Raw genomic sequence first — 72089 nt, 5'->3', positions numbered from 1 at the left:
TAATATATATGTATACATAAATTGGATTGTGGTAATCTCAAAGAAAACTTAGTAGAGCATGACCATAAATATACATTGCGGATCTATTATATTTGGGTGCTTTATTTCTTCTGTGCACATTTCTATAAAACAATGGTTTCTGCTTTATCCCCAGGGCATGAAAAAAATATTAATCACTATTAGGCCAGGGCATAAAATATGTATCATCTTCATTCCCCTTTTATATCGAATCTAAATCTTAATCAGAAAGTAAAGGGGTTCTCTGAGCACAGATTTGGTCCTTTCAGGCAGAAGGAAAATGTTGCAAATGGCTGAATTCCACAGAAGCTTTTCCCTACGTGTATCTACTTGCATGAAGTGGAGAATTCATTTACATTTTTTAAATATCTTATTTATTTTTGAGAGATCGTGACCAGAGCCGAAGTTGGACGCTTAACCCACTGAGCCACCCAGGTGCCCCAATAATTCATTTACTATCTCTAGTTTTGAACTTTCTCGAGACCCTGATCAGTCTAGCCAACTTCTTGGAATATATTTTTATCTCTATATTTTCTGATACTTTAAGTTCAGTGGGTTCAAAACCATTAATAATTATTCTCACAAAAGAGTCCTTCATTTCCTGACATGACTTCTCATTTGATAACAACAATTATGATCCTACTTGATGATATGTAATAATAATATGTGATTACCTATTCTGTGCAAGATTCTGTAACAAATGTTTGACACACCTCATCTCAATTAATCATAATAGACTCATTGTGAAGCCTACCCTCTGATAGAAAACTGATGCTTAGAAAAACTTGTAAAAAAGAAACTTACCCAACCAAGACCACGCACATTATAAGCAGCGGGATCTCTGACGCAAAGCTGGAATCTAATGAAATTTGTCATATTCTTTTAGCTTCGGTTCCTCTGTTCTGCGAATATTCCCTACCTTATGAGCCAGAGCTTTCTTCTCATTATAGAAACTGAAAAATGCCAAATGCTTAACTTTCTCAGGTTCTGTTGCAGCTAAGACATACTAGAACATCTGCTCTAAGCTCTACCATTCGGGCACATCCACCCCAGATTTTGAATCAGGACAGTGGCAAAAGGAAAGCGTTAGGAAGGCCAGTGAGCTAAAGGAGTAGTAACACCCAGCCTCCAGGGGGCAGCAAATAGCGGATTTAGCAGCAGCATCCTAGGGCCACCACTGAAGACACTGGTGGTACAAACTTCTGCCCAAGTGGCTATGACAGCTATGTCTCCGAAAAAAACTAGTTTGAGGGGCTTTGTTTCTGGATGCATAGTCTCCGTCTCTGTTGCTCTGACCCTCCCAGGAAATCTGTGAGCTACCCAGTATCTCCCAGTAAATCCCCTTCTGTGAAAACAAGTAAGTGATGACTTCTATTGTTTACAACTTAACACCCGGAGTGATAACAGCTCTTAATACTCGTTCGGTATCATTTGAGGGTTACTTCTTTATCTCTTCCCAATCTCTTACCTTATTACTTAATATAAGGCACACTTTTATGGAAAAAGGAAGAGAAATGGTCAATATTTAGGTAAATATAACGATTCTTTTCCTCTAAGGCTCTTTAAAGTATGTCTGAATGATGAGAGGAATAATTATAACATTGGGTAATGAGGTTTTCAATGTTGGTAAATGCTAAACATCAGGCAACTAAAACATAAAATGGGGAGGACCCAGGAACCTATCTACACAGATCTACACAGATCTACATTCCATGTGAAGCGGTAAAAATTTATTTTAAGTAGATTGTTATCATTTATACATGTATATTGCAATTTCTGGAACAACCACTAAGAAATGATCCAAAGAATTTTGTCCACATTTAGGCTCTGCTTATTGGGTTTTATTTTCTTTTATGATAATTTAGCAAAAAAAAAAAAAAAAAAAAAGAAAAGAAAAGAAAAAAGAAATGTAAGCACTAAGACTTTTTTGTTGTATGTGTTACAAGGGTGAACTTAATTTTATGCTCCTTATCATTCAAATATATTTCTTTCCTCAGCAGCTGGTTAAAGGAATTAAACCATCTGCTAACGGAGGGGAGGAAAAGAAAATCAGTGGAAATAGTTTTCAATAGTTTGGTGATGAATTCATCCTTATTACTACACATTTTCTTGCCTCTCTTACTAATATTTCTGATAACATACAGAAATATTCCCTGAATCATGATCCATAACAATTCCTTTAAAAATGTATGACTCGAATCAAAACAAGTGCCAAGCTGTTGGGTGTTTTCTAATGCCTTGCGCCTACATTCTAAACTTAAGCTAATTGAATGGTAGGAGGTATGATTTGTGCCAAAGGAGAAGATTCAAAATCAAAAAAGTTGATGGCATCATGACTAGCCCAAAATAACTACATCAGGAAGCTTCCATATCAAACTACTTCCAGACTCATAAAGTAATTAGTACAAGGGAGAGGACTTTAGGATAAAACAAACACAGTCACTAGAGTTAGGCTGCATGAGCTCTACTAGGAAAACACACTCCCTTCATTTGACACTTGAAAATGATCTGATCTACGGTTTGGCAGTATATTCCCAAAACTGTGAAAATGGACATGCCCTTTCAATTTTACTTTACTGAGCAGGTCGAAGGAAATACACAATTTTCCTTGTATGTGCCCAGCTCTAGTTGATGGATGTAGCAGGAAACAAGCAGACTAGTGCCCTGCATAATTGGCTCCTTTTGGCATATAACGTCAAAGACTTGATCCTAAAGAAAACTTTATAAATATTAGGCTATGAGGACAGACACCATGACAGTATATTTAATAATGAAAAAATGGGGAAAACCTCAGAGTCCCAAAACATCATCCAAGACCAATAAATAAAATAAAATAATGTACACCCATAAAAAGAAGTATTAGGAGACTTGAAATTGCAGTACCAAAGAATATTAAATGACACAGAAAGAGGATATAAGTATCTTAACCGAAAGACATAAGCTATAAAACAGTACACCCTAATATCTCATTTTTTAAAAATTTTTTAATGTTTATTTATTTTTGACAGAGAGAGAGAGAGAGAGAGAGAGAGAGAGCGAGCATGAATGGGGGAGGGGCAGAGAGAGAGGGAGACACAGAATCCAAAGCGGGCTCCAGGCTCCGAGCTGTCAGCCCAGAGCCCGATGCAGGGCTCGAACTCATGAACTGTGAGATCATGACCTCAACCGAAGTCGGACGCTCAACCAACTGAGCCAGCCAGGCGCCCCTGTAACACCTCATTTTAAAAATCTATATGTATAGATAAATACCTAGGGCTACTATAACAAACTGCTACAAACTGAGTGCTTAAGACTACAGAAATTCATTCTTTCACAGTTCCAAGGGCTAGAAGTACAAAGTCAAGGTAGCAACAGGGTTGACTCCCTTGGCAAGCTCTGAGGGGAAGTCTGGTTGTTGCCTCTGTCCTAGCTTCTGGTAGGGCTGGCGGTCCCTGGTATGGAGACTCACGGTCTAACCTATGCCTCCGTCTTCACAGAGCATTCTCTCTGTGTGCCTTCTGTCACTCTTATAAGGACACCAGTCACTGAACTTAGGGCTGACCATAACCAAGGATGACCGCACCTTAACTAGTTAAGTCACCTGAGAAGGCTATTTCCAAAGAAGATCACAACGGGAGGTTCCAGTGAACATGAATTTTGGAGCAACACCCAACCCACTAGAGATAGATAGAAAGAAGATGGAAAACAATAATTGGAAGGGCACACTCTAAAGTGTTAACTCTGGGGGCGCCTGGGTGGCGCAGTCGGTTGAGCGTCCGACTTCAACCAGGTCACGATCTCGCGGTCCGTGAGTTCGAGCCCCGCGTCAGGCTCTGGGCTGATGGCTCAGAGCCTGGAGCCTGTTTCTGATTCTGTGTCTCCCTCTCTCTCTGCCCCTCCCCCGTTCATGCTCTGTCTCTCTCTGTCCCAAAAATAAATAAACGTTGAAAAAAAAAATTAAAAAAAAAAAATAAAATGTTAACTCTGATTATTTTGTGATTATTTTAAGTACCTAATTTTGATTTCCTCTTCCACCTTTCTAACTTCCCAATTGTTAATACAAGAAACATATTCAACAATATTGCAGGGTGGAAGGTGTATTAGTCTGGGTTCTCTAGAGGCATAGAACCAATAGGAGATCTATCTATCAATCATAACAAAAAATATGTAATATTACATATGTAATATGTAAAATATGTCTCGCATATAATATTATATATACTAAAGAATTGGCTCACACACTTATGGAGGCTTGGAAGCCCCAAGGTCTGCAGTCAGCAGCAAGACGGAGATGCCAGAGCCCAATGGTACAGTTCCAGCCCAAGTTCAAGGCCAGGAGAATGGATGGTGTACATTCCAGTCTGAGCCAGAGTCCAAAGGCAAGAGAAAATTGATACCGTAGCCTGAAGATAAGCAGAGAGAGATGATTCTCTTCTGCCTTTTGTTCTGTTTAGACCTTTCGCAGATTGGCGAGGTCCTGTCCCACTCGGCCTAGAGAGTCAAATGTTACTCTCATCCTGAAACACACTCACAGGAACACTCAGGATAACTTCTGGCCAAATACCTGGGCACCCTGTGGTCCAGTCAAGTTCACACACAGACTTCACCCGCACAGAAAGTCAGAGTCATTTTAAATGACTATTGACTCATTTGTGAGAGAAATTTTGAATTAATACCATAAAGGGAAAACAAGGGCCTTTAGTCATAAATAGAAGTCTTTTTTAAAAAGGGGCACCTGGGTGGCTCGTGGCTCAGTCAGTGAAGCGTCCAACTCTTGATTTCAGCTTAGGTCGTGATCTCATGGTTTGTGGGTTCAAGCCCCATGTGGGGCTCTGTACTGACGGCGTGAAGCCTACTTGGGATTCTCTCTCTCCCCCTCTTTCTGCCCCTCCCGTGCTCACCGTGTTCTCTCGCGTGCGCACGCAAAATAAATAAATATTTTTTTAAAAAAAGGAAGTTTTAAAAAAAACTAAAATTAGACACTCCACCTAAAAACTCATTTTGTAAACCATCCTTGATATATTTACTAACCTATGACATAGGAAGTGCTATTATTCCATTTTACAGGTGTTCATGAAAGTCCTAGAAAGGCGAAATTAAATCCCCAAGGTCACATATCTAAACTAAAGATAATCTTGACACTGAGAACTTGCATTACACCCAAGGCCTGGATTGCTGCCTAATCAGAGCAGTGTTTGGGGAAATAAACTAAGCAGTAAAACATGAATCAGATGGGAAGAGAGAGAGAGAAATAGGTAGCAGAAAGCAATGAGCTTAAGATGGGATGGTAGGATAAAAATAGAGGAAAAAAATCTAGAGACCTAGGTGTTGTAGGCTGAATTGTGTCTCCCTCCATCCCCCCGCCCACCACCAAACCCATACTCTAAAGCCCTAAATCCCAGTACCTTAGGATGGGACAGTGTTTGAAGACAGTCTGTAGAGAGGTAATCAAGGTCGTTAGGGTGGGCTCTAATCCAATACAGCTGCTGTCCTCGTAAGATGGGGAGAGTAGGACAAAGACACACACAGAGGGTTGACCACTGAGACTGAGGACACAGGGAGAAGATGGCTGTCTACACGCCAAGGAGAGACTCTCAGGAGAAACCAACCCCACTGACACCTTCATGTCAGACTTCCAGCCTCCAGAACTGGGACAAAACCAAGTTCTGTTGTTTAAGCCCCCCAGTCTGTGGCAGCCCAGCAAACTAATCCTGAGGAACGACCAGACTTGGTAATGCACCTACAGGCAGGACGGTGCAGCGGAGGCAAGAAGTCGGGGTGGGGGTGGGGTCACTCTGAGACGTACACACTTCTGCCACTGCACAGGACTTGTAGAGACACATAGGAGACACGAGATATTTGCGAGCTGCCAGCTGCTCTTTTTTATGATTGCTCCTAATTTCTAATCCCTGCTGGGCCAGAAATTATTTTTATGGCTGATGTAAAATTCAATAGCTTATAGAACATTCTTTCATGTTACGATGATAATTATTAAGTCTGGGGGTGAACGGTCTACTTTCCAGAAGTTCTGAAATGATAACGTGTCCTCCAACATTCACAAAATTCTGCAAATTGCTGGGTTTTTTTAAGAAAAAAGTCTTAACTCTGAAAACAGTAAGCGTTCAGGAAATACTCTGGTAACCATATACACGTGACCAAGATTTAATAGTAGTTCATATATTTTTACATTTTCTTTACATTTATTTTTATGTTTCTCTTACAAAGAAAGGATGGATAGAGGCGCCAGCGTGTCTCAGTCGCTTAAGCGTCCGCCTTCAGCTCAGGTCATGATCTCATGGTTCATGGGTTCGAGCCCCCACATCAGGCTCTGTGCTGACAGCTCAGAGCCTGGATGGAGCCTGCTTCGGATTCTGTATCTCCCTCTCTGTCTGCCCATTCCCTGCTTATACTCTGTCTCTCTCTCTCTCAAACATAAATAAATAAATATTTCTATAAAAAGAAATAAAGAATAGATTTGTCTTGTCTTCTTTCTTATTTCTTTTCCCTCTTTCCTTCCCCAGGGATAATTACTGTGCATATTTTTAGACTCTGATACACACACACACACACACACACACACACTCTCATTTATATAATTTATATGTATTTTTATATATGTATATATAAACACATACACCTTTATATACTTTATATGTATGTGTGTGTGTGTGTGTGTGTGTGTGTGTGTGTATCCATATCTTTAGGAACATATAATATGGTTTCCTGTACTTTAAAAATACAGATAGGGGCGCCTGGGTGGCGCAGTCGGTTAAGCGTCCGACTTCAGCCAGGTCACGATCTCGCGGTCCGTGAGTTCGAGCCCCGCGTCGGGCTCTGGGCTGATGGCTCAGAGCCTGGAGCCTGTTTCCGATTCTGTGTCTCCCTCTCTCTCTGCCCCTCCCCCGCTCATGCTCTGTCTCTCTCTGTCCCAAAAATAAATAAACGTTGAAAAAAAAAAAATACAGATAAATGGAAAAGTAGATGAATGGTAAACTTTCTTCTTGCTCAATGTTATGCTGTTGAGATTTATCCTTGTTGTAAATGCAGAACTGACATACATCTGCTGAGGCACAATCCACTACATGAACTGACTGTGGTTTACTCAACAGTTCCTGTTGACAGAAAATGAAGATGTTTCCCCAAAAAGGCGGCAGTGACATCTCTGCATCCGCCCCCTTGTGCACGAGCAACTTTCTCCTTTTAACTCTCCTCCACTCTGTTCACAAATTTCCCCTTTGGCCTTTCCTGCGAGGACCTCAGCCTCGCCCTTTGGCAGCGTCAACTCTGTGATGAATTTGCTGATAGGAGTTAAATAGAGACAATTGTCTTTGTAACTCCAGCTCGGATTTGAATCCAAATCTCCAGATGTTGGGTGGCATGCATCATTTAGTAGAAAATCATATTAAAATGGCACTGAGTCCTTGGGTAAATGGGTTGATAATATGAGAAGGCAGTTAAACATTCCATTAATCATTACAGTGCTTGAGGGAGAAAATATTAAACTTTTCTTCCTTACCTATTCTCAAAATGAGTCACAGATCCTGACTCCATTAGCGAAGGAAAACTGACTCTAAGGAAAGAATCTGAGCCGCAAAATATAGTAAGATTTCCTATCAAATTCACCAAAGTTGCAATCATCTTTTGTTAAAGAAGGTGCTTTATGGGGATAAGACTTACCGTCTTTAAGTTATTGTGTATTATAACAATTCAAGTTTTAAAAAAATCTTTGTGTTAAAATTCAAGGCTTTCACTTTGAAAGAAGACAATACCACAGAAGCTATGTCCTTCCCACCTCAAGCGAAGTGGGACCAGAACAATTCCATGGCTAATTTAATCAGGCTCATTCAAGCATAGGTTGAGAATTTATTATAATGATAGATGTTTATTATTTTATTGAGTGCTTATGATATGATGGATACAATGATGTTCACTTTACATACACTAACTTTTTGAATATTCAAAGCCATCTAACAAGATAGAACTATTATCCCCATTGTACAGATGAGGACATTGAAGGACAGAGAAGTCCAGCAACTCACCAAAGTTCACACAGCAGAACTGAAATGGAATCCAGGTCTGCCTGAATCAGGACCCTACATACACTCTTACCTCTTCCTTGTGGCTATCGTCTATGTTTTAGAGATACGAAGATGATCCAGACGCAGACCCTATCTTTAATAAGCTCATGATCCAGTGGCATGAAAGATGACTTCGTGAGAACAGAGGCCTATTCTGTTTTCCCACCCTGTCCTCCACACTTGGAGGTACATGGACTATAACAGGTGCTCATGAATGAATGAATGATGAATGAATCAGTCAGCCAATGAACACAAGCATCGCGGAGGCTTCACTAAAGGAGTGAAACGTAAGTCAATGATTGCAAAAATGATCATGTGTCTGCAAAAAGCCTTCCTGGCAGGGGAAATGGCTGCTAGAAGGCACAGTGTAATAGGGAGCAAGGAGACAGAAGTCACATTGACGGGAGCAAACTAAAAGACAATTGAGCTATAAGGCTGGAAAAGGAATTGGGTTCAGACTGAGAAGGATCTCTTGGACCCTGCTAAAAAATATGAAAATATAGAAGGCATTTTTAACCTATGGTGGCAAAAACTTTATCTATAGTGCAGACATAGGGGAACACCTGTTTTTCCTGCCAGCCCAGCACTATTTCCTCTTCTGATTTTGACACCCTGATTTTTCTTGACAAACGAGCTTTTCTCACACTAAGTGACTCAAGCAGTATTGGTGCACCACTGCCCAGCTCACGGGTAGACCACGGACCCAGGCCTGGTCCATCAGCACATTCCATTCTCCTCACCTTGAGGATCCATTAAGGGATTAGTGCACGACCCAATCAAGCATCTCAGAGTGAATATCGCAACCTCTGTGTGAGCTATTAAGAAAGGAAAGTTCTCTTTTTTCTCCTCCCACTGGAATTACTAAGCTCAGACAATATAAACATGGAGCAGTTACTTAAGGAGAACTTTCCTGAAAATAAAGCCAAAGCAGATGGAGAAAGAGATGTAGTTCTAATCACATCCTCTGAGCCCTGGATCCAGCCATACCTAAAGCTAGAGCTACCCCACTGACTATCCAAATATATGATTCAATAAATTCTCTTTTGAAATATTTGGAGTCAATATCGCATAGCAGTTCAAAGTCTAGCCTCTGGAGTCAGACAAACTGATTTCAAGTCCTCTCACCCTGCCATTACTAGCTGGAATGACATGACATTTATACAGCGTCAGAGGAGTGCCCGCCCTATAACTAACCTTCTCTGCATGTAAGCCATTATATGAAGCTAGTTTTATTAGCTGTCTTGTAACTTACAAGTGAAAGATCCTGTAGTGGCCAGTTTTACGTGTCAATGTGGCCATGCTATAGTTCCCAGTTATCCAGCGAAACTGGAGAGCTTCCAGCGAAACTCTGAGAGTTGCTATAATGGTATTTTGGAGATGTGCTTAGCACTTCCAATTAGTTGACTTCAGGTAAAAACCATTATCTTTGATAATCTGGGTGGACCTCATCCAATCAGCTGAATGGTCTAAGAGCAAAACTGAGGTTTCCCAGCAAAAGAAGAAATTCTGCCTCAAGATTCAAGACATCAGTTGGAGAATTTCCAGACTGCTGGCCTACTATGCAAATTTCAGACTTGCTGGCCCTCATAATCATGTAAGTCACTTGTTTAAAATAAGTATCCGTCCATCCATCCATCCATCCATCCATCCATCCATCATCTCTCTGTAATCTCCTCCCAACGGTTTTGTTTCTCTAGGAAACCCTGACTGATACAGATCCTTACTAATACTATTTTCTAAAAGATAGAAAAGAAACACAAATTAATTTTGAGCCCAAATGGCGTACACTGATAAGCTAGGGTGTTCCAAATAAAGACTGTTAGCAAACTATCTTGATTAAGCCTACCTCTTTTCTGCCCCTAGATTTAGCAAGAAATGATTCAGAAGGTAAGAAGCATGGAAAGCAAATACGATCTGAAATAAAATTATTGTTAGGGTTTAAGTTGACATACTGTATGTTAGCAGGAGTTAGAAGGCACATTGTGTTTTTCTGGGCCCTTGATGATTTTCTTAGTTCCAGAAAACTGTTCATGTTTTTTAAACACTGTAAAGTATCTCCCTTCTCCCTTCAGCACATGGGGAATGTCATCACATAAATGATCTAACTACATATAACTACACCAGAGAGATTGGGATTTATATTCATGGGGAACACACAGACACATAATTCACGAACGATGCTGACATAAGTGAGTAATCAAAAGGCCTCAGTGGACTATAGATCAATTCTAAATCTTCGATATATTTAGTACATCGTTGAGTTATACAGCTCTTCATCTTGAAAATTGTCATTGAGTAGATTGCACTCTGGGCTTGTAACTGCTGAAGTATGGGGGCTCCTTTTTATGCACATGCATGTGGCTTGTGTTTCGGCGTATTCAAATGCCATGCTTTACCAATAATTCTGTACTGAACTCACTACTTGAGGCCTAGTGTTGATTTATTGGGCATTCCAGATTCCAGAAGGAAACGTCCCAATTCCAGAAGGATTTGACTGAACAGACACATTATTTTCCTGCCAGCATAAGTGGACATAAGTCTTTTCCTTCTTGCGTGGAAGCTTATTAAGCTAGTTACTGCCCCCAAAGCTTCAATGTTGCCAAGTGTTTTGAGAGAAAATAAGCAGGTACGTAATTTATGTTGATTATCACTGAGAAGACAGGGCCTTCCATCTCACCGCTATGTGTAGGGCCATTGAAGGAGCTGAGGACAACAGCCACATCTAGGCAACCCTCTTTATTCATAAATTGTTAAATCCACCCAAACTTAAATCGCGACTTTGAAGGACGATCACTCATTCGCTCCCTGTTCATTCCACCACCCTTGCAGACTTTGTTCTCTGCCCCTGAGGCCCTAATAAGATACCTATAATAATAATTTAATGTAGATTCTCGATGGTTTTCTTAATTAAAAATCAATCAGTGAAAAATATTATAAATCTCAGCAAGCATACACAGGAGGAGACGACTGCTACTTGTGTCTAATTATCTAACCATTAGGCAATAAATGAGAATTGCTTTCTGATTATTCAACAAAATTAGTAAGAGGTGTCTTTTTGTTATTGGAGGAGGTAACTAGTTAGACAGTTCCAAATTAGATTTTGAACATAAGATTGGCATTTTAATACGTACGCTAATTGATGTCAGACATTTCACAGGCGTATACCATTATTTCCTGCAATAATGTCCAAGTAAGACTTTGCACTAAGGGCATGTGGTTCGAGCTAAGTGGGTTGGACAGCTTGAGTCTGAAATCACCTTTTGGAGCATCTGGATGGTACATGTCACATCTTACACGTCTGAAAAGAGGCACATCACCGTAGGAGTAAGTCACTGTCCCATGGTTATACTAGAAGACCCTGACCTTCTAGCAATAATGGATTGGCCCAGGAATGGCCCCCTCACCAAAGCTGTGCTAATCAGAATCTCCTCCCTAAGGATCTAGAGTGGGACGTTGGAATGTTGCTCAATTTCAGGGCAAGAGCTGGAGTAAAAGCAGAGAAAACTGGAAAGAGAGGAAAGAAAATGAGGCAGAAATGCACAGGTATCAGATGCTTCAGAAGGAGAGCCAGAAAAATCAGAACAAGCATCCTCCCTGCTTCTTGATGGTTTTTCTTATTCTTATTCTTCAAGAGACATGGTTTTCTTTGCCTTTCCCTCGAAGTCTGAGACAGCTGGGTATACTTAAAACAAATTAATTTTCCCCCCAAGTTATTTGGAAAAGATTTCTGTTACTTTCAAACAAACAAGACCAAATCAAAAACAGAGAAGGAGAGGGAAGACTTTTGTGCCGATCAGAAAGAAGCCACTGGATCTGTAGAGAAAAAAAAAATCACACTTTTATTTAAAGCCATCAAGCCATGTGGATACCAAGAAATCTAGAAGTAAAAATCCAGAGGGGTAAGCTCCTCCTAGGTAAGCAAAGGTCAGATGTTTTCATACCAGGGGCCAGTTGTTGAGGCTAAGAGCAGGGCAGGTAGAAGAATAGTCATGCTGGAAATGGGCTAGTGTTGCTTGAACAAATAGAAAACAGCCAAACTTTTGAAGAACGTGTGGGCCAACAATTAAATTTGAATCTGGAGAAGCCACAAATGCAAAGATGATTCTCTCACCCAAGTAATGCTCTTGGAAACTTTGATGAATCAACACAGGCAAAGGGTAGAGCTGTACTCAAAAAGAAATCTCATGTTCTTGCACTGGAACCTCTTGCCATCTTGAAATCTGAGTATTTCTAGGGTCATGAGCTTGCCGTGTGGTGGTCTCCTGGTCTCACGCTCCCACAACCTTGCTGTCTAGCCAACTGGTGGCCCTATTGTCCTACTGTCCACAGTCTCCTGGTCTCCCTGTCTGGCCATCTGCCAGTGTTTCTGACTCCTGATCTTGTCATCAGAATGTCTAGTATTTTCAAGATCCACCAGATCTGAGATCTAGAATTCTTGTAGGGTTTGGTCTGTGCTCTACTTAAAGGAGGGGTCTAAACTCGGCTTCGAAGTATTTGAACCCTGAGGTAAACTGAGTCTTACTGAACTTCTGATAAGATCAAAGATATCAGGGTGCCTGGGTGGCTCAGTCAGTTAGGCTGAGGTCATGATCTCCCAGTTCACGAGTTCAAGCCTTGGCTAGGGCACCATGCTGACATGCACAACCTGCTTGGGACTCACTCTCTCCCTCTCTCTCTTCCTCTCCTCTGTTCATGCGTGCTCTCTCTCTCAAAATAAATAAATAAACTCAAAAAAAAAAAGATCAAAGATATCACCACTCTGGCTACCCAACAAGTTGAGTGCAAGGTCAAGAGCAAAGGAGCCATCTCACACCCATTAGGACGGCCACTATGAAACCAGACAATGACAACGGGCAGAAAATAGAAATAGCAAACACTGGCAAGGATGTGGAGCAGTTAAAATCCTTGTGCACTGGGGGTGGGAATGTAAAATGGTGTAGCCGCTGTGCAGAAGTAGGATTTTTCCTCAAAAAAACTAAAAAGAGAATTGCCCCAGAATGGCTATCCTCAAAAAAACAAGAAATAACAAGTGTTGCCAAGGATGTGGAGAAAAGAGAACCCTTGGGCGCTGTTAATGGGAATGTAAATCGGTACAGCCACTATGGCAAACACTACAGAAGGCATCAGAAGGCATCCACAAGGCATCAGAAATAGAACTGCCTTATGATCCAGCAATTCTCCTTCTAGGTATTATCTAAAGAAAACAAAAAGTGCTAACTCAAACAACCAAACAACAAAAAAAACAAAAAACCACACAAGCATCCAATGTTCACTGCAGCCTTATTTAGAATAGCCATGATCTGGAAGCAACCTAAGGGCCCACTGACAGATGAATGGGTCAAGAAAATGTATATGTATATACGGAGGAATATGATTCAACCATAGAAAAGGAGGAAATGTCATTTGTGACAACATGGATGGACCTGCGGGGCATCAGAGAAAAACAAATACTGAATGATCTCACTTTTATCTGGAATCTGAAAACAAAACAGAACAAAACACAAAAACCCAAGTTCACAGATACAGAGAACAGGTTGGTGGTTGCCAGAGGCAGCAAGGGGGCGGCGGGTAGGCATGATGTGTAAAACAGGTTAAAAAGGATAAATTTCCAGGGGCAGTGGGGTGACTCAGTTGGTTGAGCGTCCGACTTCAGCTCAGGTCATGATCTCACAGTTCCTGGGTTCAGGGCCCACGTCGGGCTCTGTGCTGCCAGCTCAGAGCCTGGAGTTGCTTCAGATTCTCTCTCTCTCTCTCTCTCTCTCTCTCTCTCTCTGCCCCTCTCCAACTCACATGCACACTCTCTCTCTCTAAAATAAGTAAACATTAAAAGAAATTTTTTTTGTTAAGTAGAAACTTCCAGCTGTAAAATAAGTCATCCCAGGGATGACATGGTGACTATAGTTAAAAACACTGTACTGTATATTTGAAAGCTGCTGAGACCGTAGATCTTGAAAGTTCTTATCACAAGAAAAAACAGCCTTGCAACTACGTGTGGTGATGGATATTAGCTGGACTTACTGTGCTCATTTTGCAATATATACTAATAGCAAATCGTTATGTTGTGCAACAGAAGCTAATAAGATGTTACGTGTCAATTATGCCTCAATTTAAAAAATCGAATTACCAGATGATCCACAATTCCCTTCTGGATGAATATCCTAAGGAAGCCAAAGCAGGACTTGAGATATCTGTGCACCTGCTTTCATAGAAGCATCATTCACAACAGCCTGAAGGCGGAAGGAACCCAAGTGGCCACTGACAGACGAACGGATAAACAAAATTCTCTTTACATGCAGTGGAAAAGTATTCAGTCTTAGAAAGGGAGGAAATTGTGACACGTGCTCCAATACAGACAAACCCTGAGGACACTGTGCTACATGAATAAAGCAGTCACGACAAGATAGATACTATAGGCTCCACTCTGTGCGGTCCCTAGAGTCGTCAGAATCACAGAGGCAGAGAGTAGAGTGTTGGCTTCCAGGGGTTGGGGGGAGCGGGGAGAGGGGCATTCGTGTCTCGTGGGTATGAAGTTTCAGTTCTGCAAGATGAAATGAGTTCTGGAGATTTGCACAACAATGTGAATGTCCCTAATACTACGGAACCGAATACTGAAGATGTTACGATGGTGAATGTTCTATTTTACCACGTTAAAAAAAAAAAAAAAGGCCAAGGTTACTTCCATTCCAGGTACTTTTGCTGCTAGATGATTAAAGTCACAAACATTCCCCAACCCCTGATTTGACCCCGCTGGTGACCACCTTACATTAGCTGGCTAAGAAAGGAAGGAGCATTTCAGCCTCCACTGTTCTTCTAGGTCCAATATCGTAACCACAATTTTCTTTTATTTCTTTTTATGTTTTTAGGTTTATTTTTACTTACTTTGAGAGAGAGATAGAGAGGGAGCAGGGGAGGGGCAGAGAGAGAGAATCTCAAGTGGGCTCCACGCTGTCAGCGCAGAGCCCCCCGGGGGGAGGGCCTGAACTCACTAACCGTGGGATCACGACCTGAGCAGAAATCAAGAGTTGGACGCTTAACCCACTGAGCCACCCAAGCGCCCCCTAAACACAATTTTATTTTTTTAATGTATTTATTGTTTAATTTATATCCAAGTTAGTTAGCATATGGTGCAACAATGATTTCAGGAGTAGACTCCTTAGTGCCCCTTACCCGTTTTAAAAACTACAATATGTGCTAAGAAGTAAGAAGTGACACGTAGGCGAGACAAAACTCAGTAGGAAGAGACCCACAACCCTCAGCCGGAAGCAAACATCCTACAGGTTCTGGGAACTTCCCTTCTTAGAAATGACAGGAGCCATATCTTCTGTGTCTATAAACAACCAACTCTGACCTGACAGTTGTATTTTTTTAGTTGTGTGTGTTTATTTTTTTGTCAGAATTACCCCGAATTGCAACCACATCCATGAGTATGAGTATAAAGACACCGCAGATAGTCTAAGGAGAGCTGCTGTCCGTTAGGAAATGAATGAATCTTTGAAAAGGAGGAACCCATTCAAACTCCGGTTGGTAAGAATACTAAATCATGGCCTTCGATTGCTTTTTGTTCCCTAACCTTCTAAAAAATATATTGGAAAATCTCTATATACCCTGACACATTAAGTTGACACCTACACTTTCTCATCGTAAGTTGAAAAGGAAGTAATTTCTGCAATATTGAATGTGCTGACTCCAAAAACCTACATCACTCTTTTATATTTATTTGAAGGAATATAAATATCATTCCAATTTGACACCCACCGTCATCCATTTCAAATATGGAAGAAAAAGAGCGCTCCTTCAGGAGTCAGAAATTGTAAATGTCTTACTGCCTTTTCCCTTGAAATTTGCTCTGCTGTTTTATATCCACCACAGAATCTTGCTCAAAAAGAAGATACTCTGAGGCTCCAAAACAGTCTACTGATCAACCTACTTCTCTGCAACAAAAATGTGTAAGGCCAACTAAAATGTTAATGCTTTGTTTAAATTTCTTGGGACCATAGCCCCTTGGCATTAAAATGTTTCACCCAGTTCATTTGTAATAACAATTATTATTAGCACGTGACCAGGCAAAATGGCATACATGTCTGGCAAACGTTAGCAGGAAATTTATTCCACATGCATTTCTTTAATGGGATCGATGGCTGAGCACATGGTGGAGATAGTTTGCTCTGAACTTGATTAAAGGTGGCTACCCTTATACCAATTTTCCATTTATTTTCTTTCTTCCTTTTGTTTGCTTTGTTTCAGAATGCTGGCATTTTTTTCTTCAGAGCAATACACAAGAGGAAGATTCTGGATGAGGTAGGCCTTTCTTTGGTAAGAGGGTGATTTATAAAAGAGACAAGAAAGAATAAGCATGATGCTTTAATCAAGGCACTTTCTCAGTTGTAGGAAAGAGAACAAATCAAAGTTGAGGTCCTTGAAAAAGATTCCCTTCAAAGTAGCCAGGCATACAGACTCCTTGTGAAGTCCCTTCTGGTGACTTTTTCTTTAAATGGCCTCATTCTTTTGCAAGACTTCTCAATACAATCTGCCCAATAAGAACCACCGGGAGAAATGAAAGTACTGTTGTCGGACCTCCACCAGTACCAAGGACTATAACTGATGGATCAGGAGTGAGGCCCAAGTTTTGGTATTATAAAAAAATCTCCCAGGGGCACCTGGGTGGCTCAGTCAGTTAAGCATCAGACTTCAGCTCAGGTCATGATCTCACATGTCCTGAGTCCCAGCCCCATGTCAGACTCTGCTCCAGCTCAGAAGCTGGAGGCTGCTTCAGATTCTGTATCTCCCTCTCTCTCTCTCTCTGCCCCTATCCCACTCATGCACATTCTCTCTATCTCTCTCTTCTCTCTCTCTCTTTCAAAATGAATAAACATTAAAAAAATTTTTAATCTCCCAGATGAATCTAATATGAATCCAGAGAACCACTGCATAAGGCCTTCCTTCCTCTGAAACCAAGTTAGATCCCAAAGTCTTCAGATACACTATCCAAAATGGCAGCCACTAGCCACACAAGGCTATTGAACAGTAGAAATGTGGCTAATCTAACTTGAGATGGGTTGTGGACTCTAAAGGGCTTAGTGTGGAAAAAAAAAAAACCAATGTTAACTATCTCATTAACATTTTTATATTCGTTAGTTTTTGAAACTGTATTACTTTGACTATATTGAGTTAATTCAAATAGATCATTAGAATTAATTTCACTTATTTGTTTTTACTTTTTTTGATGTGTCTACTAGAAGATTTAAAATTACATAGATGGCTTGCATTACATTTCTTTTGGATAGTACTGATCCAGAGCACAGAAAAAATAACCCTAAATTATCCATGAAATCACCCATAAGAGGTGTACCTGGGGGGCTCAGTCCATTAAGCTGCCAACTCTTGATCTCAGCTCAGGTCTTGATCTCAGGGTCAGCCCACATTGGGCTCCATGGAGCCTACTTAAAAAGAAAATCACCCATAAGATACAGCATTTTCCTTATATAGGAATTCTTATGATCAAAGAACAAGAATAAATGTTACAGACATCTAGGTATTTACACCATTCTGCATTTAAGGTAACTATAAAATCCCTTGGGTAAATAAGGAAGGGAAAATTATGAAGGGTCTTCTTGTCAACCAGGTTGGCACATCTGGCTCAATATTAAGCTGAATATATATGTATATATGGGGGGGAGCATGAGCGGAGGAGAGAGACAGAGAGGGGGGCAGAGAGAGAGAGAGAGAGGGAGGGAGGGAGGGAGGGAGAAAGAAAGGGAGGGAGGGAGAGAGAATCTTAAGCAGTCTCCATGCTCAATGCAGAGCCCAACGTGGGGCTCAATCCCAAGACCCTCGGATCACGACCTGAGCCAAAATCAAGAGTAGGACTCTCAACCGACTGAGCCACCCAGGCACCCCTTAAGGTGAATATATATTAATAGTTCATAAAACTATTTTTGTAAAGACTAAATGAGCATTGTAAGGAGCTGAGGCAACACCAAGTAAGTAGGCATATAAGACGGCTCTTCTCACAGCACAGAGCCCAAGGTATGGTCTCGCGTGCCTGATCCCATTTAATGGTCCTGACAAATCTGGGAGACAAGAAGGCACTGCCCTGAAAAGGTATACACCGCAAACATTTTTCTCCGCCAGCAACCCCCACACGTCGTCACCATCTTCTTTCCCCTGGGCTAATGCAGGAATATCGTCCCACCTACTGCTGGGCTGAACTCATCCCTGCTGGATTCCCGAGTACCCACTCTTCACCTGGCGTCCTCAGTGACCCCTTTAAGACCTAAATCAGATTATGTCACGTCTCTGCTCAAAGTCCTCCAGGGGCTTCTCACATCCCTCATAAAAAAGTTCAAAATCCTCATGGTGAAACAGAAAAGAGCCCTCAGGATCCCACCCTCATTTCCCTTTGCTATTTCCGCTCCCATCACCCGTTCAATTCAAGTCGTGCTGTGGTCCTTCTGTTCCTCAAACACATCAAGGACACTCCCGCCACAGGAGTTTGCACCTACTGTCCGTCTGCCTTCAGTTCTCTTCCCCCAGTGCCTTCCTTTCCTCAGATCCCTGCTCTCAACAGGGCAGCCTGACTGCAAATTGCACTTCCTGTGACGCTGCTAATCTTACCTCCTAGCATCACCACCATCCATTATGTGGCATGTCTGTCTTTATTTTCTGGGTCCCCCGCGAAAACGTAAAGGCCGTAAGAGAGGAGACCTTGTCTCACTCAGACATCTCTGCTTCCTCTGCTTCTGGAACAGGAGGCCCGGGGCACCAGCAAATATTTGTGGGATGCCTGTAAGTGAATGGACATCACATATGAGAACACCGACTTGGAAAACTTTAAATGATTTGTCCAAGATTGTTCAATTTGAAACAAAGTCTTATGACTCTAGGTTTAATTAATCTAATATAAGGTAAACTAGAGAATTTATTACAGCAGCAAATAGAAAGATTAATGGTCCACGAATAACTGTATCTTTGGATTATACCCACACCTAGCAGTTCCATGTACAGAATACACAAATTCCCTGCAGATAATTCAACAAACCTCATGTTAAATGCTTCAGAAAATATATTTCCGAATGTTAAATGCAGGGAAAGTTTTAGACAGTCCAGTAACAAACAACAATGTTGAGAATTAGACTGTAGCAGTCATCTGCCATCTCCCTAGAAAATTGAATGGCTTCTTGGAGGCTCACCAATTGAAAATGCAGAAAAGTACTCATTTGCCAAAGCATTCCAGAGAAAACTAGAGTGCTTGTTTCTGTTTTATTCTCTCTGTCAGAATTAGATACGTGTTTTTTTCTGAGCCAGCACACTGATTATTTATAACCAGTAATTGCTTCTATTACATCTAGCATTGGTGCATTTCAAGGTCAATTAAAAGCTTATCTGATGGTAACCAGTTTACTCATAACACTTAGATACCATATTTCCTCTAGGATTGATTGATTGATTGATTGATTGATTGATTGATTGATTGATTACCAATGTCATCATCCTCCTAAGAATTGGCCTATGCCTTATAACTAATTTCGCAAGAAACTTGTGATAGCCAGCCTCCAAGATGGTCCTCAGTGATGCCTGCCTTCTAATTATGTCACACCCTCTCACACTGAATAGGGGGCTGACCAGGATACTGTAGAAAAGACAGAGTGGGATTTCCAAAGCTAGGCCATAAGAAACACTGTGTATACCATTTTACTTTCTTGGACCACTGGCTCTGGGGAAAGCCAGCTATACCACAAGAATACTTAAGCGGCCTGTGGAGAGATCTTTGTGTTGAGGAACACAGGCTGCCTGTCAACAACCAGCCACACGGGAGTATGCCATCTTGGAAGTGTATCCTCTGGCCTAGCTGAAGCCTTCAGAGGATGCAGCCCCAGCTGAATCTTAAGTGCAATCTCGAGAGACACCAGAAGCATCCAGTTGAGCTGCTCCTGCATTCCAGACTCAAGAAACCATGTGAGATAAGAAATGTTTGTTGTTGTTTGAAGGCACTGTTTTTGCAGTAGTCTGTTAGGTAGCCAAAGATAACTGATACACTGTAAGCATCTCAGAAGAGAGGCACACGCCCTCACTCCCTATTTGACAGGAGCCAAATTCTTACTACTAACTCTACAGTAGCTATAATCCCTACAATCCTTAAGAATGTTGTTTTCCAGGCATTTCAAGACAGTCAAACCAAAAACTATAGACTCAACTGATACTGTAAAGTTAGACTTGGATTGGCTGTTATGTTGCTTCTCAAGCACAGTTTGAGCAAAATAAATAATTCTCTAGGCTGATTTAATAATCTGTAAAAACCTGGGAGTGAGAAGTCAATATTTCACTAAGCCTAAGTATTAACCCACAGCCCACTTTTCGTTTACACACACGAATTAGCTCTCTCTTTCCTAGATAATTTTGACCTTCCTGGCAAGTTCTATTACTGGATCTTGAAAGGAATGATTTGCTTTGGTGTGATTTCTTTTTTAAGTCTTCAAGTTGCAAGACATTAAAATTATACTCCATTGGAAGAACAAGTATGGTTAATACCTGATTACATTTTTCCTTTGTGAGCTGTGAACAAAGGATAAATGCTAATTTGTCATAGTAGATCCATACTGAGTGTATGTATACATTTTCTCTTGGAGGAAAAAAATGTCCTACAGAACTAGAAACTAATTGAGTGAATATGTTCTCATTGTCAAAACTTTTTAAACCGAAGAATAACTGGCATACAATGTTGTATTAGTTTCAGGTGTATAACACAGTGACTCAGTATTTATATGATTACAGAATGGTGACCACAATAAGCCTAGTTACCATGTGTCACCACACAAGTTTACTACAATATTGTTGACTATATTCTCTATGCTATATATTACCTCCCCATGTCTTATTTATTTTATAACTAAATATTATACCTCTTAACCCCCTTCACCTGTTTCATCCATTCCCTCCCCCCTTCCCTCTGGCAACCACCAGTTTGTTAATTGTATCTATCATTCTGTTTCTGTTTTGTTTTCTTTGTTCATTTCTTTTGTTTTGTTCTTTTAGATTCCACATGTAAACAAAATCATGCGGTATTTGGCTTTCTTTATCTGGTTTATTTCACATTGCGTGGTCCATCCATGTTGCCCCAAGTGGCACGATTTCATTCTTCTTTATGGCTGAATAATTATATATCCATTTACTTATATATATATATAAAATCATATATATATATGTATATATATTATGTGTATATATATATTTATATATGATACATATATACCTATATCACATCGTTGTCCATCTAAATGGACAAATGGAGGTTTAGGTTGCTTCCATATCTTGGCTGTTGTAAATGATGCTGCCACGAACATAGGAGTACATATGTCTTTTTTTTTAAATTTATTTATTTATTTTGAGAGGGGAGGTGCAGAGAGAGAATCCCAAGTAGACTCCATACTGTCAGTGCAGATCCCAACCTGGGGCTCAAACTCAGTAAGCGTGAGATCATAACTTGAGCTAAAATCAAGAGTTGGATGCTGGGGCAGCTGGGTACCCAACTTCAGCTCAGATCATGATCTCATGGCTCATGAGTTCGAACCTCCCGTAGGGCTCTGTGCTGACAGCTCAGAGTCTGGAGCCTGCTTCGGATTCTGTGTCTCTCTTTCTGTCCCTCCTCCACTCACACTCTCTGTCTCTCTAAATAAATAAATAAATAAACATTAAAAAAAATAATAAAGAGTTGGACGCTTAACCTAATGAGCCACCCAGGTGCCCACATATGTCTTTCTGAATTAGTGGCTTTTTTTTTTTTTTCCTTCAAGTCAATGCCATGAAGTGGAGTTGCTGGATCATAAGTTAACTATTTTTAATTTTCTGAGGAACCATACTGTTTTCCAAAGTGGCTGCACCAATTTACATTCCGCCCAACAGCACACGAGGGTTCCCTTGTCTCCACATCCTCACCAGCACTTGTTGTTTCCTGTCTTGTTGATACTTGCCATTCCGACTGGCATTCGGTAATATCTCACGGTGGTGACAAAACACGTATGTCTGTCTAAACAGGTGCCAAGAAAAAGAATCAACGGATGCAATTTATTCTTAGCCATCCTCATAAGGAAATCTAGTAAAACTTGTGTTTATAAAGTTGACTTTCTGTAAGTTAAAATGAGTTTTTGCGTCCCATCAGACCAACCACCATTATGGAGTTAAAAGTGTCCACAAACAGGAGAGAGAATACAATTCAGATATTTCAATTCTCAAAGTTCACTTTTACCTGAAATACCTTTTTAAAAACATTATATTTGATTTCAGCTTACAGAGCCAAGATCTACTTTAATCCAACATATTTCTGCTCTCGAGTTCCCTCTGCTCTTCTTCCTTTTCACATCCCTTGTTTAGGCTTGGATTGAAAATATTATTCCCAAATATTAAATTGCAAAACTTTGTCTCATATCCTCTTTAAGTTTTTCAACAAAGTGTAGCCCCTCTTCAAAACCTTTTAATAAGTATTATTGTCCAAACCAACTTATCCTAATACTCATAAAAGCTGTAATTCTGAAAAAAACTTCATTTGTTCACAGCAGTGTCCCTACTCTCAGAACAATGCCTGGCCCATTAGGCAAGGAAGGGGGGAAAAAAAGGCATCCAGATTGGATAAGAAGAAATAAAACTGTCCCTATTTGCAGACGATATGATTTTATATATAGAATAGCCTTAAAACTCCACCAAAAAAAAAAAACAAAACTGTAGAACTAATTAAGAAACTCAGTTAAGTCGCAAGATATAAAATCACTATACAGAAATCAGTTGTATTTCTATACACTAACAACAAAATATGTGAAAAAGATAGAAAACAATTCCACTTACAGTGGCCTTAAAACCAATAAAATACTTAGGAAAAAAATTAATCAAGGAGGTAAAAGATCTTATGCTGAAATCTGTAAGAGTCTGATTAAAGAAACAGAAGAAAACACAAATAAATGGAAAGATATCTTGTGTTCACGGATAGGAAGAATTAAAAGCTTCATGCTACCCAGAGTTGTCTGTAGATTTAATGCAATTCTTACCAATATTCCAATGGCATTTTTCACAGAAATAGAAAAAACAATCCTGAAATTCCTATGAAACCACAAAAGAGCCTGAATAGCCAAAGCAATCCATAGAGAGAAGAACAAAACTGGAGGCATCACAATTCTTGATTTCAAACTATATTACAAAGCTACAGTAATCAATACAGTATGGTGCTGGCAAAAAAAGAGACACAGAGGCCAACGGAACAGAATCAAGAGCTCAGAAATAAACCCATGCACGTACAGTCGACTGATATTTGACAAGAAACCCAAGAATACTCAATGGGACAAGGTTCCTCTCTCCAATAAATAGTGTTAGGAAAACTGTACAATTACAGGCAGAAGAATGAAACTGGAACCCTATCCTAACCATTCACAAAAATTAACACAAAATGAATTAAAGACTTAAACCTAAGACCTGAAACTGTAAAATTCTTAGAAGAAAACACAGGAAAAAAGCTCTTTGACATTGGTCTCAGCCACAGTTTTTTGGATCTGACACCAAAACCATAAGCAACAAACGCAAAAATAAACAAATTCAGCTTCAAATTAAGAAGCGTCTGCACAGAAATAGAAACAATTAACAAAATGAAAAGGCAACCTATGAAATGAGAAAAAAAAATATTTTCAAGCCATCTATGGTATAAGAGGTTAATATCCAAAATATATATAAGAAACTCATACTACTGAATAGCTAAATAAATAGGATAGATAAGTACATAAATAGGTAGGTACAAAGATAGATAGATAGATAGATAGATAGATAGATAGATAGATAGATACATAGATACATAGATACATAGATACATAGATAGATCGACTGAAAACAGAGGACCTGAATAGAAATTCTTCCAAAATATACATACAAATGGGCAACAAGTATATGAAAAGATGCTCAACATCACTCATCATCAGGAAAATGCAAACCCAAACCACAATGAGATATCACCTCACACCTGTTAAAATGGCAACTACCAAAAAGACAAGAGATACCAAGGGCTGGTGAGGGTGTGCAGAAAAGGAAACCCCGGTGTACTGCTGGAGGGAATACAAATATGTGCAGCCACTATGGGAAACAGGATACATTTGGGAACACATTCAAAAAAAAATTCAATCAGGATCTCAAAGAGGTATCTGCACCCCCATGTTCACTGCTGTATTAGTCACAATGGACAACAGATAGAAACAACCTGAGTGTCCTTTGACAGATAAATGGATAAGGAAGATGTGGTATATATGTCTATATAAATACAATGGAATACTATTTAGCCTTGAGAAACAAGGAAATCTTTCCTGGAAATCCAACGTGGATGGACTCTGGGGGCCTTATGCTAAGTGAGACAAACAAAACAGAGACTGTATGATCCCACTTGTATGCGGAATCTTAAAAGGCCAAAGTCATAGAAACAGAGTAGAATGGTGGTTGCCAGGGGCTTGGAGGGTGGGGAAGGTGGGCAGATGCCGATCAAAGTGTACAAACTTTCAGTTATAAGCTGAATGAGTTCTGGGGATATAACATACAGCACGATGACTGCAGTTAACAATACTCATTTATTTCAAATTCCCTGAAGAGTGGATTTACACACACACACACACACACACACACACACACACACACACACACACACACGACGGAAGTGTTAACTAACTCTACTGTGGTGAATATTTAACAATATATATACATGTGTCAACATACAACTTAAATTTACACAATGTTATATGTCAATTATATCTCAGTAAAGCTGGGAAAACAAATGCTCTACTTTGGGAGGTTTCTGACATATTCAAGAAAAAGAAAAGCAAAGTTGGGGGGGTGACAGTATGAAGAGGGAAAATACTGGCGATAAAATCAGGGAGATAGGAAGGATGCACATCATAAGTGTTTCGTGGCCATGCTAAGGAACTAGGATTTATGCTGAATAGGAGAGCCAGCCAACATTCCCCACAAAAGATGCGTGACAGGCTGAGGCACTGTCAAGAAAAGCAAAAGATTTTTAAGTAGGAACAAAAACAGATTAGTGGGTGCCCTATCTATGTCACACATGTGGGTTATCTCCACCTTTTATCGTCTTTGAGCTAAAAATTGAAAGTAACTTAAATGATTCTAGTCCATAGAAACGTCAGTTGTGTCTGGTGACAGGTAGTCAACAATTGTTCTATGGATACTGACCAGTTTTGCATCCATCAAGCAAATTCATTTCAGCATTTCTGAAGGACCGTGTATTTGCCTCTTCTTTGGATCCTCCACTGAATGACTTGTAACTGATTGCCATTAATAAATAAGTGAAATAAAATCTTTGAAACATCTTAATCTTGTATTTAGATCAGAGTGAAGACGTTGCCTTCTCAAAACATGACCCTTGGGGCACCTGGGTGGCTCAGTCGGTTAAGCATCCAACTCTTGGTTTCAGCTCAGGTCGTGATCTCACGGTTTGTGAGTTCGAGCCCTGCATGGCGCAGCACGCTGACAGCACAGAGCCTGCTTGGGATTCTCTCTCTCCCTCTCTCTCTGCCCCTCCCTGTTCACACTCTCTCTCTCCTTCTCTCTCTCAAAACAAAATAAAACAAAACAAAACATGATCCTTAACAGCATGAACATGCTTCACCGCAGGATCACAGGCTACCGAACTAATATTCAACCTGTCATCCAATTCCAACTTCCACTTGTCGGAGTCAATTAAACCAACCCCACACAGCTAGTCCTCTAACTGAGCACACCCACAACCCCTGAAAGCGTTCTGTAAACCGATCTTGGTTAAGGTATCAACTACAGAACAAAGCTGCACCAACCCACAACATTCCCTTGTACAGAAGATGCTTTCTGCCTACATACCACTGCTTAATAGTTTCTCCCTATCAACCCCTGAGATCACACACCACCTGGTCTCCCGTTCTTCTCTCTCCTGAGGGACTTAGCAGAGTACACGAGAAACATAACTAGAACAAATACGTGCAAACTACCAGAAGGCAGGCTCTATCGAAGAGGGTCATGCAAAAGGCTGTTCACAAACACTCAGGCTTTCTTTCTCAGTTTTCAGAGAAAAAAAAAGAAGTGATGAATTAAAAGATGCTTGGTATATTTGGATACCCAGATTCCATCTCTCAGTTCTGCTCTCACTTGACCTTGTGTCTCTTTGCTCAGTGGCCTTTTCCTGAACAGCATCTGCAAAATGTAAATCATCCTGCTGAGAGGGGATTATTTTCCAGTTTTCCCTTTGTAGAGATGACTTCAGAAGCACCCAGACAGGCTACAGATGTTGGTTTTCGCCCCCAGGGACATTAAGATTCCCATGACAACTTTTTAGCATGTTTTACAACCGCAGTGCCTTTGCTAGAATTTCTGAAGATAGGTATCTATATAGAATAGGTATACTCAAGGTTCTAAAGAAATGTGGATCACAGTCTATTTTAAACCTATTTATTAAAAATGTGATAAGAATCGTGACAGTCAGCAAAAATGCGATCGAATCACAGTCGGTCCATCTGCTCGTCCAATGTTTTTCAAGACCTCCTGAATCAAGTCAGCATAGGCTGGGGCTGAGTGACCTCGGCACCTCCGATTATTTCCTTTCTTGTGCTCTGTGCCCACCCTAAGTGGTAATACTGAGTTGGATGTAGAATATATTCTCTTTTTTTATGAGAACACGGGTGTGTGCATGAAATTTTCTGTATTCTCTTACTATCAAAAGAGATGTAAACATTTCTGAGCACTGGATAATTTTTATATTAAGGTGATTCGTTTCCATTTTTTCATTACCTGCTGGAAGCTCAGAGCCAGATTTGTACCTCAGCTCCAAATCTGTTGTAAGTGTAGAGCTCAATAATAATAATTGTTGTACATAAATCAATATGTTTTAGGACTTTTTTTTTCCTGGCTTCATCTCTATCACAGACTTTGTGGTTTTACTCTCTTGTATTCTTCCTCACCCTTTACCTTACATCTTTTCTGCAGTATGGCAGGGTCTGAGGAAAAGAGGCAGGGAGGGATAATTAGAACGTTAAATAAACTGACAAAACACCAGTCTTATTAAGTAATATTATTAAGTAATATTAAGTAATTATTGTATGACATAATCATGCAAAGCATGCAATGTTATTTTAAATATTAAATATTATTTAATTAAAAGGTCAGGTGGATTTTTTTTAAATGATGGCAGTACATGTGCAACACTTTTTTTCCTTAGATATTTGACTTTTCAGGCTGAATTCGATAACTTACGTGTTTAGAATGACAATGACAAATAATGTGTTGGAAAAATTTATTAAGAAGGGCTCTTGATGGCAAGAAACAGAAATCTAGCTTAATTGGGGTACCTGGGTGGCTCAGTCAGTTAAGCGTCCGACTTCAGCTCAGGTCATGATCTTGCAGTTCGTGGGTTCGAGCCCCACATAAGGCTCTGTGTTTACAGCTCAGAGCCTGAAGCCTGCTTTGGATTCTGTGTGTGTCTCTCTCTGTCCCTCTTCTACTCACGCTCTCTGTCTCTCTCTCTAAATAAATAAACATTTAAAAATAAATAAACAAACAAACATTAAAGAAAGAAAAAAGAAAACTAGCTTAAAATGGCCAAAAAAAAAAAAAAAAAAAAAGTGGCCAAAGCAATATGACTGGAATATATGGGCTCATTGCACAAGAAATAGTCAGCTTCAGGCATGGTTGTATCCAGAAGCTTAACTATTGTCATCAAGTATCATCTATCTTAAGGCTCTGCTTTGCTTATGCTGGGTTCCTTTGCAAGGTGGCTCTATCTAGAAATAGTAAGTTTGCCACCAATTCCAGGTTTATGTCTCATCCACTAGTTCAACAACCCCACTCTCAAAACACCAATTACTAGTATGAGAACACATTTGTGGAAATCATAAATTAATGTAACTCTATCCGAGAAGGCAATGGTTTGATTGTCATTAAACACTGCCTTCTGATTGTTAAACGAATATAATTTAGTAGATTAATAGGTCATAAAAAAAAAAAAAGCATCCAAAATGTACTTTCCAAACTAGAAGTCTTGATAGAGAAGAGGCTTCTTTTGGAAAGCTTAGAATCTTTGCTGAAGTCCTGCAAAGATTAGGTAGGACTTCTTTTTTCTTTAATTCAGTTTCACTTAACCTCCAGGCATCTGGCCACCTCTATACAATCAGTGCTTTTGTTGTTCGTATACTTTCAGTTTCAAGTCACTGAGCCAAAGCCCATGATGAATGACTATTCCATGACTTCCTGACTTCAATTTTTCTGTAGATAAATGATACCAGGATTTATGGTTAATATACCTAAAACATTACAGGAAAGCACAACAACGTAAGAAGGGCCAATGAGTTCTGACAATAAAAGGTGAAATAATTTGGCGAGCTCATTGGGTCTTGGCTAGGAGGTATTTGGCTCTGAGCTGGAACTATAACTGCCAGGCTAAATCAGGGCAATCATCGTGATGCATTTATAACAGCAAGATCAGTTTCAATTCACAGAACAAAATCTGGGAATACACATTGCCCCTGACAACAATTATTTATAGTTTCCATTCTTACTAGGTACCTATGGAAGGAAAAAAAAAAAGACTTCTTTGTATGTATGTATGTGTGTGTGTGTGTATATATATATATATACACATATACACACACACACACACACACACACACACACATATTATATCTGTATCTATATTGATTCCATTTTTTTCTTGGCATTGAGGTTAAAATGGTAGGTTACAGGGAGGGAAGGAAAAGCTCTATAACCATTTATTCTCTGCATTTTGACCACATTTCCCAAAGCTGATCAGGCCTGCTTGTATTTTTTTTTAATATTTATTTATTTAGAGAGAATGCAAAAGCAAGGAAGAGGCAAAGAAAGAGACAGAGACAGAGACAGAGAGAATCCCAAGCAGCCTCCAGGCTCAGCATGGAGCCTAATGCAGGGCTCAAACCCACAAATCGTGAGATCATGACCGGAGCCCAAATCAAGAGTTGGATGCTCAAATGACTCAGCCGCCCAAATGCCCCTGGCCTGCTTCTTATTGAGACCCCAGTGAAAAATATCCTTATTTTGGAGAACATGAAGAGAAAGGAAGAAAAAGGAGAGAGGAGCGATGATGAGAAAGAGTCGGCAGATTTGTTTGTGTTTCTCAAAAGCGAGGCAGCGGAACTGAAGCTGCCAAAGCAGCACTGAGCAGGCATGCTGCTGGCATCTGGGGGGCACTTACTAGATACCTGGCTTTGGAAGCTTGATCTCATTGGATCCTCATGGCGACCTGTGACAGACATTGCTGGCGCTCACAGGCAGCTGCAACGGCCAGTTCTATTCAGGCTCCAGTCAAGTTCATCTTGCACCAACAAAGGCCAACCTCAAGCACGCCACGGTTTCTGCTTCTGCCCTATGGGAGTTTGCTCAGCTTAGCGCAAGCCTCGGCAAAAGAGTTAACGCTACGGGCGACATCTTTCAACTAATGGGGGACCTTGCCTCCCATCCTTCCTGTGGACAATTCTGGGAGCTATGCCCTATACTTCTCAGGAGGTCCTTGATCAAAGACCCTTAATACAGCTTTTCTTACTCCTCTGCTTATTTTCTCACACCTCATTTCTAATACCGAGCACCCACTCCCATATAAACTACCCCTCACCCGAGTCCTTGTCTCAGGCTCTGCTTTCAGGGAATCTAAGTGAAGACATAACTTTATTACAACCTCCACTTTACAGATGGAAAAACTGAGGCTCAGAAAAATGCAGCCAGGGTTACAAAGCTGGTCAGAAACCTTCCCCAGGTTCAAGCTTCGGTCCTGGAGAACTCAAACGCTGTGTGTTCGCCCTGCCCAAGGCTGCCACCTGGAACACAGGAACACTGTGCCTCACGTCTTCCGCTTTCGCTAATGAATCATCAAAAGAGACGGTAATTCATCAGGTCCCCATGCTACAACATTCCCTCTCTCTGTCTCTGAGGAGCTTCGTGAGAATCTGCTTGCTCTGTAGGAAAAATCCAGCTCAGTGTTGGGTTCTATAGAGCTAAGGATGCTGGGAAATTCAAAGCCATTCAGTCGGTCAATATTTATTAAGAGCTCACGCTATTTGCCACAGTGCTTATTGCTAAGGGTAAATTAATGAAGAGTTCCGCCCCCCCCCCCCCCCCACCTCACGGAGACTGCGATAGGGAAGAGAGAGATGTACACCAGCGGATGCACACAACAGGCAGCTAACCCAGCTAGAGATAGCTGGAGATGAGGTGGGGAGAGGTCATCAGGAAAGACTTCTAAAGCAGCGCTTCCCAAACTTTAATGTACATTCAGATCACCTGGGGATCGTGTTAAAATGCAGATTCTGATTCGGTAAGTCTGGGCCAGCACCTGAGTTTCTGTGTTTCTAACAAGCTCCCTGGCGATTCTGACGCTTCTGAAAATGAACCACAGTGTCCCCTGAACCTTCAAGTGTCCTCTGGACTGGATCTTTCAGAGCTGATCATGTTTTCCCAAGGACACACAGTTGATCTTGGTTTTTAGGAAGAGCCACCCTGTTATCAAAAACACTGGGCAGAATGAGATTAAGATCTATGAGAACTTAATTCGAATAGGTCATGATTATTAACTGGGAAATAAATTTACAGGCAGGCTAGCAGAAATCTAAATATAGTTCTCATGCTAAGCACTTCTCTACAAGAAAGAAACACTAAGACTGAGGGGTGTGAATTGCAGTTTTTCTTTGCTTACAGTGGTATTTCAAATTGATTTGCAGGTGGAAAACTGCCCAGAGTGCTCGACAGACCATAAGCGCCATGAGACCAGAGACCATGTATAGTTTGTTCCCTGACTGATGCCAAATGCAGGATTGTAGCTCCATAAATATTGAAAATTAAAAAGAATAATAGCACCTATGATTTCAGAGCTTACTATGTACTAGCACTTTATATATATCATTTAATCCACAAAATAATGCTACTAGTTAGATACTATAGTTACCTTCATTCTACAAATGAAGAAATGGAGACTCATATTCAGATAGATGGCAGCGAGGTAACTGAGTCCATCTAAGTGAATGGTGGACCCAGGAAACTAGCTTTAAATCCAGACAGTAAGACTCAAGAGTTTCTGCTAGTGCTCAAGGAAAACCTTTAAAGGGGGATGTAATCGTGACACACAATGAATAAATGAAAAAGGGAAACAAGCCACAAGACACTCTTGTCTCTAGAGCCTAGAGAACTCTAGAGAACTGAGAGTTGAGGGGGGGAGGGGCTGGATGGGGGAGGGGCATTAAGGAGGGCACTTGTGATGAGCATTGGGTGTTGCATGTAAATGCTAAATCATTGAATTCTACTTCTGAAACCAATATTGCACTGAAACAAACTAAAATATAAACGAAAGTAAATAAAAATAAAAATTTTAGAAATGAACATGTGTCAAAGATGTTATTTAACTTATTAAGGAGAGAACCAGTGGTTCTCACAATGGTACAAAAACAATCAAAGTGTCACATGTTCATAGTCAGATACGGAAAGCAGAAATGAATTTACAAATTGTTGTGGAGCTGGAAAAACCAGTCAATATCCACAGAGCAATGATCAATTGCATTCTACCAAATGCAACTAGCTCTTCTATGGACAGTAATTATTTGCACTGCTATCAGCTTTCTTACAGAGTTGAGAAGTTGACCAGACAAGAGCAAACAAAGGCTGGGAACCGGGATGGATGAGCTCATTGGGACACCAACTAAATTTTAGTCTTTCATAAGTTTCCTTATAATAGCGATCATGTTGCTATATACTGTCTCTTTGGATAAGAGAATGAAAAACAAAGTGGCAAATATTTAGAGGACAGAGCTCAGAAGTTTGATGGGAACCTTATCAATCTCTAATACTGTTTCCAGCAGGTGGTGAAGCAGGACTCTGCAACCTGAAGTCTCCATATGTACTAACTGATGTTGCTTTGTTAATTCACAAAGTGACTGACCAAATACCCTGAGCTATAAGTTCTCAGCCCTGGGCTAGGGTATAAAGAAACAGTAATTGTAGTGATGGAAAAACGGTGTAATTGGCAACCTCATAAATATTTTTGGCTCAAATATTAATTAGTAGCAAATTTCTAATTAACTATTCTTAATGGCACACTTTGCTCACAGTGAAACTCCCAAGTTCACTTACACCTTTCAGTTCCATTTACTTTATAAATCTTGTTAGACTACAAACAACTTGGTACAATATGCCACTGAAGGTCAGGGTTCGGTGTTGACACAGGCAACATCCACCTGCCTTATGGTTTTGGCAAGAGGTCTTCAGAGTTAAGGAGCCACAATACAACAATATCCCTTGGAAGACCTTTGTTTGCTTGGCCCATTTAAAGATATGAGCAATCTGAGCTATAGAAGCAGCACCTCCCTTCCCCTAAGGCCTCACAAAGAACAGCTCCCTTTCCATGAAGGTATTACTTTCCACACATACAAACAAACATAGTTCATAACAGCCAGGTATTTTTAGACCACTGATCTCTCAAGACTGGAACAAAAACATTCAGGCAGCTCTCAACCTTCCCAGACATGGCTTGGCATGTTTCCCATTAAGTACCCTATCACTGGACACAGTTGCTAGATTTTGTAATTAGTATTTTAAAATGCCTAACTAGGTGACAAATTACCCAACTCGAACACTCTTCATTTACAACTCATATTAACTACTTAACCACAAACAGATGCAGCAGAACTCAACGGGGACAGCTAAGTAACTGTCTCCATACAAGATTTTAGACGATATTTGCATGGCCCAACTGTAATGAATTAACTTCAGTATTTACATCGAAAGTAAGAAATACTCCCCAACACAAATGCCAGTGTATACTGTCCTGGAATTTACAAACTATAACAATTTAGCCACTAAAATGTGTGACAAAAAATAATGGCCTAAACAGTAGAAACTAAAGGGAAAATGCTTCAAAATTCTAGCTCAGGCTAAGGAAATAGTCATAGACCAACAGAGATCTTCTAGTCTAGTCATTATTTTGATGTATCAATTCCTTCTACAGCAGTTTCCCAGATCATTTAGGAAAGTTTAGTATGTTTTGTGATGCACAGTTACATGGATTGTTCTACTGCTCAGCTCCCCAGAGCTTTAAAAATGCTAAGAGGTTGTACAAATGGCAAAGAAGGATCAAGAGATTAAGGATCGCCCAGACTAGTTTGGCCTATGAACCTCTCACTGGAGCCACTCATTCACTTTCCTCCACTGGAATTAGTGTCCTTTGGAATACACTTTGGGAAATGATCCCTTGGTATACCCAATATGAGGAAAACAGGTAACGACTGTTAAGATATGATATATGGTTAGATGTCCTAGGAAATCTCCAAAGTGCTCTCCTAAAAGGCACTGTCAGTTTATACTTCCACCATGAGGGTATAAGGTACCACTTCCCAAACCCTCATCAACACAACTGTGTATCTTCGAAGAGAGTAAATTGGGCACTCTAACATTTCTATCTATTATTTTCATACCGCTTTTATTTTTCTCAGCTCATCAGGCAAATCTATTTTTCACTGGAATAAACATGACAATTAAAAATTAACCTAGCCACCCGGTGAGCTGCTTCTCATGTGTCTTTCTGACAAGAACAGACTAGCAGAACTCATGTGGGAAGAAAGAGAAGGTGTTTTATTAGCACCAAGAAGTTGTGCTCAACTGGCTTGAAGAGAATGGAGAATTTATCCCCTGTTCCATGATGGTGACATCTAAGTAGGTGAACTCCAATCTGACTTTCAGGCAAAGGTTAACCATACCAAATTAGGATCAGATTTAGGTGCTATTTTATATTTAGTTCCTACCAACTGGTACTAAGTAACACAATAAAATTTAATGGGATATATGAAAAATGGCCACACATTCTTTGCAGCAACTCTCATCAAGGTAAGGAGTCCATTTGCCCACACTCTTGAATATGGCTGGCCTCGCGACTTGCTTCAACTTACAGAATATAGCTGACATGTAATTGCCTCACTTCTGAGCCTGAGCTCCAAGAAGACGACTCCCAGTTTCTGCTCTCATTTTCTTGGAATACTGTTGCCATGTGAACAAGCCCAAGAAAGCCCCTAGGAGAAGCAACACAGATGGGAATGAAGGAGCCCTAGCCAACTGCCAGGATGTGAATGAGGCCATCGGGAAGCAGACAGTCGCCCAGCTTACCTGCCAACTAAATGCAAATGGCTGAATGAGCCAAGCCAACACCATGTGGAACAGAGAAGAACCGTTCCAGCTGAGCCCAGCAATAATTGGCAGCCCACAGAACACAGAGGGAGAAAATTGCTATTTTAAGTTTTGGGGTGGTTTGTTACACAGCAAAAGAGGATGCATAAAAGCAGATTTTAAATAAATTTCAACATAATCCTACTACAAGTTCTCCTTTCTGAAGTTTCAAGTACTAGTCTATAGAAATGTTCCTAGGGGTTTCAGTCGGTTGAGCGTCCGACTTCAGCTCAGGTCTTGATCTTGCAGTTCGTGGGTTCAAGCCCCGCGTCGGGCTCTGTGCTGACAGCTTGCAGCCCGGAGCCTGCTTCAGATTCTGTGTCTCCCTCCCTCTCTGCCCCTCCCCTGCTTGCACTCTGTCTCTCTCTTGAAAATAAGTAAACGTTAAAAAAATTTTTAGAAATGTTTCTAAATTTCCCAACTGATCACTCAACTAATAGTTGTGGATTTTGACTATACAACTGATTTTTCTCATTTATTTGTAAAATAATTCTCATTTCAATAAAAATATAAGCCACTGAGTCATGTCCAGGTGGGTGTAACACGTCCATTTTCCCCCTAAGTTTCAGGTAGGGCGTTTCACATGGAATTTTCATTTAACTCCTGTGTCACTAGAATGTAACTTCTTTTAGGGTAGAGACTTTGTTCTGTTCTCTTCACTGTCATAGGTCCTCAAAACCTAGAAGAGTGCTTGGCATAAAGCAAGAAGTCAATAGTTATTTTTAAAATATCACAGGCATTTTAATATTTAAACAAACACCATGAAATTACCATTACCATTCCAGTCAACTTTGGGCTGGATAATGATAAAATGACATTCAATCTGTAAAAGCAAATTCATTAGTTTCATACGATAGAGTGATTATAAGTTCTTCCACAGGTAGTTACACAGCTAATAACCTGAGGAGTTGGGCATAATTAAGGCATATCACTCCGGGGAGAAAAGCAAATAACTTTTTCTATCTCTGCATCTATGTTCCATTCATTAAAACCTTCCAGTCCATTAGCCCACTAAAAATCACAGGGTGCAAAAACAGTGATGTATAGGTGATTCAGTATTCTGTATCACTTTCTTGGTGAAAGCATTTACTTATCAAAGTGACAAAACACTCAGCAATGACAACAGCAGAATATGTGTTTAAAAAGAAAGCTAAAAAGGTCGGCTTAAAGCAAGGAATTATTTGCATGCTACTGCACTCAGAAAAATGTTAACAGGGGCGCCTGGGTGGCTCAGTCGGTTAAGCGTCCAACTTCAGCTCAGGTCATGATCTCACCACTTGTGAGTTCAAGCCCCGTGTGGGGCTCTGTGCTGACAGCTCAGAGCCTAGAGCCTGCTGCCGACTCGTGTCTCCATCTCTCTCTGTCCCTCTCCTACTCACACTCTGTCTCTCTCTCTCTCTCTCTCAAAAATAAATAAACATTAACATTTTTTTAAAAGAAAAATATTAACACATAATTTAAAGATGTGATCAAGAACGAAAATAGTCATACTCAGTCTTCTTACGTGTTATTGTTACAGTAAACACAAAGTCACAACAATTCTTTTAGGCTACATATATTTTTGCATTGTTTTAGGGATATTTTACAGAATGATTCCTTGAGAAACAAATTTTGGACATTTTCTGTCTAAATTGCTCATGCCAATTACCATCCCTGAAGGAGGTATTAACTAGAGAATATCGAACACAGCCATTAAAGAGGTTGGGCAAGATATACAGTTTGGACAAAGACACACACACTATTAAGTGAAAAATGAAGTTGTAAAACATTATGAGCAGGGTATTACAATTACTGTAAGAAATTTAAAAGTTAATAATTATAAGGGGGAAAAAGAAAGTATATGTACCCAAACTACTGGTGATGATTTTCCTTGGAAGCTATTTACAGAGGACTAACATACTCTGCAATATGAATCCTAGCACTATTTGAATTTCCTACTATAAAAAATTTCCTTTTTCAATATTTTTCATCTTTAAAATACCTGCCTCTTCTTATTTAATAATTTACTTGTTTCAGCTATGATGCTTTTGCCAAACTGCAAAGACCCTCCCAACAGCTTCCTAAATAAGAGAAGATATCCAACCAACTTTCCATTCCTCCTCTCCATCTGTCATTTATTTCGGCAACAAGAAATTTGTAGCCAGGTGGTTGGAGGGTTTGTTTGTGGTAGAGGGAGGACCAAACATGTCTTCAAGCACTCATGATCTCTCCTTCCTTCCTCTCTGTTCTCTGAGTTTTGGGTTTTTAGCCTTGGATTTGCTGCTTCATTCATACAAGATGGCCACCATAACTCAAAGCTTCAAAAACTCATTTGACTAAGTTCAAAAGTGGAGTGTACTAGGGGACAATAATTGAACTCTCCTCATGTTTATTTTTCCTTTTGTCAAGGAAGACAATATTTTTCAGAAGACCTTTCATACCGAGCCTTGTGATACATGACATCTCAACCCACCACCCCCAAAGGGGACAAACTTCCAAGGCTTGATTCATTCCCCAATGCCAGAGGTTTCATCAGCACTGAAAAAGGAAATTGCCTGCCATTCCTCTTCTCATTTCAAGAAGGTAATTCCCTTCTTTGTTTATTCGATGGTTTGAAACACATTTACATTAATAAGCCCTTTTGAGTTGAACCATTATTTCTATTTCCTCACATGTGAGTTCTGCCACTGTGTGGAGTTGCTGAGTGTCTTTTATGATTGTGTATTTCATCACGTTACTGTAATTTTTTTTTAAATTTTTTTTTTCAACGTTTATTTATTTTTGGGACAGAGAGAGACAGAGCATGAACGGGCGAGGGGCAGAGAGAGAGGGAGACACAGAATCGGAAACAGGCTCCAGGCTCTGAGCCAACAGCCCAGAGCCCGACGCGGGGCTCGAACTCACGGACCGCGAGATCGTGACCTGGCTGAAGTCGGACGCTTAACCGACTGCGCCACCCAGGCGCCCCACGTTACTGTAATTTTTGAGAGTTTGTCTCCCTGACCTACTCATTCTCTCCAAAAGCCTGTATCTTTTTTCATCCTTTCACTTGTCCTATTTGCTGTGCTCACCACTGCTTCCATAGTGATCCATTCTTTTTCTTAATTAGAAAGCACACGAGCCTTTGCTTAACCCCACATGGATCTGATGACCAGATGCTTTCTACTGTGTGAGGCTCACTGCTGTAGGAGCCGTTTCACGAATGGGGTGAAGGTAAATGTTAGGTTGCACTGGATGAGAATGAGTAGAACGTAGGAATGTGGGAAAGTGAACATGGCTGTCAGGACTTCACTCAGTGACTAGCACATACTAAGGCCTTTAGAAATGGTGGCTTCAGTTGTGTTGATGTGGCAAGAGTAACTGTAGTCTGTATACCCTTAACCAGGCTGGCACAAACCAAAGCTCTATTTAAATATTTAAATCCTAGCACTTGGAAAATTATTTTTTTAAAAGACATTTCTTTGAAACTGAAAAATTAAAAAAACAAAAAGGATGCAATCTTACCAGAGGTAAAGTAGTGTGTTCCAAACATCTGCACATCTTGGTACACACAGAAGGTGATCATCTTTAGGTGGCACGTTGGCATAAACTGAAGGGAATTTTGAGCCCTACAGGGGCTGTTGTAGCTGGTGTTGAGCACCCCAAGGGCTCTAGTCACCCTAGATCTTTCCCAGTCCTCACAAGAGATAAACCTATTCCACAGGACACTATCTGGAAAGTTCTGATGTAGATTTGAGTTTCAAATCCTGGCTCCTCTGCACCCTGTTCTGAGCAAGGTAAGCACTCTGAGCCTCAGTTTCCCCCTCTGTGTAATGGGAAGCATAATGATACTCCAGTGGCTGTTGGAAAGATGAAATAATAAGATACCCAAGATGTGTTAAATCATCAGCACTCCGTTTACTTTTTGATGTTGTTGTTGCTATTATGTCCTGGAAATCGAGGCTCAAGATGGCTCTTTATTGCATGAAATAAGGACTCTCTGAAAGCAAAAGAATGGTTTTGGCATCCCAGCCTTTAAAATCTCCATCTTAACATTTCCCATTAAACACATCTGCAGCACAGAAGTATCTCATTTCTCTTGATAGAGAAAACAACAGCCTTCAGTTGCCAGAGGCCATCATTTTGGGATGACTTCAGGCCCTTATGGGAAAACAAATTCAGTCTTCCTTGTAGATTTTAGGAACTACTTAACTGTTTAATTTGCCCGCATCATTTTTCAGCTCTGGCCTCCTTCAGCAACCTTCCCCTTACCTCTTTCTGAAGCGATTTCCTCCTCAAACCAGCTGGATGATTGTCACAAGAACAGCAGCACCACACTAACCCATCCCCCAGTTAGCAGGTCCAGGGGTGGGCTTTGGATCCAGATTCCACAAACCAGAGCCCTCCTTGGGAAGGGGAGAGTTAGAACTGAGAAAAGGAGCCGGGCACGTGTTCTAGACTAGAAGCTTTAAAGCCAGAGAAAGCTCCCAGAGGCCACGTGGAAAAGGCCAGGGATGCCAGTAAAGGCGACACTGACAGAAGACTAAAGTAAATGCAGAGAGAAGCAGCACAAAAGAACAAGACAACAATGCCACTGTCATATGTGTCTCTGATTCCCCTTACCCGGAGCCCCATCCCTATCCTGAGATCGTGGGAGATAACCTCAGAATGCTTACAATAAATGCCTCTTTTCACTCAAGCTTATCCGTGATAGCTTTATGTCATTTATAACCGAAAGAGACACCAAAGCTGCTGGAAATCTCAGAACCATTATTTCCCATTAAATACATCTGGACGTCAGAAATTCCATTTCTCTTTATAGAGAAACAGCAGCCACCATCTGCTACAGGCGATATATTTTAGGCAGGACTTCAGAACTTCATAGCAACACAAATTAATTCTTCTTGGTAGATATATTCAGTGTGAGAGAGAGAATTAAAGCCATCTTGGTGTCTTCATAAAAATCAACTGCCACACAGCCTGTTACTTCTCAAAATGCATGCCGGATTTGAATGCTTGGATTTAGCAAATGAAAAATTGGGGGATGGATGAGAAGTTACTTTGTGTGTGTGTGTGTGTGCGTGTGCGTGTGCGTGTGTGTGTGTGTGAGACAGAGAGAGAGAGAGAGAGAAAGAGAAAGAGAGAGAGAGAGAGAGAGAGAGAGAGAGAGAGAGATGGGGATGGGGGTTAGGGGACAAGATGGTAAGTTCAATTCAATGTCCAGCTCATTGATTCCATAGATGATGGTCCCAAGATCAGAGATGAAGCCATCTTAAGTAAGGCCCAGAGTAAACAGGTAGAAAAGGCTAATTTCATTCATTCACTCAGGATATGTTCACTGAGAACCTTCCTCATCTCAGGGACTGTACTATATCTCAGGTACATCCATATCCTCTTTTTCAACAAATATTGTTGACCTCTTTTCATGTGTAAGATGACCACATGAGGTTCTTTGGAAAGTAAGAACTTTGGAAGGTAGAACCTCAAGGGTAGTATGATGATGATGAGGAGGAGGAGGAGGAGGAGGAGGAGGAGGAGGAGGAGGAGGAGGAGGGGGGGAACTCTTAAGAGTTGTAACTTGAGTTACCATATATTGAATCCATATCCTAACAGCTCTCTCACCTTCATGAAAAACTGTAGCAAGTAAACAAAATCTTCCATGTATGGAGTCCCTACCCGAATTTCTCTGGTGTCCTAGTAAAAGCTGGGTGGGACAGCAAGCTGAGAACACGGGAAGTTACTGTTATTTACAGTTTACAGTTATTTCTGATCATTTATTGGCTTTGTGCAATTGGGATAGTTACTTGACTTCTCTGTGCCTCAGTTTCCTCATCTGCAAGATGGAGATAGATAGCAATACAGCTGACCACAAGGAATGAAATGAGTTCCTTCCTATAACGCCATTAAAATACTGCCTAGAACGTTGCCGGCACTATGTCATGTATACTAATTATTCAGTGTTGTTGGTGTTACTGTGACAAATACATTGCCAGTCACTTCACATACACCAATCCATTTAATCTCAAAAGTCCAAGAGTGGGGAGGGCACCATCCCTACCCAGAGACACTGACTTGCCTGGCAACACACAGCTGCTAACTGCAGAGCAGAGATACAAACCCAGATCGCTTTAAACCCAAAGAAGATAAACTTCTTCCACGCAAACACATTAATCACAGAAACAACCAATGCAGCAAAACAACATACAAGAAGCATGAGACAGTTTGTTCGAGAACTTCTGTGGATACCTAAATCACCTAGGACATTTAACTTAAGAATTCCTACTCCCCACCCAGATACCTGGTTCGGCACATACAGAGTTAGCTGCAGAAATGTACAATTTGAACAAGCATCCCAGGGCTTTTGTTGAAGGCTGCTCCAGATTCTGATCTGAGGTTGCAGGCTGGCCTGGTCCCTCAGCAGTTTATGGAGGTAGCAGAGTCAAACTCCAACCTGAAGGGTGGGAACGACCTGGAAAATGGATAGGTGGAATATTTCAAGCAGGACCAATAACCTGAGCAAAGGTGAGGGACAGAAACACATGTAGTGGACCAGGGAGTGCTGAGTGGCCTTCACTGACTTCAGTGGTAAGAAGTGGCCACAAACCAAGCTGGAAAATGAGGTGGAGGCCGAACTGGAAGAACTCCCACCATAATAAGTTTCATCCAGTATGATGAGCATGCTTAGCTTAGGAGTGGGCATTTCTACATTGGGGCTTACATCATGGACTCTTGTGACAATGCATTAGCTTCCTAAATGGTCCTCCCACTTGGCCTCTTGATTCTTTGTGTCCTTTCTCCAAACAGTAGCAACAAAGTCACTTTAAAAAAAAAAATAAACCAAATCTTATTCCTCCCCTGAAATGGCTTCCCATTGCTCTAGAAACAAAATCCAAACTCTTCATCACAGTCTCTATGCCCGGACTCCTCGTCTCCAGACCAGCTCGTCCCTCAACACCCACCCGTCAACAGTCTCCAGTCTTTGGCCTGATCTTTCTCTTCCTCAAACCCTAATCCTGTCTCTGGCACAGGGCCTTTTCCCAACCATTCCTTTCTCCTGCAAAGCTCTTCACTCAGTTCATATTTGAGTCTGAGCATAAACGTCACCTCCTCAGAGAATGGGTATCCACCCACCCAATCTAAAGTTTGAATAAACACACCTCCCACACCCTCTTTATCACACACCTGCTTTTCCCCTTCATAGCATGTACCACCACCCATTACCATCTTGTTTATCTGTGTTATAGTCACCCCACACCAGGATGGAAATGCCATGTGGGAAGGGACCTTGAATGTTTCACTCAGAGCTCTATCTCCGGCACCCAGAACAACGCATAAACCCGGCATGTTAGTAGGTGTCTGTGAACATGGGACAGTGGTGACAGCAAGTTCACTGGGCAAGTGATGGAGGTTGGGGTTTCAACAACACGAATTTTCCTATCTCCCAACTGCTATTGTAATCACAATTCTCCCCACTTAAGATCCTTGCTAAAATTGAAGACTCCAACTCTGTTTTTGTTATGTTAATGGAATTTAATTAAACTAATGATGTCTGACATCCAACTATCTCTGGCCAGTCTACTAACCTTTTCCCGGCAGTTTAAATAGCTCTAAAATATGAGAACACATTTGCAATTATTCTGGCAAAAAGAGTTAATTAACAGCATACTTAATCACACTTTTTGAGCGCTAATATATCAGCGTTGGATGTCATTTTCATTAATATGCTGCAATATTTATATTTCTCAAGATTGAAAGGATGTTGCTAATGGGGTAGACAGGAAGAGATCATTTTCTTGCTGAACAATGTCCATATGATTAAGTACTCAGACTGTGGTAAAAAAAAAAAAAAAATGAATGCAGCAACCCTTAAATCCTTTCCATGCAGACAAATTAATGTGTTTTTCACAATAACGTTGTGGCAACTCGAGGCAGCCTAGGGGATGGCAGAGATTTCGCCCATGAATGTCAGATTTACAATGCAAGGAGTCGATGCTCTGACACATTGATAAACAAGCCTAAGTCATATCATTTGCACTGCGTCATTCATACGTTGGCAGCCTACAGATCATTCCAAAAATTACCCTGACTAAATCCATTATAAGTTTGAAAGGAACTGCTATCAGTACACTGAGTTCTGATTTCATCTGATTCTGGCTCGTAACCTGTAGCGAAGGGTTTTCCAGACTAGCGCAGAGAGAGGAAGATCTCACTCGGATTCTGACTGGAGGTGTTGACATTTAAATCTGTCACCAGCATTGCGGTTTCACCATAATTGCAAGATTTCTTGCACTTCATTACCTTTAAGTCTCAATTGCATATTTAATCATAGGAATTGCAAACAACGCGTGACAAGGTGGACGAAACAATGGCAGCACATTCAACGTGTCCAAGAGGCGCAAAAAAAATTCAGCATCTCTTTAGAAATGCGGAGAAGATAAAAACTTGGAACCAGTAAGAAAAAAAAAAAGAAAGAGGGAGAGAGAAGGCCAAAGCTATTTGCTACCCCCTCCCCGTTGTGATTGCTACCATTTCTTCCGCATCGCTTTTTATCAAGAGAATCCTAAAGCAACTTTATACTGAAGCTATGCCTGAATGAAATTAAATTCAGGTAAAAGCCATTTAAGCAAAAGGCCATTTGTTTCATCTGTCTTTCCCCAGCAGGCAAATTTACTAAAGTTTATAACCACCTAGAATAAGAATCCGATTTTTAATGATGCTGGAAAAAAAAATCCCTTAAACTGCAGGAATCTTATCTCTCAGCACTCTGAACCGAAACCTTCTCAAATGTACCAGGTCTAGAGTAGACCTGAGCTGGGACCAGATCAAAACAAAAAAACTGAACATGAAAGTTCCCTTTCAAACATAATTAAGCAAGACAACTGTGTTTTTCTTAACTTATATTTATTATTTTATTATTTTTAAATTAAAAAAAAATTTTTTTAAGTTTATTTATTTTTTACAGAGTCAGAGTGCGAGCATGAGCTGGGGAGGGGCAGAGAGAGAGGGAGACACAGAATCCAAAGCAGGCTCCAGGCTCTGAGCCGTCAGCACAGAGCCCGATGCGGGGCTCGAACCCACAAACTGTGAGATCATGACCTGGGCTGAAGTCAGACGCTCAGCTGACTGAGCCACCCAGGTGCCCCTATCTATTATTTTAACACATTTATCAAGTCCCTATTTTTCTTAACTTACATTTATTTATTTATTTATTATTTCAACGGACGTTTATTTCCAAATTATAAGGCTCTGGGGATGTAACAAATCAAAACCTCTACCTTTGGGCCAAGACAGCAGAGTTCGAGGACCCTAAGTTCACCTGCTCCCACAGATACAACTATATAACACCGATATCAGTATAAATAACCCAGAAAGTGACCCAAAGCCTGGCAGAACAGACTCCATAACTACCGGTAGAGAAGAGGCCACACGGAAGAAGGTGGGAAGGGTGGAGGTGCAGCCTGGGAGCTAAATAGACCGTTGCCCTCTGCCATCAGGAGGGAGCTCGGGTTGCAGAGAAGGGCGAAAAACAGACTTTCGCACTGGGAGCCCACGTGGGGAGGACAAATCGCTGTTACATTTGGTTTTAAAAACTAGAGGGGCCGAATTTCATGAGATCTTACAAACAGTGGGACTTAAAGCCTGGAATTCTAAAAATCAGAGGGCTCCACTGGGGGAGAGCCAGGGGGGCCCCCCGAAGCTGAGTCCCCAGTCTTAGAGAGACAACAAACACCCTACAGAGGTACAGCATAGAAGCAGCAGTTTGAAAAACGCCTGGTGCATATGGGAGGGAGAGTTATTTATGCATCTCAGAGGCTTCTCAGAGGGTCAGGGATCCTAGTAAGGCCCGTCCAGAAACAAAAGAGCTGGCAGGCGTCGTCTCCCTACCCAAACCCCAGCAGAAACACAGGGCCACCTGTGGGAACCAGCACAGCACCGGCATTCGCCACGTAACTTGCTTACACCAAGCCCTGCCCCCTCCAGCAGGTCTGCCTCAGTCCCAGCACTGCTGGTCTATTTCCCTGGCGTTGGCAAGCGCAAACCTTGCCGACACCAAGTCTCCTGACTCGCAAGTTTTGCACTCCCCGCAGTGGGGGTGGTAGCAGGCCTTGTGGAAGCCTGAGGCCCACCTTGTTAGAACTGTGTGCCCCAACCCGGCTGGGCAGCCAACACTGCTCACGACAGGCAAAGAGAGCCTGTGCAGTGACTGGATACAATAGCAGGGTGCACACAACACACATAGGAGACACCCCTTGATGCACCGGGTTCTGGACGACAGGGGCCACTGAACTGCAGGGCAATACAAGACCTCCTTTTCATAAGACCACTACTTTCGAGAGCAGGAGACATAGCTGACCACCCTAACACACAAAAACAGACACGGAGAGTTGGACAAAAAGAGGAAACAGAGGAATATGTCCCGAACGAAAGAACAGGACAAAAATCACAGCAAGAGACCTAAGCAAAACCAATATAAGTAATATGCCTGATAGAGAATTTAAACTAATGATCATAAAGATATTCACTGGACTTAAGAGTGGAGGACAGGGGCGCCTGGGTGGCGCAGTCGGTTAAGCGTCCGACTTCAGCCAGGTCACGATCTCGCGGTCCGTGAGTTCGCGGTCCGTGAGTTCGAGCCCCGCGTCGGGCTCTGGGCTGATGGCTCAGAGCCTGGAGACTGTTTCCGATTCTGTGTCTCCCTCTCTCTCTGCCCCTCCCCCGTTCGTGCTCTGTCTCTCTCTGTCCCAAAAATAAATAAACGTTGAAAAAAAAAAAATTAAAAAAAAAAAAAAAAAAAGAGTGGAGGACATTAGTGAGACACTTAACAAAGAGATGGAAAACGTTAAAAAGAACCAACTGAGTATGAAAAACACAATAAATGAAATTATTGTGGAATAAATACCTGATGAAATAAACAGCAGGCTAGACAAAGCAGAGAAATGAATCAGTAACTTGGAGGACAAAGTGTTGGAAAGTTATCAAGCTGAAGAGATGACAGAAAAGAATTATGCAAAATGAGAATACATTAGGGAACTCAGCAACTCCATCAAGTGTAATAATATTCTTATTATAGGGATCCCAAAAGAAAAACGGGGGGCAGGGGGAAGGGGAAGAAAATTTATTTGAAGAAATTATGGCTGAAAACTTTCCTAATCTGGGGAAGGAAACAGACATTCAGATCCAGGAGGCAAAGATTTCCCACAGCAAAATCAACCCAAGGAGGTCCACACCAAGACACATGGTAATTCTGAGGGCAAAAAAAAAAAAAAAAAGAAAAGAAAAAAAATGGATAAAGAGAGAATTTTAAAAGCAGCAAGAGAAAAGGAGACAGTTACATACAAAGGAACTTCCATAAGGCTATGAGTAATTTTTCAGGATAAATTTTGCAGAAGGGAGTGGCATGATACAGTCAACATGCTGAAAATCTACAGCCAAGAACACCCCATCCAGCAAGGCTATCATTCAGACCAAAAGGAAAGATAAAGAGTTTCTCAGACAAGCTAAAGGAGTTCATGACCACTAAACCAGCTTTCCGAGAAATGTTAAATGGGACTCTCTGAGTGGAAAGGAAAGATCATAAGCAAGAGTAAGAAAAGTAAGAGGCAAAAAGCAATAAAAATAAGTATATGTGCAAAAAACAGGCAAGGGACTCACATAATCAAAGGATGTAAAATATGACACCACATACCAAAAACATGGAGGGGAGAGGAGAAAAGAATGGGTTCAAGTTTAACAGACTTAATATCAACTTAACATAGACTGCTACATACAAAAGATGTTACATACAGACCTAATGGTAACCACAAATCAAAAACCAGTAATAGATATGCAAAAAATAAAGAGACAGGAAATCCATGCATATCACGAAAGAGAGCCAGCAAACGACGAGAGAAGAGGGCAAGAGAGATATGATCAGAGAAGAACTACAAAAACAACCACAAAACAAGTAACAAGATGGCAATAAATGCATGTCTATCAATAATTACTTTGTTTTTTTTTTTATTTTTTTTTTAAACGTTTATTTACTTTTGAGACAGAGAGAGACAGAGCACGAATGGGGGAGGGGCAGAGAGAGAGGGAGACACAGAGTCGGAAGCAGGCTCCAGGCTCCGAGCTGTCAGCCCAGAGCCCGACGCGGGGCTCGAACTCACGGACCGCGAGATCGTGACCTGGCTGAAGTCGGACGCTTAACTGACTGAGCCACCCAGGCGCCCCTCAATAATTACTTTGAATGTAAATGAACTAAATGCTCCAGTCAAAAGACATAGGGTAACAGAATGCATTAAAAAACAAGACCCATCTATATGCTGCCTACATGAGACCCATTTAAGAACTAAAGGCACCATTGAAAGTGAGGGGAAGGAGAAACGTTTGTCTTGCAAATGGATGTCAAATGAAAACCAGGATAGCAATACTTATATGGGATAAAATCGACTTTAGAACAAATACTGTAACAAAAGACAAAGAAGGACACTATATAATAATAAAGGAGACAATCCCAAAACGAGATATAACAATTGTAAATGTTTATGCAAGCAATATGGGAGCCCCAAAATACATAAAACAATTAATAACAAACAAAGGAACTAATTGACAGTAATATAGTTCCTTGTTTCCAACAAGGAAACAGTGACTTTAAATGACACATTGGACCAGATGGATCTAACAGATATATTCAGAACATTCCACACCTTGAAACAGTAGAATACACATTCTTTTCAAATGTACATGGAACATTCTCTAGAACCGATCACACATTAGACCACAAAACGAGTATCAACAAATTCAAAAAGATCAAAGTTATACCTGGCATTTTTTTTTATCACAATACCATGAAACTATACATCAACCACGAGAAAAATTCTGGAAAGAGCACAAATACATGGAGGTTAAATAACATGCTGCTAAACAATTAACAGGTCGACCAAGAAATCAAAGTAGATATAAAAAATTACATGGAGACAAATAAAAATGAAAACACAACAGTCTAAAACCTTTGGGATACAGCAAAAGCATTTTTATGGGGGAGTTTATAGCAATACAGGCCTATCTGAAGAAGCAAGAAAAATCTCAAATAAATAACCTAACCTTGTTAGAAGGTGCCAAATGTTATAGAACAAGAAATGAAAGAGAAAGATCATAGTTAAGAAAGCAAGCAGTGGAAGGGGGTCAGGGAGGTCAAGGGCAAAGGCAGTTTGTAATGGGTGGTGAGGTATCTATTGGCGCATAACAAAGCACTCCAAAACTCAAGCAACTTAAAACAACAAGCACATATTATTTGTCAGTGTCCAAGAGCCAGGAACCCACAAGCAGCTTTGCTGGGTGGTTCTGGCTCAAGATCTCCCTCACGGTGGTCAGCAAGCTGTCAGAGAGATTGTAATCGTCTCAAGACTCAGATGTACCAGACAATCTGCTTCCAAGTTCACTCACATTTTTGGTGGTAGTTCTCTTATTTGCTGGCTCTCCGCCAGAGATTTTGTACCACAGGATTATTTTTTGGTCTCTTACCTATTATCATTTCCAGGTACGGATTTGCAATGTAAAGGTGATCTTTCCTACACAACGAGAGCCCATGTTTTCAAGGAGGTTGCCTGATACACGGGATGCAGCCCATGATCACAGTCCAAAGCGGGAACTGTGGCTATCGTTTACTGAGGGCTTACATTGGCTAAACACTGGGCCACGCCATGTGTTAGTGCTAGTGAATTTCATCACCAAAACCTTTGGAAAAGAACAATTATTTCATTTTACAGTTGAGCAAACTGAGATTTGAAGATGTGAACTTTTGCCCAACATCACATGGCTAATAAATGTGGGCACTGGCACTCCAAAAGCATTCTAAAATACCTCCTTAAAAGAAATGTATCTAGTTTCCATGGGATGAGACTGCTTTTTCCTTAAGCAATTCAACCTAATGGAGCCATTTAACCAACGAATAATTGTAATAAAAACAATAAGCAGCAAAATGAAATTCCCACAATTAATGCATGTATATGTACATAAATAGATTTAAAATGTCACATATATACATGCATATATATACATATGTATGTGTGTATGTATATATACACATATACATGTAATATATATGTATATATACATATACATATACATATATATATATATATATATATATATATATATATATATTAGAATCCCCTGCAAATGTTCAAAGTCCTGCAACAAGAATTTCCCAATTAAAAGGGATCAAGCTTAAAAGAAATTGAGCTCAGGGGCGCCTGGGTGGCTCAGTCGGTTAAGCGTCCGACTTCAGCCAGGTCGCGATCTCGCGGTCCGTGAGGTCGAGCCCCGCGTTGGGCTCTGGGCTGATGGCTCAGAGCCTGGAGCCTGTTTCCGATTCTGTGTCTCCTTCTCTCTCTGCCCCTCCCCCGTTCATGCTCTGTCTCTCTCTGTCCCAAAAATAAATAAAAAAAAAAAAAAAAAAAAAAGAAATTGAGCTCATATTTCATTGTGCAAGAAGAGATATGAAACCCCATAGCAGTTTTAGAAAACACTTTTTGGGTGACAAGTACAATTTAAAGGATCTTATCAATGATGAATTATTCTCGCTGATCTAGAAAGCCTGCCTTTCTAAACAGTTGCTGTGGAAGGGTACCACATTAGGTAGTTGATTTGATTGTGAAATGTATCTGGGTTCAAGGTGGCAAAGGGGCACATAAAAGGGGCCCAACTCTGGAGACATCTTTTTTCCCCCTCTCTTGTCTCCTTAAATCATTCACTGCTCATTCCTGCCACATGAGAGAACCAATAACTTGTGGCAACAAACCACCTTCTCGACGTCTACACCCATTGTACATTTGACATTTATCCGACAAAGGCTGCAGATAAATAACCAGTTTCAAACTCTTGAAGTAACTTTACCTTTAAATCATTTTTTTTAGCGGCTACCAATTAAAAGACACAATTTACGTCAATGCGAAGCTATCCATAGAAAGCCTTGAATTCGCCAGAAAGGCAGTACAGCACACACTGGCCACGCTTGTGTCAGTCAACGGGCCACTTGGAAGTCTCTGGATATTCATTACATATCAAGCCAGCTCTTACAGTGTCGTCACCTGTAAGAGTTGACTTCAGTTCTGGTCCAGCAATTTCCTAGCGGGGGGGGGGGGGGGGAGCTTCAGTAAGTAACTACACTCCTCTTTGATTTGGTTTCTTCGTATGGAAAACGGTATTAATATAAACTTACCTTCCAAGATATTTGTGAGGGTTAGAAAAGGACAAACAGAGCCTGGCCTACAGAATATGCTTCATAAAGGCAATCACAGTCAGTCTCCATCATAAGCATCAACCTCCTACATCTGGATATTCACCAAATATTTTTGTGTACCGACTCTGTGCTAAGCAACCAGCTACCCAGCAGGGAGAACGAACAAGGCAAAGAACACCTTAGGTTCTGGGTAGAACGTAGCTTATATTGCAGTAGGAGAGCCTCGCCACCCACAGACAGAAATGTCAACCGGAGTCCTCTGCCCTCAGCAACCTGGAATTGTTAAAATTACTTGTTTTTAAGATCAAGAGAATGATCAGAAAAGCATTCAGAATGGGAGTAAATTGGGCAAAGGGAAAGAGACCCAAGAGGAATACACAAGGAATCTAATGCTATGGGCACTGCCATACTTCTTCAGTTGGGTGGTAAGGTCAAGGCTGTTCACTGAATTACTATGTTTCATAATTCACGCATATTTTTTGTATATGTTTTTCTGTGTTTTGCATCAAAGAGACATTTGGCAGACTGTCCAACCACATGACAGCCAGGAAACGTTATTGCCACAGTTGAGAGGTAAGCTGCCTTCACATGTACACAGCACTTTACCGGTTAGGGTGTTGGCGACTCTAAGATGGGTGGGTACAAACATCTTTCTAAATCCCTTAACAGCCTTACATAGACTCCAAAAGCCTTGGTCACTCTGGCTCCTAAAGCTCAGTCAGCCCACTGCAATGTAACACATCAACCTCATGTTCAACTCCAAGTTTACCTCTCCCAAGTGCATGCTACATTTGCTTTTATTTTCAATTTTTAAAATATTTTTATTTATTTTTGAGAGAGAGACAGGGCATGAGCGAGGGAGGGGCAGAGAGAGAGGGAGACAGAGAATCCGAGGCAGGCTCCAGCCTCCGAGCTGTCAGCACAGAGCCCAACCCAGGGCTCGAACTCATGGATCATGAGATCATGACCTGAGCCAGACATTCAACTGACTGACCCACCCAGGTGCCCCAGTGCATGCTACATTTGTGAACAGACATGTGTGGAATGATAGAAGGCCACGGACAGCCCCTCAGACACCTCCCCACCACCTCTCCTTGACTGTTAACACTTGTGGTGTTGGTGGCTGAGGCAAACCTAAGAAAGAGAAATGTCTCCTTGCTGGACCAGCAGAGCCCATTCTCACCTGTGTTGTTACTGACTCTCTGACACCCTTTACTGGCCATCACTGCCTTCTATGCGGCAGCATCCAAATGCTACCTTCATGGGTCACAGGTCTGGGTGTTCTGCAGGGTCTTCCCATGACACCTCTTCTACCAACCTCTCCCCACGGCTTCTTTGTCCAGTCGGCAAATCTCAGGAGTACATACAGGTAAGAAAGCGCCTGTTGGGCATCCTCACTACTTAAGGGACTTCTGAGCAACTCCCCAATCTTAACTGCATCGCATACCAGAAACGCAAGATCAGCCCCAGGCTTGAAACTCAGTCCCTGAGTTTTTCCCAAACCCTTCATTACCATCTTCGGGTAAGTAGAGGCACAAAACCAAAAGTTTACCATCTGAGCAGTATCCAACCAGGAAATAACACAGTGGACCCTTCTTATAAGCGCAACCATGCTATTCCACGCAAGGGAATTCATGATTCCCTTGAAGAATTCACTCGTTTGGTTTGGGAAAAGAACATGATGGTATGTGGTGCCTCCCATGTTCACTCTGAATCGCAGGCAATATTGTCAGAAAATAGGAAAAGCCAACGTCCCTTTCTGTAAAATGGGAGACACCAGAGTCACGTTCCTTGTGGAAAGGATATACGTAACAAAAGAAAATGCCTAGCAAATTTCTCATGAGCAGTGACCTGGGGATGATGATGATGATGATGATGGCAATTTGTCCAAAAGCCCAAATTCAACTCTGTTCTCTGTTTTCTTCCAGTAGCTGCAGATCAAGTGGAGGTGAAGGAAATCCTGTTTTTGTATTCCGTCTCACACCAATAACTATAATCCTAACGTGCCTCCTCCACACTTTGTCCCTCACTGGTGCAATCTCATTTCTTACACATCAGTGTTGACGCTGAACGTGGGAACTAGAAGGAGAGTTCGATGTACTGAATAGAAGAACAACAACAGAAGATGAAGAATAAAAGTCGAGGGGAAAATACCAGAAGAGGAAGAGACAGAGGTTTGTTGGGGATGATCCCGCATCCATAAGCATGACAGCCATAACTGGCCTGCAACTGATTGAAAATCAGGAGAGAAAACCCATCTCTGTTTAAGACGCCCACGTGTAGGAATCTCTCAGCAACTGGCTGCTTGTTGTGATTAAAGAAATGAACTGAAGTGGAATAAAAACACATGTGTCACTTTTTATCCTAAAAGCAATCTTTCCCTTTTTGCAAAAGAGCATATTCAATTATCTCATTCAATAGATAAAAATGATCTCCACCCTGAAAATAAATATTTGCTTCTGAAGATCACATTACTGAAAATCAAATTACATCCTTGTTTTTATTATTAACAAGAATAAGTTCCACAGCCCTTTATGCATTGCACCTGTCACTCTCCATATCCTACAATCAGATTTCCCTTTAAATCTCATCAAATAACTCCCAAAGTCATTGAAGAGGCAATAAATGAGGTTATGACACAGTGCTCGCAGAGAGCTAAATGTCTTTCATATATCTTTAAGTGGTTATTAATCTCTGAATTAGTTTAGAATACATTAACCTTCAAGGTAAATTAGATCAATCAGGAAAATGACTCACAGGAGCAGGACTGTCTTTTTTGATGTTGTTGTTTTCATTCCGTGCCAAGATGTAGCCGTGGCACCGGCTGTATCAGCCACGGTTAAGTACGGGGCCCCAAGTTACGAAGGGGAGGGGAGGCAGGTTTTGTTTCAGGTTTATTTCCTCCTGGAAGGCCGCCCATCCAGACAGGGGCACAGGATGAGCAGACATGAACAAAATATCACCGTAGCATAGGCAAGATAATTTGATTACTGCCATGGGGAAACAGCATCTCTACTCCTATACTTCCCTCGCTAGTGGCATTTTAGAGCTCTCTGCCCAATAACTGCAGGGTGGAATTAAACACAAGAAGTGATACCTTAAAAAAAAAAAGAATCAAAGTAACTTCTCTTTAAAAGTCCTGAAGCAAATGAATCTGCAATCTTAAATCTTTGTTTTTTCAACAAAGAGAGAGAGAACCATCTCAAGAAAGCGATTATAACTGTAGAAAAATAGTAGAAATATATGCCAATTACTTTTCTATACAATAGAAGCCTAATGATGGTGATAATCACTTTAATAATTATTCTATCTGGAGTTGATATGGTTGGTGCTTGGCTCATCATAACTCAGACTTCTCATTATGTTGCTCAGTGAATGAAAAAATACGGGCGGCAAAACTGGGCCATGAGAGGGCACTCTCCAAGTTCTGAACTACCTGAATGATATTTGGGAGAGGCCAGGGGCCCAGCGTTAGGGGTTCACCCTCGCAGCTTGTTGGTGGGTGGTTCCTCTTGGGGTCCGGGAGTTACATATTACTGTGATTCATAGTAGATTCAGCCTAAACGCAGATTATTGTCCCGTGCCATTTTAGCTGTGTTGTTGCCACCACACAGTTCCGCTGAAATGTATACCGAAAAGAAAATCACCACACACCTCTCCAAAGATGCTTTTTCTCTCTTTTCTCAAAAATCATAGAAAAGCAATTCTAGAAAGCAGAGTAAAACTGCTAGAAGAACATTTGTGGATGGTTTTCAGGACAGGAGAAAAGGCAAACCTCTTTGGTCGGTGGCTCAAAGGATCACGTGGAGTTCCCCATTAATCCTCCAAAAAAGGTACAAAATACCAGTACGATAAGCTTGAGGTTCATTAAGTTACCTAGGTTTTAGAAATTTTAAATTTTCGGAAAGATGACTGTGTCAATACATGGGACAGACCCCCCCCCCACACACACACACACACACAAGAACTATGACGGAAGTTCACTTAGAGCTGTTAAAAGAAATTTAAAACAGAAAAAGAAAGAGAATCATAAATGAATAAAGTTCAAGACACATTTGAGAACTGGCACTTCTGGCACACTACGCTGATCAGCCTGAAAGAATCATATAATTACAATATCCAAAACAGAAAAAGGCGTGGAGATAAATCTTAAGTGGAAAGATAGTGAAGTGGGGCCTTTTATTAATCTCTTCATGAAATGTTTTTCTTTTATAAAAAGGAAGCAGCAGTTACAAAAAATGAAAGAGCAATTCAAATAGCCATCTCTTAGATGAACCTTCACTTTCTGGAAGATAAAATATCCCATTATTTTCTTTTCTCCAAGCTCCTCTCAAATTAGAGAAAATTGTGAGTTGGGGCCTTGCCTTCTTTAATAGTGTATAAGACAAATAACCCTTTAATGACTTCGTTTCCAATATAAATACAGTGACTGACAGAGCATACTGTAATTAAAGATAAATAAAACACTTACTTGAAATAAATCACATTTTAATTGGCACTTTAATTGAAGGGATGTTAAATATAATGACAGGATATTAGCCCAGATTGTACTCTTTAGGCAAAATTTGACACCAGTGTTTACCGTTTGTCTTAACATTTGAGCCAATGAAGATGTTTTTACATTCATTTTTACCTAACTGTCAGTATTTCACATTGGAAATAGAGGTATGAGTTGTAATCTTAGCAAACGAGCCTTGCTGAACTGTTTCCTACAACTGTTGGGTTTCTTATGTTTCTGCACATCTTGTGGAAGCTTTTGTTCTAGACCATCTTTTCTAGGATGTTTATATGGCAAGGGCTTAGAAAATAGAGATAGTAGCTCTCTAGGGCCAAGGGTGGATTTGTTTCCTGATCAGTAGAGTATGATAATTTCTCCTTCCAGGCAAAGTTTGGACAGGTTTGCTAGCAACCCCCTTATAAAAGACTGGGGTTCTCTAAGCTGGGGTTCCTCAGCTGTGTGTGCAGCAGTCACCTGGCCTGCTTCCCGTCACTGCCACAGAATCTGGGGAAAAGGAAATAATGTGAACAGAAAGCTCAAGCTGCCCGCTCTGTTGTGAGTAATACAAGTCCTTTGTCTCTGACCCGGCAGTCTTGTGTTTTCTGCCCTCACCCAAGAAGCTGTGGCAAGCTAAGCTGTTAGCTTGCAAGCAGAATAAAATCTCTAAGTTTTCCGAATTCTTGACATAACTGAGAGACCCTTGCAGAAGCTTTTTTTTTTTTAAAGACACTGTTGGGGCGCCTGGGTGGCGCAGTCGGTTAAGCGTCCGACTTCAGCCAGGTCACGATCTCACGGTCCGTGGGTTCGAGCCCCGCGTCAGGCTCTGGGCTGATGGCTCAGAGCCTGGAGCCTGTTTCGGATTCTGTGTCTCCCTCTCTCTCTGCCCCTCCCCCGTTCATGCTCTGTCTCTCTCTGTCCCAAAAATAAATAAAAGTTGAAAAAAAAAATTTTTAAAAAGACACTGTTGGCTAACCTAAAAATATTACTATATCAAATAGCCAATCTTGGGAGTGAGCAGTTAAGTTTCTTCAAGGCAGGCAAAAGTTACAGGATGAAATACAATTGTTTCTTCTCTGTTTCTTCCTCTGAGGTCTGCATGGCACACATCCTAATTCAGCACTCTCGAGCTGTCAGTGGAGCCATGCACTACGGCACAGAGGCTGTTCTCGAGAGATGAAACCCTTGACACCTCAAATGGATGGACACCACTTCCTATTTAGAAACCGGCTGGCCAAGACCGAGATGCTCATCCATTACATAGCAATTCTTTCGATCCTGCTCTGAGAATTAGCTCTTGACATTAGTAGCTGAGATTACAAGACTTGTGAGGAAGCAGGGGAGAAGGGGAAATGTGTAAATGAATGAATGAACTGATAACCTTGTTCCTGCAGCTCTGGCGACTATAAGGGAAGATGAATGGCCTAGTCTCCAACTCACGGAAGGAGATTCCATGGGTTACAAATCTTGGCTCATGGGATTGGGTGTATTTATCAGCACACTGGATGCTCACTGGGGCCATTTTCCAGATTTATGTGTCTCAAAGTCCTGGATTCCTAAACCATGAGAGTGATAGCACTAATGAGTTTCCTCCCACTGCAAGACTGCCCTTCCTCCAAAAGCCATAAATTTCATAGATGGTCAGTGGAAATTCATGAAGGGAAAGAATGCCAACCATGTTACAGAAACAAGTTCTACCTTTAGCCTTGATTCTGGAAGAAACAAATCACCTCAAGGATTCCCCTTTTGGGTCCTATGAAAAGTCTTAGCTATCGTCTTTGGTAGTCTTAGCCATCGTCTTTGGTAGTCTTAGCCATAGCTACTCTGTACCCCCCAAGCAAGCAAATCCCAAGACCTTATAGACCTTTGTCTTAAAACAGCATAATTAGGGCATAGCAGAGCAACATCTGGGTACTTTACATTCCTGTCCCAAATCCAGTTAGGAACATGGCTAAAGATTTCAATACATCTCTGCAAAGGGATCCAACTCACAATGGTTTAACAAAAAAATGTGCGTTTTAACGAAGATGTCATAAAGAATGAGGAAGAGGAGTTGCTTCACTCAGTGCTCACAGGAAATTTAATAGGACTTCTCTGTCCTCCCCACAGTCACCTTCCCCTCAACCCCAGGGCCAACCACCTGTCTCCTCTCTCTTCTTGCCACAGCTCTCAAAAAGGCCCACTCTTGTCTCGAAAAATAGCTCTGTCCTTCACCTTTTATATAGATAACCTGCACAAAGCAGTTTAGTGACAACACAGTATCCCCCACCAGGCACGCAGGCCCTAGGGTTACTCTTCAACTTTGCCCTGATGGCACTAACCACCAACAAAATGCCTCCGAAGTCCAGCTTCCTCACCTAGCGAAGGCAGATGAGAGCAGGGCCTCCCTCCCAGGCTGAGGGTACTGGGGCATGGCCCTTGTTCAGCATGGCTTTGGCTCCCAGGGAACACTTAACAGATGGTACCATGCTGAGCTCCAAGAGATACGGGGGCAGCAGGCGGAACGCACCAAAACCTCACTTTGCCATCACACCTGGTTTCAACAGCAGATGAAATCATCACGAAGCATGAATATACGTCTTTTCTTTTTTGTCTCAAGAATTAGTGGGGGTACCTGTTCACCCAGGGTCCTTGACGTTCATACTCCCACCCTTCCCCAGCACGACTGTAATTAAGAAATCTGCTAATTATAGCATAGGTCTGAGATGAAAGCTGCTCTATTTCACTGAAGGAATTGCAACTGTGTTGGCATTTGAAACAATTTAGAGCCTGTGAGATGGTGACAGGTACCTTGGCTGGCTCTCCTGAATTCCCAACCCCAACATGCAAGCTGTGTCACCCCGGCATTCTGGTAGAGGCAGCGGATGACTTATAAACATAAAAATTCAAAGGGACAAACACTTGGGAAAGTGGCATTACACTGACATAGCACCAACTCTTTAAATAGTCTACAAGCATTTTTTCTTGTATTTCCATCAAGAGAATTTTTGAACACGCATGCCTGATACAAGGCTACTTTTTATTTGTGAATTATATACATGTTTTACAATACCAACATATTACATACTTGATAAAACATACATGAGATGAAGGATAAATATTTTGGATAAAGGCCAAGTGTGAAGGAATCTGTTTTCAACTTTTTGAAAGTCTCGGTTTCATGCTTTGTGATAGAGTAATCCCAAGGCTTCATTCTAAGTTTGATTTATTTTACTATTTGTTTAAATGCCTTTCATGTGTGAAACAGTCCCAAAAATAAGAAGGGTATTGTTGACGATACCTAATAAATCATGAAACTTAAGTTTTCAGTCCCATCCACCGATAACGCGTATGGTTTTTTGAAATGCTTTTGTGCTTGCGTTGGTATTCTCCTCAACCCATGGTTTCTTAGCAAGAGTATTTTTAAGATACTTGTTCATTTTTTAAGGGTTAAAATAGGAGCTAAATTAGGTATGTTAATTCACAGACAAACAGGCTCATATAAAGATGTTGGGCTGTTTTGGTCCCTGAGAGATCTCCAGGTTCTAAAGCAGCCGTGCGAATAGCCGGTGGTCCATAAATATTTGTTGAGTCAAAGTTTCCAAATAACTACCACTACTTCCATACAGAGAGTAGATTTCAGCGGGGGGTAGGAATGGAAATGCAGAGAAAAGGCAGTAGGCTACTGCAATTGCTCTGGCAAGAAATGATGGGGTTTGGACTAGGCAGTTAGGATGGATAAGAATGGAAGAATTCAGGGGCGCCTGGGTGGCTCAGTCGGTTTAGCGCCTGACTTCGGCTCAGGTCATGATCTCGCAGTTCATGGGTTTGAGCCCCACATTGGGCTCTATGCTTACAGTTCAGAGCCTGGAGCCTGCTTCGGAATCTGTGTCTCCTTCTCTCTCGGCCCCACCCCTGCCCATGCTTGGTTTCTCTCTCTCTCTCTCTCTCAAAAATAAATAAACGTTAAAAATTTTTTTAATTAAAAAAAAGAATGGAAGAATTCAAGCCATGTTTTAGAAGAAGAGTCAACAGAATTGAGTGACAGATTATACAACGGAGGCTGAGAACAAGGATGGTGAGTCAAGGGTGGCAGCCGGATCGAGGCAAGTAAGTGGTTTATAGAGGTGGCATTAGCTGAGATTTGGAAGAGGGATTAATGAGAGGAGGATTTATACATCATCATAAAATCCCAACAGCTCTATTCTATAACTTTTCCCAAAACCCAACTATTTCTCATACAAATCTCTGCTACTAACCTAGTTCAAACCATCACTGGATTTCACCTGACTTTTTACATCAAACTCCTAATTGATCTATTTTCACTCTGTCCCCTCTATAATCTACACAACACTTATAGGAAGTATTTTTATTTATTTTTTAACCTAAACTTTAGTTCGTGCAATATTGGTTTCAGGAGTAGAATTCAGTGATTCATCACTTACATAAAACACCCAGTGCTCATCACAACAAGTGCCTTCCCCTTAATATCCATCACCCATCTAGCTCATCCCCCGCCCACCTCCCTCCATCAACCCATAGTTTGTTTTCTATCCTTAAGAGTCTCTTACAGTTTGTTTCTCTCTTCTCTTCCCCCCTTCTCATATGTTCATCTGTTTTGTTTCTTAAACTCCACATATGACTGAAATCATATGGTATTTGTCTTTTTCTGTTTGACTTATCTCGCTTAGCACAATACACTCTAGCTCCATCCACATCATTGCAAATGGCAAGATCTCATTCTTTTTGATGGCTGAATAATATTCCACTATATATATATATATATATATATATATATATATATATATATATACATACACAGAGAGAAAGAGAGAGAGAGAGAAGATATGGTGTATATATACACCATTCATCAGTCAATGGGCATTTTGGCCCTTTCCATGGTTTGGCTATTGTTGATAATGCTTCTATAAACACTGAAATTTGTATTTTTGTATCCTTTGGAAAAATACCTAGTAGTGCAATTGCTGGATCATAGGGTAGTTCTATTTTTAGTTTGTGAGGAACCTCCATACTGTTTTCCACAGTGGCTGCACCAGTTTGCATTCCCGCCAACAGTGCAACAGGGTTCCCCTTTTTCCACATCCTCGACGACACCCATTATTTCTTGTGTTGTTCATGTTAGACATTCTGACAGGTGTAAGGCGATATCTCATCATGGTTTTGATTTGTATTTCCCTGATGATGAGTGATATTGAGCACCTTTTCATGTCTGTTAGCCATATGGATGTCTTCTTTGGAAAAGTGTCTATTCATGTCTTCTGCCCACTTCTTAACTGAGTTATTTCTTTTTGGGGTGATGACTTTGGTAAGTTCTTTATAGATTTTGGATATTAACCCTTTATCAGATATGTCATTTGCAAATATCTTCTCTCATTCTTTAGTCTGCCTTTTAGTTTTGGTGACTGCTTCCTTCACTGTGCAGAAGCTTTTTCACTTGATGAAGTCCCAATAGTTCATGTTTGTTTTCATTTCTCTTGTCTTTGGTGGCATGTCTAATAGGAAGTTGCTCTGGCCAAGGTCAAAGAGGTTTCTGCCTGTGTTCTCCTCTAGGATTTTGATGGTTTCCTGTATCACATTTAGGTCTTTTATCCATCTTGAGTTTATTTTTGTGTATGGTGTAATAAAGTGGTCCAGCTTCATTCTTCTGCATGTTCTCGTCCACGGACCATGAGATCATGACCTGAACTGAAGTCAGATGCTTAACTGACTGAGCCATCCAGGCGCCCCCCAGCTTTTTCTCCTCTCTTGACATCTTCCATGCATAGAAGATGAGGAATAAACAGCATGCCTCTCTCCCACTCCCGGTTAGTGGACAGAAATATTTCTCTTCTTTTTTCTTCTTTCTAAGGTGTCATTAGTCATATTGTTTAAATTATATTGCAAAAACTTATTTTCTCTTTTTTAAAACAGTTGAGCATGGGGCAGTTTGTGTAAATAATATATTTACCTAACTTTTAGAATTCCTGAACAGAAATAATAAATCTGGCCAATAATAATAACAACTGTGGAATTGAACACATTTCCTCAGAGGGGCACTCGGTAGGGGAATCTGGTAATTAGAGTCAGCAAACCGCCCTTTGCCAGCAGAACGTCTTTCTTAAAAACTCAACAAAAATAATTCTGGGGAAAATAAAAAGGCATAATCTGTGAAATGCTGAATGCAAACTATACCACGTGACCTAATTAAGCAGACTGCTATGAAGGCTATTTCCAAAATATTCAATAAAATGAACCTCATTATGGCAGTTTGGGGAAGGGAGCCTGTTTGTTTTGGAGGTGGAAATTCCAGATAGTACAATATTAAAAGAAGATAGATGTGAAAACAAAAGAGGTTACTGTGAAGAGCAGATAAATGAAGTGTAAGCATATTTGGTGTTAAACATAATTTTTTTCCCACAGCTACAATATCAGGTACTGCAGCCACACGTGAAATTGAATCTTTTTTTTCACCGTGAAGACACTGTGTTTAGTTAGATCCATGGTACCCATCTAATATCGTTGATGTGAGTCTTAATAATATTGAAGGCCTGCTATTTATTTAGCAGGCTGAGAGTTTCAAAGTGGGTACATGACCTCGTCACCGGATTGGAGAATGTGGAGGTACTTACTGAGCTATGTTAATGGACAAAGTAGATGATTGTTCTGTTGCTTCTAGTCAGTTCATCCTTCTGTCCATCCATCCATCCTTCCATCCATCCACTCAGCTGTCCATGTTCTCTTTTATTTTATTTTTTTTTTTAATTTTTTTTTCAACGTTTATTTATTTTTGGGACAGAGAGAGACCAGAGCATGAATGGGGGAGGGGCAGAGAGGGAGGGAGACACAGAATCGGAAACAGGCTCCAGGCTCTGAGCCATCAGCCCAGAGCCCGACGCGGGGCTCGAACTCACGAACCGCGAGATCGTGACCTGGCTGAAGTCGGAAGCTTAACCGACTGCGCCACCCAGGCGCCCCTCCATGTTCTCTTTTATAGAGAGAAAGAGAATGAGCAGAGGGAGAGAGGCAGAGTGAGAGTGAGAGGGGGACAGAGAGAAACAGAGAGAGAGAGAGAGAGAGAGAGAGAGAGAGAGAGGGAGGGAAAGAAAATCTCAAGCAGGCTCCACACTCAATGTGGAGCCCAACCTGGGGCTCATTCCCATGACCCTGGGATCATGACCTGAGCCCAAATCAAGAGTTGGACACTCAACCTACTGAGCCATGTGGGTGCCCCTCCTTTTTTTCATTCAAATGTTTATTGAATGTCTGCTATGTCTTTTGGTGCTATTTTAGGTGCTGGAGATAAAGCAGGGAATCAAATAAACAAGGTCCTGCTCACATGTGCTTACATAGTAGTGGGGGTTGGAATAGAGAGAGATAATGAACACACAGATAAATAAGTACATGGTGTAACAGGTAAGAATAAATCATAAGGAGGAAGACGAAGCCTGCTAAAGCATAAAGCCTAACGGAAGAGTGTGTGTGTATGTGTGTGCACACTATTTCAACAGAAACCAGGATGAAGTTTGGAAAAAAAGCTTGAGATTACCTGGGGGGAAGATCCACAGAAGTGGTGCAAAGGCTCTGAGGTAGGAGGGAGTTGGGCTGTCTAGGAATATCACAGGACAATTTGACTGAAGTAGAGTTTTCAAGAAAGAAAGCCATAGAAGTCAAGAGCTGAGAGATACCTTTTGGCAAGGTCGAGTACTCAGGGCCTTGCAAGTGATGGATTTAGTCTTTGAGGGATGGGAAGCCAGTAGAGGGTTTGGGTTTTCCAGTCACCTCATCTGATTTATATGTTAAAATACTACTTCTGGGGGCACCTGGGTGGCTCAATCGGTTGAGCATCCAACTCTGGCTCAGGTCATAATCTCATGGTTCATGAGTTCGAGCCCCGCATCAGGCTCTGTGCTGACAGCTCAGAGCCTGGAACCTGTTTCAGATTCTATGTTTCCCTCTCTCTCTGCCCCTCCCCCACTCACACTCCGTCTGTCTCTGTCTCTCAAATATGAATAGACATTAAAAAAATAAAATAAAAAGGAAGAGAAAAAGCTGGGACTCAGGGCTCCGAGCCGAGACTTCTGCATTGCCATTGCAAACAACTAACCTTGAGGCCTGAGCTCTGAGCTCACTTTCTTCTGAGTTGTATGTCAGATGCTATAGAAATGGAAAGTTGTCAGTTTTCTGGGACTCTTAATACCCCTGTACTCTAGAAAAAAATTGGAAATGTTCTCATTTTCCCCCACTATGATTGAACATTTCTGGAGAAGCTAGCAGCCTAAATCAGGTTCCCAGCTGATATAATTACTACATCCAGATCATTAAGGTGATGTCTCTAAAATCTAGTGATTTGGCATTTTTCAATTGGAATAGAATTGAAAAATTAAATTTCATGCTGAACTATGAAAGAAGAAAGTGGGAAGAAGAGAAGAAGAAAAACAGTGACGTGTCATTTGCGAATAACATGTGAATCGTGTTCAGAGCATTCTTTAAAACATCCTTTAGAAATAACACTCCCACTATCACATTGTTAGTGAAAGTTTAAATTGATAAATTTATTTCATTTCTATAGGGAAGTTGGGGGGAGCCCCTGTCAAAAATGTACAGGCACGCACTCTGGAATGAATAAATTCTAGTGCTAACAACTCCTCCTTCAACTTACACAAGTTCCCAAAGATAACCTAACATCAAAGATGTCCACTGCAAAACTTGGGAACAGGAGGTCCCTATAAACAATCTAGATGCCTGTCATTAGAAGACTAGAGAAATAAATCCTGGCACATCCAAAATATAACTGAAATATAGAAGGAGATCATCTCTGAGTTCTGAGGTGGAAACAGGTCTAAGATCACTAAGGAAAATCAAGCACGATGGCGTTCACGCTGCAAAGTCAGGTGCTACTAGCTTCAGGTTCTGCAGCGAGACTGGCTTTGAAACCCAGCTCTCCCGTTCACTGGCCATGTGACCTTGGACAATTCCTTTCATCTCCTTCTGACTCAGTTTCCTTTCTGTAAGATAGGGTTAATATTATTTATCTCAAAAAGTATTGGTTGGGATGAAATGAATTAGTATATGTAAAGCACTTGAATGTGGCCTCAAGAAATGCGAAACACAGAATTTTGAGACATACACAAGCAGGAAGAATTCATCACCAGCATGCCCACACTACAAGGCAAGGTAGACGCTGTCCTTTCAGGCAGAAGGAAAATGATGCCAGGTGGAAATTTCGATCCACACAAAGGAGGTAAAATCACTGGCCATGGTAACTCCGTGGGTAAATATCTAAGATTCTTTTCATATTACTTAAATATCATTAAAAGGCAATTGTTTAAACAAAAAATAAAAACAATATAATATTTATTGGATATACAGGGTTTATAACATATATGTAACTGACATATAGGACAATACCAAAAAGGCAGGAGGGGAACCAGAAGTAGACTGTTGTAAAGTTCTCATACTATGTGTAAAGTGGTATCATACCACTTGAGAGTAAACTGGGGGCACCTGGGTGACTCAGTCGGTTAAGCGTCCGACTTCCGCTCAGCTCATGATCTCACGGTTTGTGAGTTCAAGCCCTGTGTCAGACTCTGTGCTGACAGCTCTGAGCCTGGAACCTGCTTCAGATTCTGTGTCTCCCTCCCTCTCTGCCCCACCCCTGCCTGTGCTCTGTCTCTCCCTCTCTCAAAAATAAATAAACACTAAAAATTTTTAAAAGAAAGTACACTGATAAAGTTAAAGGTACATGCTACCACCCCTAAAGCAACCGCTAAAATAACAAAACAACTCCTGTGGCTAATAAAACCACAGAGGAGACAAAAATAAGGTATATGAACATTTAGGTTATCCAAAAGGAGGTGGATAATGAGAGAAAAAAGAACAAAGAAAAGATGAGAGAAACTTAAAAAAATCTCAAGATGATAGATTTAAATAAAAGCAATACCCAAGTGTCTACTGTCTATGAAGAATGAGCTCTAATATAATGACACACACTGGTTAAATATAAAAGAATGGAACAAATGTAATACGCTAACCCTAGCCAAAAGAAAGCTTAAATGACTAAGTTGTTACAAGAAAAAGTAGATTTCACAGTAAAGAATATTTCCAGGTATAATGAGAAAAGGGTCAAAATGAGAAAAGGGTCATTTCACCAATAAAACATAACAATCCGGAAGTACATGGGTGGCTCAGTCAGTTAAGCGTCCGACTTTGGCTCAGGTCATGATCTTGAGGTTCATGAGTTCGAATCCCGTGTCGGGCTCTGTGCTGACAGCTCAGAGCCTGGAGCCTGCTTCAGATTCTGTGTCCCCTTCTCTCTGCCCCTCCCCCGCTCATGCTCTGTCTCTCTTTCTCTCCCAAAAATAAACATTAAAAAAAAATTTTTTTAAGATATAACAATCCAAAACATTTATAAATCTGATAACAGAGTTAATGATTGATGGAACTGTAAGAAGAAATAAAAATCTCGAGTTGTCTTCAAAGACATCAATACCCAATCTTAAAAACTGATAGAACAAGGGCGCCCGGGTGACTCAGTCAGTCAAGCGTTTTGTTTGTTAATGTTTTTGTTTGTAATTTAAAAAAAAAAAATTTTTAAACAGTTTTTAAAATAATTTATAGAACAAATAGACAGAAAACCAGTAAGGATACAGAAGACTTGAACACCATCAACCAACTTGACCTATTTGGTGTTAATCCAACAACAAAGTACACCCTGAACATTTACTAAGATAAATCATATGCCACGCTACAAAATAAGTATCAACAGATTTGAAAGATTTAATTCATATAAAATATTTTTTGCCCCTAATAGAATTAAATTAGAAATCAGTAACAGAAAGATTGCTGGAAAACCCACAAATATTTTAATATTTAATACCGTGAAATATACACCAAATATAACCCAAAGGACCAAAAAAAAAAAAAAATCAAGTGGAAAATTAGAAAGTATTTTGAACCAAATGGAAATGAAACAAAAAAACAACACAACAAAAAATATTTGTGAGATGTTGCTAGAGGAAACTGTATAGTTTCCTATATTTAAATGCCTATATTTGAAAAGAAGAAAAGTCCCAAATAATAGTCACAACATGGATGGCTCTCAAGATAATTACGCTAAGTTACAGAAGACAGAAAAAAAAAAGGTTATACACTGTATGAGTCGATTTTTATAAAATTCTTGAGACTACAAACTACTCAATAGTGACAGAAAATAGATTGGTGTTGGCTGGGCTCCTCCCAGGGGTGTGAGGAGGGGTCAGTAGGGACTGGTCACAAAGGAATATGGGGAAACTTTTGGGAGTGATGGTTAAGTTCATTATCTTAATTATAGTGAATGGATTCATAGGTGTAGATATGCCAAATTTTATCAAACTTTATACTTTATGTATGTGCAAGCTTATTGCACATGAATTATACTTTAATAAACTGTTAGTATTTATTTTTGAGAGAGACAGTGTGAGCAGGGGAGGGGCAGAGAGAGAGGGAGACACAGAATCCAAAGCAGGCTCCAGGCTCTGAGCTGTCAGCACAGAGCCCAATGTGGGGCTTGAACTCATGAGCCGTGAGATCACGACCTGAGCCGAAGTCAGACGTTTAATGGACTGAGCCACCCAGGCGCCCCTAAACTGCTTTTTAAAAAACCATGCCTATTTGCTTATTAACCTATCTTAACTAGGAGTGGGATACTGCTGATATGTGAGGGTAGGGGACCTGAGCAGCAAAGGGAAAGAAAAGGACTAATACAAAAAGGTACCTATGAAATGTTCCTGTGCATGAATTTATGTGCAGTTTAAATGAATATCTGTTGGGGCGCCTGGGTGGCGCAGTCGGTTAAGCGTCCGACTTCAGCCAGGTCACGATCTCGCGGTCCGTGAGTTTGAGCCCCGCGTCAGGCTCTGGGCTGATGGCTCGGAGCCTGGAGCCTGTTTCCAATTCTGTGTCTCCCTCTCTCTCTGCCCCTCCCCCGTTCATGCTCTGTCTCTCTCTGTCCCAAAAATAAATAAAAAACGTTGAAAAAAAAAATTAAAAAAAAAATAAATAAATAAATGAATATCTGCTAATGAAGAAAAACATCTTTAACCCACTTTGTTCCGAAAGTGTCCAACTATGCCTCTGAATCCCATCCCCTTCTGAATGACCAACAATATAATAATGAAAGTAACAAAACTCCAGTGCCTTTCAAGAAGCAGGCACCATGCTATATGCTGGGCACATACATGGTCTCATCTTATCTTTATAACAATCTTATGAGACAAGTATTAATATCATCCCCATTCTTCAGATAAGGGCAGCTGCTAACCAGCCCAGACTTTTCTCAAACACTGATTTCCTAGTGCACTCGGCTGTCTGATCACGGCTCCCAGAGAATCATCTATGTTCACAGACACCAAACCCTAAAGGAGACATACTCTGTGCCAGAATATAATGGGGCCATCCCCCCAAAAGAGCAAAACTCCATTCCTAGTGAAAAGAGTTTAAAAGTAAGTAAAAAGGCACTTTATCTGGTTGGAATATACCAATGTAAGTATACAGTCGAATGGTCCAATGTCTATGCATCTAGTATGTTACCTACACATCCATGTTAAATCACACGTGGGGCTTGGATGGCCCTAGATGAAGGAAACGAAACGATCCTGGTTTGGCTGCACAGTAGAAGCATGTGGGGGACACCACAAAGTCCCGGCCACACCTCAGGCTGAATCCACCAGATTCTCTGGGAGTAGAGTCTGGGCATCCAGCACTTACAAACAGAACAAAACTCTCCAGATGATTCTAACCTGCAGCTGAGGTGAATAAATCGCTATTTGTTCTTCAGCGTAAAATAGAGGAATGGGCTCTCTGGAATAGGAGACATTTTGAAAATAAGAAGACTCCTTGAGGTAACGGAAATGACCATAAACATTGTCTGATCTTCAGACATAAATGACATACAGTTGCATGGGCCCAGACAAATCTCTAGAATCAAACAAACAAACCAATCTTACCCATTCTCCTTGGAGAATCAGGGAAGTCTGGATGACTTTTGCCCTTTTAATTTCTACCCTCCATTTCTGTTGACAGTTTTAACCACAAGCATGTACTCTCAGGCTTTAATTCTGAAAAGAAAAGAGAAGAAAGGTCACCCTGAGCCAATCGGATAGTCCCAGTTTCCTTCCACACATCCCTGTCGCGTACAGCTCAATCTTCCGTACCAGCTCCTGGTAAGAGCCTTGGTTCTTCCCCAAAAGAAAAGCCACATGATCCAACAGTTCCTCCACCTCTTCCTGCTCCTGCCTTGACATTTATGCCCATTTGGAATTAACTTCATGACTCTATCCCTTAATTCCCACTTAAGATATTGGTAATTGTCCCCTCTCTAGTTGAGACCTCCAGTGTGGCCTCCAAGTTTGGGACATTATACAAACAGTCTCCTAGCAGCACATAAAAGTTGATCTACTGAAATCTGGACCACGATGTGCCAACAATGAACATCCTAGGCACCATGTTTTCTGTTTTAATGGAGACACCCTATGTGTTCAGTTTGACCTAGCTTTCTGATTAGGTTGTTGGCAGTCTTTTACGGGGGACAATGCCAGTGAAGGCTTCCAAAGACCATAATCTTCAAATCCTGGTGCACACTTTGTGCATTTGCTCATTCATTCATTCGTTATACACCTTCATGGAATATGTTTTCCGGAGTTGGCATCTGCTTAAGGGCCCAGGCCACAAAGCTAAGAAACACATTCTGTATCCTCAAAGAGTTTACCACCTAGTAAGGAACTCAGGCGACCAAACCAACAACTAAACCAAAGGGTGGTTCACAATGAGAGAAGAAAACAATAAGCTAAGTTCCATCAACTATGGGCTGTGTGATCTTGGGAAATCTACCTAACTGCTCTGTGCCTCAGTTTCCTTGTCAACAACATTGAATTATTTTTTCTTTTTTTTTTAAATTTTTTTCTTAATGTTTATTTATTCTGAAGGAGAGAGAGACAGAGCAGGAGCAGGGGAGGGGCAGAGAGAGAGATAGAGACAGACAGAATCTGAAGCATGCTCTAAGCACCAAGCTGTCAGCACAGAGCCGGAAGCAGGGCTCGAACCCACAAGCTGTAAGATTATGACCTGAGATGAAGTCGAACGCTTAACCGACTGTGCCACCCAGGCGTCCCAACAACACAGAATTATTAAAAGCACCTGCCATTACGGTTGTGATGAGTACCAAAAGAGTTATGATTTGTAAAGTGCTTTGAATGGTGTTTGGTATATATCAACGTTTGCTCAAGAAAACAGATAAAAAATAATTTTTTTAATCTATTACCAGCATAGAGAAGGCAGAAATAAATCCACACAATACTGGCCAGTTCATTTTTGACAGTGGTGCAAAGGTAATTCAATGAGGAAAAAAAAATTTCTTTTCAATAAATGTTGTCGGAACAGCTGGTTATTAGGTACCAAAAGAGGAGGACCTTGACTTACATTTCACTGTACGGACAAAACCCAAAGCGCACCCACCGTAGGTCCAAATGTAAAATCTAAAATTATAAAATTTCAAAAGGAGAACTTCGGAGAAAAGTCTTTATGACCTTGTAGTGTGCAATAATTTCCTCCAGAAGACAGAAAGTACAAATCGTAAAAGAAAACATGGGGGGGGGGGGGGCGGAAAGAAAGAAAAACGTTGAAAATCTGGACATCATCAAAAGTAAAAACTCGTGCGTCGGAAAAACCATTAAGAGAATGATGGAGGGGCGCCTGGGTGGCTCAGGTCATGATCTCACAGTTCGTGGGTTCGAGCCCTGCGTCGGGCTCTGTGCTGACAGCTTGGAGGCTGGAACCTGCTTCGGATTCTGTGTCTCCCCCTCTCTCTGCCCCTCCCCTGCTCATGCTCTGTCTCGCTCTGTCTCTCAATAATAAATAAATGTTTAAAAAAACAATTTTTTTTTTTTTGAAAAGAAAAGAATGATGGGATGATGTGTCGTGACCACAGCCAGGAGTAAGGGCAGGACGCATGGAGGCTGGGGAGCTAGGGAAGGTAGACACAGGCCACCTGAGCTGGGCAGGTGGCCGCTCTGACCAGCAAGGGAACTTACAGACGCGGCGGTCTCTGCCCGGAGCGAGGAAGTCTCCGCACCTACGGCCAGAATCTTCAAAGTTTACAGAGAGGCCTCACGGGGCCGCGTCTACAGTCCAGAAGGGCTCGGGGCTCCACCCCGCCTTGCTCCCTCAAGGCTGCGACCTCGAAAATGGCTCCAGAGAAGGGAAGAGGAAGGGGGCAGTGACCACGGTCAGGGGCGGGGCCAGGGGCCTCCAATCCCCAGGCAGCTTGAGGGTCAGCCCCGGCCACGCCCCCTCCGTGAGCTCCCCCAACAGGAAGACGCGTGGATGGCGAATGGGCCACAGAAAGAAGGCTCAACATCATTCCTCATCAGGGAAATGCAAAGGAAAACGATGTTGTGATACCGTAACACATCCATTAAAGTGGCTTAAAAAAAAAAAAAAAAAAAACACGGACAATGTTAAGTGTCAAGGACGTGAAGCAAGTGGAACTGGCATGCATTGTTAGTGGGAAGGCAAAATAGCACAAGCACCGTGGAGACCAGTCTGAAAGTTTCTAATAAACATGCACTTACCGTAGGACCCAGCAATCCGGCTTCGAGTATTTACTCAGGAAAAATGAAAATGCATGTCCACACGAAACCCTATATGCAAATGTTTAGAGCAGCTTTCCTCATAATTCCCCCAAACTTTAAGCAGCTCAAATATCCAGCAGCTGGGAAATGGATAAAGAAGCCGTAGGCCTGCCCTACAATGGGGTGAACAGCAATAAAAAATAATAAATAAATAACACACCACTGATACCTTCACTGGTGGATGCATTTCAAAAGCATTATGATACGAGAGAGCACATACTGCTATATGATTCCATGTGTATGACATTCTGGGAACATTAGAAGTCCAGGGACAGAAATCACATCAGGAGGTGCCAGTGCTGGTGGCCTGGGGCAGTCAGAAGGCTGGCTGACTGCAAAGCGGCTTCAGTGGGTTTTCAGAGATGACAGAAATGTTCTTTATCATGATTGCGGTGGTGATTCCATGACCATATACATTTGTATAAACTCTCAGAACTGCAAAGGGTATATTTACCTGTCTGTAAATTATACTTCAATAGATCAGACGGAAAGTGCTCGTAAAAGTAAGGTGTGCTTCTTGTAAAAAATAAAATACACAGTAAAAAGTAAAAGGTTCGCTGTCAACAGATCATGTGTGTGTGCGTGGTTTTCCTCTGGTCACACCACTGTATACACTTGTTGAAATAAACAGAACCATGGACTTGGAAGGGGTGAATGTAAATAAACCTGACTTTAAAAAAATTATAAGAATGCCCCACTAAGAAGGGAAGAAAACAGAAACTCCCTTGAGAGATTTAGTGATTGGATCAAAGGTTTGAATTTCATTAAAAGATAGGTAACTGTCAGGGCACCTGAGTGGCTCAGTTGGTTAAACGTCTGACTTCAGCTCAGGTCATGATCTCGAACTGTTGGTGGGTTCAGCTCTGTGTCAGGCTCTGTGCTAACAGCTTAGAGCCTGAAGGCTGCTTCAGATTCTGTGTCTTCCTCTCTCTCTCCCCTTCCCCTGCTCGTTCTGCCTCTCTCTCTTTCTTGGAGAAAGAAAAAAAAAAGGTAGGTAACTATTTATGGTTGGCAATCGACCATTGAAATCCCACCCCGTTACCTACAGAGCCACAGAAAATCCATAGGCTTTTTTTTTTTTTTAACTTTGAAATGTATCCTAGAGCTTTTTAAGAAACATACTTTGGCCTAATTGTGTCATGCTTAGGCATCGGCATTCTCTGAGCAGGGCTGAAGGGCCAAGCAGGGATAGAAAAAAATAAGTAAAATCAGCCACTGTTTGACTAGGATAAAAAGCAAAAACCAGGGGCACCTGGGTGGCTCCGTCGGTTGAGCGACTGACTTCAGCTCAGGTCATGATCTCGTGGTTTGTGAGTTGGAGCCCCGTGTCAGGCTCTGTGCTGTGCTGACATCTCAGAGCCCAGAGCCTGCTTCAGATTCTGTGTCACCCTCTCTCTCTGCCCCTCCCCTGCTCGTGCTCTGTTCTCTCTCACGCAAAAATAAACATTAAAACGTGTTAGAAAAAAAAAAAAACTGTCTGAGGGCATCAGAGGGGCCTCCAGGAAGAGATGGCATTTGAACGGGGTTTTGAATGGTAAGTGGAAGTTTGTCCTTTGAGGAATTATTTGGTGGACATTCTTGGTATGTGATTTGAAATTCAGTCCACAAAATATTTATCGAGCACCCTCTCTGTGTTAAGCATCAGATTAGGGTGGGGTTTCCGGCCACCACACTACTGGCACCTGGGGCTGTGTTACTCTGTTGTGAGGGGCCAGCTTGCGCAACGCAGGGCATTTAGCAGCATCCCTGACCCCAACCCACTAGACGCCAGAAGCACCTACCGCCCAGTTGCGACAACCAAGTGTCTCCAGACATAGCAGATGTTTCTTGGGCAGCAAAATCAACACACACACACACACACCCTGAATCACTGCACTAGAGTCCTAGGATCAAAATATTGAGTGAGACTCCCTACCTAAAGCAGCTGACCATCTTATCGCAGGGAGAGAAAGCAAATAGGACTTATGGTGCTGGTTCATGTTACAGATTGTGTGTGCGTTTGTGTGTATGTGTGTGTGCACATTTTGAATAAGATAGGTCTGCATGGGATGGTGGTTAGAGATCCAGAATCTAGAGAACTGAAGATAGGCCCACAGGGTCTAAATGTGAGCTCTATCACTTAGAAAATATGTGATCTGGGGGACTTTTCACTTGAGTTCTGTATGTTCCAGCTTCCCTGTTTGTAGAATATGAGGCAGAAACCTACATCAGAGGATTGTCAAAAGCATTGAATAACTCCAGATCAGGGGCGCCTGGGTGGCTCAGGCAGTTAAGCATCCAACTTCGGCTCGGGTCATGATCTCACGGTTCGTGGGTTTGAGCCCTGCATCGGCTCTGTGCTGACAGCTCAGAGCCTGGAGCCTGCTTCAGATTCTGTGTCTCCGTCTCTCTCTGCCCCTCCCCTGCTCACGCTCTGTCTCTCTCTGTCTCTCAAGAATAAACACACGTCAAAAATT

General features: G+C 41.2%; 1 long non-coding RNA gene across 1 annotated transcript; it reads right to left on the bottom strand.

Moving 5' to 3' along the window:
• Positions 1 to 18697: 18697 nt before the first annotated feature.
• Positions 18698 to 69144, bottom strand: LOC147582824 (uncharacterized). The gene is made up of 3 exons (XR_015248796.1): positions 69034 to 69144; positions 66952 to 67062; positions 18698 to 18858 (listed from the first exon to the last, which is right to left on the bottom strand). It is a non-coding gene; the product is annotated as an uncharacterized LOC147582824 (long non-coding RNA).
• Positions 69145 to 72089: the final 2945 nt, after the last annotated feature.

This window comes from Puma concolor, chromosome A3, assembly GCF_028749965.1.
Source record: "Puma concolor isolate L17-30 chromosome A3, mPumCon1.1.hap2, whole genome shotgun sequence".
NCBI lineage: Eukaryota > Metazoa > Chordata > Mammalia > Carnivora > Felidae > Puma > Puma concolor.
The sequence above is the reverse complement of the archived record's forward strand: the minus strand, read 5'-3'. Positions and strand labels throughout refer to the sequence as shown.